Raw genomic sequence first — 72,089 nt, forward strand, 5'->3', positions numbered from 1 at the left:
GTGACGGATGAAAATAATTTCAGAGGAAAATTTTTGAATGTCTTTTGTGTTGTTTCTTTTCTTTTTTTCTCTCCATGCTTTATTATTCCCTCCAAAGATTCTTCTCAATTAAATGAAATGATAGACATAATAATAACACCTCAAATTATCTGTCCCCTAATCCCCAGAAACTGAATAGGTTTTGTTGCATGGCAAAAACAACTTTTTAGATGTCACTGAGAAATTATGGATTTCCAGGTAGCCAGTATCCTGAAATGTCTCCATGGATTCAATCTAATCACATGAACTTTTAGGAGCAGAGAAGATTTTTCTGGCTGAAATCAGGGAGAAAATAGTAGAAGAAAGGAGAAGAGTAATGATAGAATGGAAAATCAGACACACTCCAAGCCTGAGAGGGACTTGGTACGCTGTTGCTGTTTCTGAGATGTAAGTTACATATGAGGACATGAGAGAGCCCCCCAAGAGCCCAGGGTGGTCCTTAGCTGTGAGCAAGCAAAGAGTACTAGTTCTATGACCATGATTCAAACTCTCCAAGCTGCCAGAGTGAGGTTAGAATAGATTCTTCCCCACAGCCTCCATGAGGAGCTCAGTCTTTTGTTTTAATCCAGAGACCTATCTTAGGTTTCTGAACTACAGAAACTGTGGACTCATAAAATGAATTGCCTGAAACCACATACTCAGTGATAGTTTACTCTAGCAGTAATACCAAACAAACACTGATAATGTGTAATCATGTATGAAATATGTAGGAGGAAAAGAGGTCAAATCATAATAAAATTTCTATTGGTATTTCTTACTCCTCCCTTCAAAGTCTGATAAAAATGGACACATACTACAAAAACCTTTTTTCTCATGTTACCCAAGAATCTGCCACTAAACATAATACATTTCTATTTTTATGTCTCTAAATTTTTAAGTAAAAGTGTTGTTATTCCTTCTATTGTTTTAAAAATGGCAAATTCAATAGATACTCTAGTGGTTTTCCCTCTCAATAGCAGGGATTTTCATTTAACTGGAATTTTTTTTTGTCAATACAGAAGAGAAATGAAACAAAGATTTTAGTTACCTAGGAGTTCTTTGAGATTAGATCCTTTGTGCATTTATATATATGGGGCAAAGATGGACAACAGCTTTTATCTGTTAGTATGTTAGAATATAAAGAAAAAGCACTTGGGGCAGCTCTCCTCTCATTAGTCCTGAGAAAGATACTCGTATTTAAAATTGTCTGTGGTTTCTAAAATAAGAGGTTTAGGCTGTTTCTTCAAAAGGATTCCAAGCAAGGCATGGTGGTACATGCCTGTGATACCAGCACTCGGGAGGCTGAGTCAGGATCACTATGAGTTCAATGCTAGCTTGGGAGTTCAAGGTTAGTGAGTTCAAGATTAACTTTGACTTACACAGCAAAACATTGTCTCAAAAAATCAAAACCTAAACCAAACCAAACCAAAACAACAACAAAAGAAAAATAAAGGAAAGGATTCCAGAACTTAGTACTTTTCCTCTTGGTTTATCCCTGTATTACTTTTTATATTGCAAACTTTACCATGGTCAACTGCGCTCAAGTGGATCTGTTGATGAGGACTAGAAACAACTGTCTAATTAAAAACTTGATACTAACTGCACCTTTTTTCTTATTACTGTAGAGTGTTTACTATTTACTGTTTTATTTCACATTTATAAATTTATAACGTTACTTTTAGAATAATTACTTTTAACATTAAAAATAAAAAGTATATCTGAAGGGAATATTCTATCCTAGGCCAGTATGCTTCAGGAATTTAGGAAAATAATAGGAAAAGCTGAGCTTAGAACAGAGGTTGTATTTTCTTTCACTGACTGAATGTAAATTAGATGTTTTTGTTTAGCCATTTTTTTTGCATTTAAATAACTAAAGTTATAGAGAATAGAAATGTCTCTTTTTTGTATTTGAACTTCCGAAATAGCAATGAGGAATTTAGAAGCTACAATGCTACATGCTTACTGTTAAGTGAACATGAATTATAGGAATCGCCACATTGACTTGATTTCCAATGATTTAGGTTTTATTATCTAATTTCTTTGGATGATAATTCCCATATTTTAATAATTAGTTTTCCTTCCCTTTGGATTTCAGAACTTAGGCCATTGATTGTGTCAATATTTAAGGGAAAAAAATGTTTAAAGGAATAATTTATTATTCTGTTCATTTCATTATTAGGATAAATTGTTTAGAATCTTTCCACTTTAACTGAAGCTTTTGCTTCTTTATTGTGACTATTTCAGACTAACAATATCAAGCAGTTTACTTCACACATATATACTATTTACAATCTATATTTGGAGGTTTTCTAAAATTTGTATTCATTTAAATCTGTTAATAAGTACAATATATTGCCATTCTAAAATGTTTGGGAAAATCTTACTAAAAAGGCAATAAAAATGCCTATAATGAAACCAGCAAAAGTGGTTCTTAATACTTTGAGGGTCATTTTTAGATTTTTATTATTCCTGTATAATGGGATAACATTATGAAATAAAATTAATATTTTTTATTTTCATCATAAGATCTTAATTGGATCAAGATCTTTATTTATCTGAGATAAATATATGGATTGTTGGGCCAGGGATTTAGCTGAGTGGTTTCGCAGCCTGCTGCGCAAGCGCAAGGACCCGAGTTCGATCCCCGGTACAAAAAAAAAAAAAAAAAATATATATATATGGATTGTTAGAGTTGATAACTAGAAAAAGAAAGAAGTAAATAATCTTTGGGTAATAAAAATGAAATTAACTAGGATGTTTTCAAAGCCAGTCTTCATTAGGGAGAAAGACTTAAAAAATAACTGAGAGAAAATATGATTATCCATTAAGGCTTAAGAATAAAATTAGAGTTTGGAAGAAGTTGAGAACACCGAGAAACTGTGGAAGAACCAGAAGGAAATGAGCAGAAAAGATGGACGAGGTCTAAGCCTTGTAGTTTCATTTTGCTTCCCTGTCTCCAACCAAAGTCAAAGGGCTAAACTTAAAATTGAGATGTGAGAAAGATTGATTTAAAAATACATCAAAAACTAGGAAAAAAAACCCTCCACTGTGGCAAAATAGAATAGAATTAAAATGAGGTGGACATTTCCAGGGACAGACCTATGTGCTTATGCAGAGCAAAAAAGAAGCCTCGTTTACAAGACTGTTGCTGTGGCCCAGGGATTTAGCTAGTGGTTCCAGCGCCCCGGTACCGGAAAACAAAAACAAACAAACAAACAAAAAAACAAGACTACTGCAGTTTCGATACAGTTAGGTAGTCTGTCTTGAGCACCAGGATGCCCACTGGGGCAGGGACGGTAACGAGGGACTGGACTCAGCTACTCAGAGCTGAGGCTACAGGTGGAACAGGAGGTAGGTTAGAAAATGCAGCAAACGTTCAAAAATGAATCGAGACAGAGTTATGTTAAGCCAATGCAGGCTTACTGAGCATAGACTGAAGGGGCGGTGGGCCAGGAGTCGCGTCCCCAGTTGATACTGAACCTGAATGCTAATGAGGGGAACCAGGCAGATGACAGCTGCTGTGCAGCACAGGGTAGGAGAGGAACTGTGATGATCTACTGGCTTACTTCTACTCAACAAAGTCTCAGTAGCTTTGGTGCCTTCATTACTCTGGACACCATCTTGGAGAGGAACAGAGTGGGTGAAGAATAGAAATAAGAGGAACTGACAAGTTATCTTCAAAGACTGATTCATTACATTTTTTCAAAAATTGCATTTTATTAAGGGTGAACTCAGATTTTAATAAATATAGATTATTTATCCCTAGAGAGTAGGGATTTGAGAAGATATATTAAATATTAAAGATATATATTATTTCTGACTATCCAAATTTTATAAGTAAATATTGTCTATTACTTAGACAATCTTAAAACATATACATATATATTTATAGAAATATAATTACATACGTGCATGTAAGTATATATACAAATATACTTACAGACACACACAAAGATAATCTTGCTCTTCTAATATATAGCACATTTATTTCTCCTTTTAAGAACTGTTTGAAATTATGCGTTTAAAATTCTATATAAAAAAATAAAAACATTTGTATTATGAAATACATATTTTATTTTATTTATTTTGAGACAGCATCTCACTATATAGTTCAAGCTGGCCTTGAACTTGTGGCAATAACCCTGCCTCAGCCTCCCAAGTGCTCAGATTATAGGCATGTGCCACTATGCCCAGCCAATAAGGTATTTTGGTCATATTCTTTTTTAAGGCATAACCTTCAACTCCAAGAAATATTCTCTAACATAAATATTCATTAATTTAACTGTATAAAAAGTATTCTTATTATGTGTACTTTATCAACTGTATTTTTCCCTAAATAATATGGTATAATTGGTTTTTTTTAAGTTTTTACGTACTGAAACTATACTTATGCATTATTTTGTGTCTTACTTTTTAAATCCAGTATTGTTTTGAATATTAAATCTATTATTTCACATAAAGCTACAGTTAACAGCTTTTATAAGGACAACTACAATATTATATGCTTATATCATAATTTTTTATTCATTCTATTAGTAATAGAATGTGGGTTTTCAGTGTACTGCTATTACAAATTATGCTGCAATAATTATTCTTGTACATACCTATCCTATGGTTTAGAGTATGAATTTTTTTAGCACATGTCATTTAGATGGGATTGTAGTACCCATACTTGTTTTTCATACCACAGGGTACCCGTACTTTTTTTTATTAGCATTGTCAAACTATTTTCCAGATAGAGTGGACTAACAAAGTTATGCTTCGGCATCCCTGAAAATATTTCTTATATAAACAACCTGTGGTTTGGTTATTCATTTCTTCAGCTTGGAATTTAAATTTTCTTTCCTTTGTGATTATATACAATGCTACAATTAATACCCTTTTTGTACTTTGTGGATTGTTTCAGCTTCTCTTTCTTTCCTTATAATCAGTGCTTAGATTTGAAATTGTTTTCATCAAGAGCTTGATAAGATTTTTGGTTCTTGATGTAATTTTTGTGCCTAAATTTTTTTTTCAGTGTGCATATATCTTTATCCTCTGGTACCTTGTGAAACATAGTGTTCTTATTGAAAGAATTGTATAACAACATCAAGGAAAACATAGGGTTGATAAAAATAAAATATACTATTTATATTTTCTTTTGTGCATATCAGTGATTTATTGAAAATGAGGATGTCTTATTTTTGGAGAATAATATAAATGCTTTTTGTCCTTAAATTCTCTTCAGTAGGATCCTGAGCCTGAAAACTCTTTTCTTTTTAAGTGTATGGTTTTCCTGGGAAATTTTTTTTCAATAAAAAAACACACAATAAAACTTCTAAAAGTCTTGTTCTGATGGACAGAATATTTAAACATTTCTGTTTTTATGACTACAAACTAAGCAAAGCAATAAGTGTTAGATTTGTTTGTCTAGATCACAAACGTATTTCTAGGGGGATTTTTAGGGCTAATAATATTAAAGTTCACCTGGAAAAAAATGCAAACTCAAACAATTCTAGAGTTTTTAAAATACGCAAGAAACCTGCCATTGTTTTTACATTGCTTTAAAATTGTACTGGGTATTCTTAAATATATTTAAAAACATTTTCATGGTTATATATTTTCTAGGAAATTTCTTGAGATTTTATTTCAGAATGTATTTCCTTTTGAATGCACTGTTATTTTTAAAGGGTTGATCATGCAGAAAAGTAAGCTGTGAATCAAGAATAACCAGGGTAGGTATTAACCTCCAAGGGAAAGGTAAATCTACTGGGACTGTCCAAGACAGAGCTGTACTAACCCCAGCGGACTTTATTTGCACGGACTCGCCTACAACTAGAGCTGAGTTCACCAGTCCCCTCAATTTCTGTCTCATCCTTCACCCTTTTAGTAGTGGCCTTAATGATTTGATTTCAAGTCGCCTGGGGTTTTAAGAAACAAATCCTGCCCCATTAAAACTGCATGGTGTTTGTGACCACCACAGGGATGGTTTAAAAAACAATGAAAAAAGTTCACTTATGAAAAATAAAGCTGGCTAATTACAGCAAATGGGCTTAATTTAAAAACCACAGGCACTCTTTTACAAGCTTTTGTTGAGCTCTTGCCCATAGCATGTTTATATGTCATGAGACATAGCTGAAGCCTTTCCTGTGGCCAGCTTTAAATGGGAAACATTTGGTTTGATCTTATTTGCAGTTCACATTGCATATGATGTCATAGAAATCATAAAACCTATAAAAACTTGTTTCTGCCTTGAGAAATATTGCATGAATTTAAATAAAATAATATCTATGAATGCCCTGCCAAAATCCCATTTACTATATATTTTAAATAGAAGCATAACTGGATTTATTATACAATTCATATTATTTTACAGTGAGAAATCTGCAACATAGAAAAATTAAAATATATTTAGTGAAAATAGTTTTTTTCTAAAATAACCAGTGAAAGTGAATTTTATTAAGTTTATAAATGTGTGATTTTACATTGTAGAGACAGAAATTCATATATAAAAATAGAGATATATATCCACACACATTTTTACACTGACATTAATCTGTTTGTTTTAGTGATGTTTACTCTAAAAAAGTTAACATTCTCTATATTGAGGCTCATGTAATCTCTAGGAACATGAACACCTCCTTTCCTCTTTGTCTAACCTTTCTTTGTCAAGCATATTCTCCTGATACATTCTTATGGATGTGGTAGGCTGTCAGATCTCCTTAATCTCAGTGGTGGCGAACGTTTTAAGAGCTTTCAGTGATAACAAAAAGCATGCTGTGGCACACAGGCCATAGGTTCACCACCTCAACTAGGTGCTGAGAATTCAAGATAGTTCCTTGGAGTTCTTGTGTTTCTAAATCAAGCAGGCATCTAATCTTCTTCTTGTCCTCAAATAATCAGAACTTCTGGGCTATAGTCAGAGATTTAGAACAGATTAATTTAGAGAGGTTCAGGGAGGGAACGGGCCCTGAAGAATATCATCTTGAAATCAATCTAAGGCAGTAAAGAGAACAGCAAAGCATACACATAGAATATTTCAAATTGCTTTTTAATAGAAACTTATAAATAAAACACCATTTTGGGTACTCTATTGAAATGCGTAGTTTGGAGTGGATTATAAAAGTCTATATATAGTTACAGGTATGTATTTCTTCACATTTTATATTTATTAGGGAACAATCTGTATAAACAATTTTGCTTTGATTAGCTTTTATTTTAATTTTATGGTTATGTTTGGAAAGCATACATCATGTCATGAAATAAGACCCTCTTGTTCTTCATCTATAAAGCCAAGAAGATAAATCCTCCCATATAGAGTGCTATAGTTTGAATAATAGTGCTTCCCCAAAATTAATGTTGAAACTTAATCCCCACTGTAGTGGTATTAAGAGGTGGAGTCTTTTGGAGAATTGTTAAGTGAGATTTTCTATGCTAAAACTGAATGGTGTATGGTTTATTCACATAGATAAAATATCAACTTTGTTTTTTCTTAAAAGGAATACCTTTATGTAGGTATTGTGAACAAAGGGACTGGAGAGAGGAAAAGAAAAACTGGTAGTGACAGCAGGAGAAGGGAGAAAAAGGTTATGCACAGAAGTTAAGGGGATCATATTATTCATGGAGATTAAGGATTATACAAAGTTCAAGAGAAGTGAAACAACAGAAGGCCTGTATACTTGGCCACTATTAAGTAGTTGATGGAAAAGAAATGCTAGGAAAATTTATTTCAGTAAATTTCTCAGGTTTGAAGTAGAAATAGGTGATGAAGAATTGCAGGTATTGAACTAGGGGACTGAACTTGATAGTGAAAAGAAAGGGCACTAGGACAACAGTTGGAAAGTCTAATTTCTTCATGTCTGAGGAAACTTTTGTTGTGAAAGCAAAGTGTTCGGGTTTCAAGGAGGAAGATAGTAAACAGAAATGATGCTTACTCAAACAAAGCTGCAAGAAAGTGGTGTGGCATGAGACTGAATATCAAAAATAGGAAATCAAGTTAGGAAATAAAAGATGGTTCGTCGCTTAAAAGTGAAGTCACCACACAGATATTTGTGAAAATATATTTAGCAATTATTTGAGTTTTAATTGGTAAAATTAGTGTTATAAACTAAAACTTATTGCACTGTTTTGCTTTTTATTTGATATGCAAAGATTTGTATTACTAAACAAACTAGTTATCTGAATTTTCTGGAAAAAATCCACAATAAATAATAGTAGAAACAAATAAGTGTTGACCAGATATATTAAATGAATTATTCTATCTCAGAGTATGACTAGAAAGTAATTAGTTTGGGAAATTACATTGAGACTTCCTATAGCACAATGTCACAGTGAGACTGTGGCCCTATATTTTAGGTATTGTCTTATGAATTTCCTTGAGAGTACAACTTTTTAATTACAATTGAGGAAGAATAGTAATTCCATCTCTTCTTAAGAACTCATCGTAAAGTATAAAGTGGAAAGGAATATTTCTGCATGAAATTGAAATTTTACTTTTGCTACATTAATATATAAATCTACCAAATTACTTGTAATTTGATTTTTGAAATGATTATCCTTGGAAACAAGTTTGTTTTACTAGATTAGAAAGCAAAAATGGCATGATTAGTAGAGATAGTGTACGCTAATGACATCATTTATTCACTATAATGATTACAACCAACTCTAAATAGGCAATTTATGGATTAATTATAAGACATTATAAAAGTGTCAAAGTGTTTTAAAATACATTTATATTGACCCAAAATATAATAGATAGGTCGATACTTTTTATACCAAATGATGAGTGGCTAGGTTAAGAGAAAGCGCCATGAGGAAGGCTAGAGGGAAGGAGTAGACTGTGGATCCATGAATGAAAGGATTCTACCATCCAATGTAACTGTTATGACTATGAACTCTAGGTAATGTATTTTGGATCAGTCTTCCTTTAAAATTCCCAGGAGACCAGCGGTAAATCCCTTTTTATGGCTATACTCGCAAGTCTTATTCTCAAGTAGTAAAATGGATTAATTTTGTGTTTTATTTCCTTGTAATGTTGCTATGGTTTGTATCTAGATGTCCCATTAAAGTTTTCTGGGCTCATAGGTGGGACTTTTGGGAGGTGATTGCATGCTAGCAGAGTGATAACTATAGGTGGATTAATCCACTGATGAGTTTATAGCTAAGTGTGATTTGGGAGGTGAAGCCTGGCTGGAGAAGGTGGGTCACTGGGGACATGACTCAGGTCTGTCTCCTTTCCTTTGCCTGGATCTCAGCATCTGGCTGCCATGCCATGAACTGTTTATCCACTGCCATGCCCCTCTTCATGGAACCAGCCGACTGTAAGATGAAACCTCTACACACTGTGAACCAAAATAAACCACTCCTCGTTAGATTTGTTGGTGTCTGGTATTGTATCTCAAGACAAGAAAGTAACTAAGAAAAATGTCAAAAATCCTTTAAAAATCCTGTGTTGTAAATGACATTTAACTGACTTAAAATGCAAACATGCTCAGGAAACATGACATTTTTATAAAAACATAGTTTCTCAGAGCAACAACAGTAAGCACTAGGTTGGTGTAAGATTTGCTTTTGTTATGAAGCTTTAGGTAAATGGAACTGGGGCAAGATACACACTGGATTCATGAAATCTGGGTGAGGGCGTAAAGCAGGAGGTTAGGATTCGCAAAAGAAAAGTCTCATATTCAATTTGCATCGAGTTCTTAATCAAATTCAATAAGTCAACAGAGAACCAAATTGGAAAGTGCTTTATGATTTATACAAGCAAAACCAGCTTGAAGACTAGATTTAACCTTAGATTTTTACTTGCTATTAACTGTTCCTATTTCACATTAAAGATCTTTTGATAACAGGGATTTGTCAATATTCAACAATTTGTTATAAGAACCTCATCCTAAAAACAAATTTTTGCATATTTAATAAAATAAGTGCAGCCATAATACCTTGGTATTTTGTCTCTCTCTCAATATAATAGACCTTTTCATATTCTGTAATCCCTCATGCATTGAATTTAATAATAGTTATTTGCAAGGGAAGAGTACATTGTCTCAGGTGACCACAATTAAAATGCAAATATCATTCCCTAATGTATAAAAGTAAACAATTTAGTGGTAGAAAGGGTTATTTCTACATCTTATTTCCTCTTTTTAATGCTTGTGAAACTTTGAGTAACTTATGCTTTCTAAACCTTAGTTTTATGTACATTAAATAGTGACTGCATGAATTTTAATGACTAGTAAATGAAATGATGCACTGTAATACATAGTAAATGCTTAGGAAATGTTATTCAAGAAAAATGATCCTGTCAATGATAAAGCAGTGAGTTTCTTGCCTTTCAATAATAGGACAAAATTGTTATGTTTAAGAGTCAAAGGGTAAATTTAGACAGGAAATTCTTACTATATATGTGCCTCGTATGTATATGAATGAATATAGACAGCACAGATTAGCAATGGAATATTCTATTTCTACTACATTTAATAACTTTTTTAACTAAGACAATGACTTTTCTTTTTAAAAAACCCTGTAAATTCTTCATGCTATTATATTTTTAAAAAGCAGTAGTAATTGGAAAGTGTCTAGGGAACTGGGCTTCTGGAAATAGAAAAATGGACACTATTTTGATCAGCAAACTGTCATGGTGGGAGCCAAGGTTAAACACACAGGACATATGTTATGTCAGAATTTACTTCTGCACCCTGATTTGTGTCAAGTATATTAATACTACTTCTTAGGGTTACCAAGTGATGAGACTTCAAGCAATTCTTGGTGCAAAATAGAAATTGTGTGTGTGGGGTTACAAATCTAATACTTGCATCAACCAAAATTAAATTGTTATTAACTCAAAATAGTGCATTAAACTTACAAGATTTTTAGTCTAAGTCCGATGGAAACCAGAATATATATATATATATATATATATATATATATATAATATGAAATGGATCAAAGTTTAGAACTATAGAAAAACCTCAAACTTTAAAGTCAGTACGAGAGTAAGAAAGGAGCAAAAATTTCTACCAAATCACCAGAAAACAATAACTACAACTGTAGAAGTGAGTCTTTTCTATCAATAATAATCTTGAGTCAAGTGGACTAAATTCTCTAATTAGAAGATACGGAATGGTTGTATGGAAGAAAAGATGTAGCTATATTTTCCCTACAGTGCATTCACTTCACTTTTAGAGACATAAACAGACTGACAAAGAAGAGATGGAAGAAAATATGCCATGGAAATGGGAAACAACAGGAGTAGCTAGCAAGACTTAGTTTAACAAAATAAATTTTAAGCCAACAATTATTATAAATTCATAACTCTTTGAGCAGTTGCTGACTCTGTGGCATAAAATCTCCCAGGCTCATTTTGTTATTTTGCCAATGTAGCTCTAGAGTCAGCTATTTGTCCAAGAATAATTTTTTCAATTTAGTGAGGTACAGCTCTTAGAAACCAAAATCTGGTGCTATGTTTGCTTATTGCTATTAGGGCATCACTGTTGGCTGTCTCAGTTGTCAAAACTAAAAAAAGGATTACTTAAACTATTTGAGCCCAAATCATGAAATCCTATGTAGATCCCACTTCATTTCCCCTTTGGAGATACCTCTAAGAATGTCCCATGTTACATACATTTAAGGGAACACAGTTTTAATTTATCAATAGATAGTCTACTGATGTTATGGGCTAACAGATTTTGTTGATACATTTATACAATTTCAAATACCAGTATCAAAAATAATTTATGATTATTCACAAAAATATATTTAAGTTAACTCACTACAATTCTACAAATATTGAGAAAAATGAGGAATGAAAATAAATTTCAAGGAAGACTTTTTGTTATTCTTTAAATTCTAGAGATTGAATCCAGAATTTTATGTAGTTGTAAAAGTTATACAATGATATTTAATTCTACATATATGTCCTTTTTTGATTTAGTAATGTAAGTATCATGTATAACTTTTTCTTTAAACTTATAGCAAGTAGATTTTGTACAGTAAATTGAATTTCTGAAGAAACATCCTGAAACACTTTCTTCTTGGGGGCAGAATATAGATTTCATATTCTAATAACCACATAGAAATAGTCCAGGCTTTAATTGCTCTCAATCTCTTCATAGAAAATCCATTACAACAACAGCAGTAGCAGCAGCAGCAGCAACAATTGTCTTTTGGACGAAGCTAAAGCAATCCTTTCATATGCCATGCTTAATTCAGGCTTTGAGAACAGTGTCATCAATAGTTTATAACTGTAACAAACATTTTTTCATGTTTTTATCATTTGTATGTTCTTTCTTTGAAGGTGACAGTTCAGATTTTCTGCCCATTTTTTCATTTCTTTGGTTTGTTATTGCAGAGTTTTAAGAATTCTTGCATATTTTGGATATAAATCTTTTATTCAATACACATTTTGCACATACTTTCTTCCAATCAATGATTTGTTCTTTCATCTTTCTTAACAGTGTTCTTCTCTGAGTAAAAGCTTTCCTTTTTTTGTGAAATAAAGCTTATCAATTTTTTTGGCCTGCATAGATCGCAATTTTGGTATTGTATCTAAAGATTCTGCCAAATCCCCAATTTTTTTTCCCTATGTTATTTTCCAGGGGTCTGTCATAGTTTCTAAAATAGACAATGATGTTGTCTGCCCATGGATATAGTTTTGTTTCTGCTCGTCCATGATGAATGTCTGCTATTTCCTTTTCTTATATTATTGCATAATCTAGGACTTCTGAGATGATACTCAACAAATGTGAGACGTGTATGCTTACTTTGTTCCTGATCCTAGGAGGAAAGGAGTTTTCTTTATTGTTATTTTAATATTCTTTAAGAAATTGAGAAAGTTCTCTATTTCTTTTGGAAGTGGCAGAGGAGAATGATTTTCCTTGTTTTTTTGCTCCTTTTAAAATCTTTTTGAATTTCTTTGCTTATGTCCTCATCATCAAGTTCATTTCCATAGCCTCCGCTTCCTCTAATATATCTCCTTATGACCCTGAGCTTGCCTCCTTCTTAATAAGATCCCTGTAATTATAGTATGCCCACACAGTTAAATCAGGGCAATCTCCCTATGTAGAGATCCATAATTTAATCACATCTGCAAAGCACATTTTTCTATGAAAGTTAATGTTTCCACATCTTCTAGAGATTAGGGCCTGTCCGTTGTTGAGAGAGCTTTATTCTGTCTACCATGTTAAAATTCCTTGCTTCCATCTTTGCTTTTTAAATCTTTCACATTATTCAGCTGCCACAGTCAATTTTTTTTCTTAAATTATGTTCAAGGATTTGTTTTTGCTTTCAAAGTGTGTACTTTTGTTTTGCTTTTTTATTTATATATGCTTGAACTCATATTTATATATGCTTGAATTCATATTTATATATGCTTGAATAATTCTCTATTATCTTCAGTGTTCTTCCAATTGTCTTTCCTCTGTCATAATAAGATCTTGCAAATGCTTATTCATTCAACAAATAGTCATTGTGCTCTTATTTTAAGTCTTGTGTTAAGTATTAGGTATAATATAAGCAGAAGATTTTCTTGTCTTAACAGAGCTCACAATAGTAGTTAGTTATAATTTGGGATAAGCTGAATGAACAAATGATTATACTAAATTATGTAGTAGTCATGAGCTGGGCTGATGGAGGTGGAAGTGGTGATATTAGTGGTGGTGGTAGAGGTGAAGGAGAGCTTAGACGTTCACAGGGATTTTCCAGTAACATCTGAAGCCTGGGAGATATTGCAAGCAGAGAGAACAGTCCATACAGAAGATTCAGGGCAGGAAACTATTTAAGGAATTGAAGTAAGGCCAGAGAGATTGAATATAGAGAAAGAAGGAGAATGCCATCAGTGTCGGGCTTCAGTGTTGGTCAGGGCTAGAGCTTAAAGGCTTTTGATCCACCTTACTAGTGGTTCATTAGCAACTGTGGATTTTATACAGTATATTGCCATAGTCATTTGGAAGGTTTAAAGGGATCATTATGATAATTATATTTTTCTTCTAAAAATATTTGATATTTCCTTATAGCCTGGATATATCCCACAATAAATGTGTATTACTTCTGTATGCTCCTACTGGCTAAAAATATTTTGTCAATCTTTCTTTCCAAAAACTTTACTTTTTTGGAAAATAAAACATATATATTACATTTACTTTTTCATACTTTGGAAAACTCCTACATCAGGAATATAACTATTACCACTCATCCATGTTTTTATCCATATGTTTCAATACACACTCCACATGTTTCTTTTCACACTCCATGATGCACAATCCCTTAGTCCCTCTCTGTCTCTAACACATACATGCACTTGAGAATCACCATTCTACATTATAATTTTAACTAGGATTTTTCTGGATGCTTCCTATCTAGAATCTATTGGCTTTTTTTAAAGTACAGAGCAAAATGCTTTCATATTTAAATTTTTTTCTCCATTGTTATTTTTATGAGTCCCTGTTTGCAGTACCTAATGATCACATTTTCTATGGTGAGATGGTACACGGACATGATACAACACAACTGTTTTTCCAATCCGTACCCCTCTCCACCTCTTTTATAGCATTAGACTTCTCTTTATTATTATGAAACCTCACTGAATTCTTTGGTATCTTCCTAATTTGTCATGAACTTCTGTGTTAGTGTTTGTGAGATTTCAACTGTGTTATATTTTCAGCTTCCACTGAAGGTAAACATGTAGTTTAAATTAATAGCTACATAAATATTTCATCTCATTGTTTACAGATTGACAATATATAGGAAGTTCACTAAATCTTATCTGTTTCCACTAAAGAACCAGTGTATTCTTATCTTACAGACAATGCATATATTGTCACAGATTGTATTTCCTTTTTTGGCTTCAGAATTATGAAGCTCACACTTGTATTTGAGATGCATTTCTAGCCATTTTATTGGTCTAATAGGGAACATATGTGAATTACTCTTACCAAAAGATTTTTTTTTCATTTGTTAAGGCTACATTACCTGTTACTTTAATCATATTATATCTGATGTGTTCTGCTAGTGATTTATTTTGAAGCACATAATGCACTTGCACATGGAATACTGTCTGATTAATAAATTGGAATTAACCTTATGACAAAAAGTTGCAGTATTGTCAGCCTACCAGCAATTCCATGCTCGGCTCTTCTTATTCATCACTACTCCTTTCCCTATAGAAGTAACCAATATTATTTACTAATATTCTGATTTTATGGTGTTCATTGCCTTTCTTTTAAATGTTCTTATTTAGATAATTTGAATCTCTCAATATGTATTCTTTTATGTCCCATCTGGGATTACTTTTCCTTGGTGCCAATCATAATCCTGAAAAACATAATGTGTAATGCTACACTATCAAATGCTGAAATGAAGGAAGATCAAAATCCCTAAAGTTAAAAAGCATAATCTTGATAGATTAAAATCCTGAATGTGGAAATTTTGAAAATCAAAATCTTGAGAATAATCTCATTGAGAGTGTGAAACTCTGTAAGAGGGGTACAAAACTGAATTCTGAGGTAGGTATTCATGTGTTTTGAGTTTTGACAAGCTAGTTGCATAATATTAGGTAGAGCAAATGCCTGGAAACCTGGTAAAGCATTATTTTCAATGTTTCTGTGAGGGTGTTTGCAGAGATCACCTACAAGCGAAGCCATGTTGCTTGCATTCAAGAGTCTCCAGTTTGCTAGTGGTCCTTCATGAAACTTCTCTGTCACTATTATTCCATGAACCAATTCTATTAATAAATTTTGTCTCCTCTAGCTATTTTAATATCCTATTGGTTCATTCTCTTATGCAGCACGTGACTGTACATGATTGCTTATTGTCTAAGGCCACCATGTTGTCTCTACTGGCCAAGATTAGAGTCCATCTTTTCTCCAATTTCACAGCCATCTCTTTTGGGTGGTTACATGTTCCTGAATAGAAGTGATCTCATTTGACACACCTTTTTGGAATTTCAACCTCTTTTTTGGATTTTAGACTCAGTTATTCTTTACTATCTTGTTCTTCAAATTCTTAGAGAAATGCATATCTTTATTTTTCAGTTTTTGAAAGTTGATGTCAGAGAGAATATTGAGCTAAATTACTTGATCTGCCAAATAAAGTCTATTTTCTTGCTATGTGTCTATTAAATCTCAAAAGTTTTGTTGAATGATTTAAGATATACGTTTGCTCCTCCATTTAACAAATATTTCTTATCACCAAGTGTGTATTAGCCACTCTGGTAAGCACTCTAAGGTGGACAGAAAATTTAGATGTAAAGACACTGGAGTTTGTAGTTTAATGACAGGACCTACTCTGTTTTACTTATTAGGATAAGGCCTGGTGAGCCACGAAGTGAAGCACACAGATTTCTGAAGGAAATGGAAATTTAACAAAGGTTATAGTCCAAAATTCTATTATGATCATTACATTAACATTTTTAAAGATCAAAAGGCTTCCTTTGCTAAAAACAAAATTGTAGCCTTTTGTGGAATTGTAGCATACTCCAGAAGCATGGCAAGAGGAAGGATGTCTTACTGGACTCTGGAAGTAAATAGATTGTGTTTAAATCTTGCCTTTATGATCCAAAGGTGGTATAACATTAGACAAATTGCTTAAATTCTGTGTAAGCTTTAATGTCCTTGTCAATGAAATAAAATTGATAATAAATCCATCTATTTCACTGAGTATTATGAATTAATATTTATAAAAATAGGACTTACTGTTATATAAATAAGTGTTATATAAAGTTATATATATATATATATATAATATAATATAATTTGAAATCAGTGTACTTTGGGTAAAGGAAATTGCCCCTCATAATGAGGACAGGCCGAATCCAGTCAATTGAAAGCCTAACTAGAACAAAAGGCAAACCTTACAGCAAGGAGGAGGGGAATTCCTGCTGACTCACCGCCTTTGGACTTCAACTGCAGCATTGGTTCTTTATGGGGCTCTAGTCTGTCTTCCCTTCCTTACCTCAGCTGGACTTCTTTCCTGACCAATTATTTGATGACTTTCCTTAAAAAGTCAGTCTCTCTCTATATAGTGCCTACGTGCATATCAGTAATATGTATGCATTACAAAACTAGTAGAATATGCATACGCTCTATTAGTTCCGTGTCTCTGGAGAAAACTGACCATTTTGTCCGAGCAAGTTTTTCATTACTTTCCTGATAAAGGTGATTTAGTAGATACGAGATTCAGCATTATGAAAGGCAGTACAACATCTTAATTTTCACAAGTTTGGACAGAGACCTACTAGTGTTACGGTGGAGCTGATCTCGTATTTTTTCTATTGATGAAAGCTGAAAAACTTTTAATGTGGTTCCATGATCCTCGACTCAAGCTGTTCATGTTGTGAAATGTGACTTACTTCTAATCAATTTACTGCAGAAAATAAAGTAGAATGTGTGTATTTATTTGACTGCTTTCCTTGGGTCGTGACATTTATTTTATTTAAAATAGTTCTAGAAATCTACATTTTTCTATGTTCTTATCTATGAAGGATTCAATCCTGAATTCCTTCCTTGGCCTCTTTCTCTTATGTACCCCTGCCCCAACTATCTCTCAAAAACAAAAGAAGGAGAAGATTTGGAGGAAAACGAGGACAGTGATGGCTAGATGCCTCACTTTTTGTGCAAAGCTCTATTATACCTCTTGTTCTTTTGTGTGGACTTTATCAGTTTACTGATTTCCTGAAGTAGCTTGCAATATTGTAGAGGTCAGAAAAGGTATTACCAGGAACACAAGAACTTGTTCAATACATGTAAATTTAAATGAAAATATTTAATCCATTTGAAAATGTCACATGAAGAATGTTTGCTTACCCCTAATGCAGGGAACTTACAAAAACTCACACTAAGGGCCAGGGATTTAGCTCAGTGATTCTGCTTCCTGCTTTGCAAGCACAAGGTCCTGAGTTTGATCCCAGTACCAAACAAACAAGCAAAAAACTCACACTGAGAAATTGAATCTTAACAAAAAGAGTTCAGACATTTGCTTTTCTTTTTATTGACATAGTTAACAATGGATTTTTCAGTGCATCCTTATAGTATTCACCAGTATTTTGCTTTGCTGTCTTTAAAAATAGGAAGAATGTGCACTGTTAATCTAGAGGAGAAAAGAAAATCTATCAGGACAGCACTGAATATGATACAAAATATAACTTGTAATTACACTGGATCTCACCATGTTCTTGAATAATAAAATATATGTAATACAGTATACTAGATTTAATATCAAAATACACAGGGAAATTCATGAAATTTCACAGGAATAATGATCACTCAACCAGATGATTTTGAGGATTTGTGACTATTTCAAGAAGAAACCATGGTAACTGCAGTACTGGACTTCTTTCCTGACAATGTCTCAACAATTCAGGTTATTGAGATCTTAAGTCTTGCTTTCTACTCTGCCAAACCACTCCATAAGCACACTCCAGAAAATTATGCTATTTAATGACAGTACATTTATCCAATCTGATTTGCATGTGTCTAATTTGAAAGACATGCAAATTAATAGTATGATACTAATGAAAATGAAAGAAATATGCAATATGCTTAAATGGGATACTTTGGAGTAGTGTCTGCAGTGTTGCCTGATGTGCGTGGAGAAATGCCACTGTGATCTGTGGTTGCTGTATTGTTTGAGGTTGCTCAATTCTTCTGTAAAGGTGAGAAAAATAGGAGGCTAGCATGGTGCACATGCTAGTAACCCTAACCCCAGCTAGGAGGGTGAGGGTGGGGAATCACAGATTCAAGGCCAACCTGGGCAGCTTAGAGAGATGCTGTTCCAAACAAATGAACAAAAAAGTAAAAGATTTGAACAGCACCTATTAAAGAAAGTATTCAAATTTTATATTTCCTCCAGAGTTAATTTCATTAATTTGTCTTCCAAGGTACTTCTTAGAAGTTGTCAAATTTATTTCAAAAAAGATTTTTGTAATATGCTTTCTATATCCTTTTAAATTCTGTAAAATCTGTAGTAATGTCTCCTAGATCTTGATATTGTAATTTTTAAAATGTATAATTGATATTGTGTAATAGGAAGAAAATGTCTAAAGGAGCAAGGGAAGTGGGAGGGGTAGGGGAAAGGAAAAAAGGGAAAAGAAAAAATATGAGAAAAGGAAAAAAATGGAAACAAAGTCTTTGCAAATAGGGAAGGGTGGAGGGGGTGAATGGAGGGCAAGGGAAGGGGGAAAAAATAAGAACCAAGATACTCGTGTAATGGTACAAGATCCCAGTGATGAAGGTAACTGTATTATACACATAAAATGTACCAATAAACTTAATGGGGAATAAAAAAGTAAAAGAATAGCAAAAAATGAAAAAAAAATAAGGTATGAGAGACAAATAGTGTGAAACATACAAATTAATAGTATGATATAATGAATTAAGCATAACCTGCATACAAATTATCCTCTTTCCCATAGAGGAAATATTGTTCTATTTTAGTGAAGATGAAAAGAAAAAAGAGAGCAGTTATTATGTAGTTATTAGTATTACAATGAAGACAATATTTTAATAATTTTTTCTCAGATTTATTAACTAAGCAAAGTCAGGGAGAAAAGTATCAGTATATGCTACAAAGCCCAAAGATTATGGAGCCAGAGATAGAATGTATTTGAAATCTTCAAGTTTCATATATCAAGTATGGATGATGACAATTAGTTACTGTAAGGATTAGGGGGAAAATATTTATACAGTAGTTAAAGGTCATTGTCTCTTCTGGGTCTGAGATTAAGGATAAAAGATATTGAGTTGTTTGAAAGTAAATCATAACCATCGACATTCTTGTGGTTTCAGTTTTATGTCAGCTTTAATCTAGGTGAGGTGATCTAAAAATGCTTGTCCATCCCTGAAATATTTTTCTATAGCAGCAGCAATGATAACATGAACTTTTCATATTACCTAATGTCTTGGTTTCAAGAACTTGTAGGGCTTAATAAATGAATAATTCCTTAGCTTTGTGCCATGTCTTGAAATTTACACAGCTTCCTTTTCTTTTATTACTTTAATTAATTTTTACTCACAACTGTGATTTACTCATTTTAAAGAGAATTATTTCAAGGTTGTAAGACTGGTCTATGTCAGACCTGACATGTGAAATTAAAGCTTCTAATTCCCATTACCATAAGCGGTGGTCTTCCCAAGGCGTCATGGCCAATGGAGAGACCACACCTGGAAAGGTTTTCTCCCATAAAAAAGCTAAATTGCTATCATCACAGATACATCCCAATACAAAGGGCTACAGGAGAGGTTATGTTGGCAAACTGCATCAAAAATCCCACACTGCAAAGACAAATCTAGGGGGAAGTATGAACAGAAGGGGTACGGAGGGGCACTGTGCTATCACCAAGTCTCCCACAGCTGGGAAAGGACTCATGGAGAAAAAGCAGCACTGGTGTAACTAAGGGACACTTAAAGACTCTTGGGATCTGGCCGTATTACAATCTCATCATTTTCTAATTTGAACTTTATCTAATCATAAAGCCATTCATTCAATCGCCAGTTTGTATGTATCAGGCAGTACTCTAGGCACTAGAAATGATCAGTAAACAAAAAACAATGGAAATTCCTGTCTTCCATGAAAATAAATCGTAGTGGGAAATATTAATTGCTTATGGACCTCTCCAAATATGTGTTCTTTTTCATCAATGACAGCTCTGTCTACAGTGCTCTACTCTCTCACTTTATGTATTAATTCTTACTATGATATTTAATTCCTTTTTTTCAGAAAGTCATTCTAAAACTTGTAGTCTGGAATTTCCATATTTTATGTGGCTATGCATGCCCTTCACCATTACACTTCTTCACTTCGTCCTTCTAAAATTTATTTTTATTTATTTTTTGCCTAAAAGCAGGGAATGAGTCTTTTTATGTGTATCCATGATAAATATACTATCTTACATATCTGCATAATAGTTTTGTTGAATAAAATATTAAACTTCCTTTGTAAATACACAGAAAAGCCAGCCTTGCATTATTCAATATACTGTATATACCTGTTTTTGTTGGTTGCCTTTTGGAAATTGTTTCAAGTTTTCAGTTTGTTGGTCTTCATTGATCAAATGCTCAGATAGCTGTCAAACTTCTACATCAACTTAGAGCCATGTAGACATATTTTTCTGTGCCCCAAAAGATCTTAGATCAGTGGCACCATGGCTGCCTCACAAGTGCAAGGTCCTGAGTAACAAAAAAAAAAAAAAATTTTTTTCTTTGAAATAGATGAACATATAACTATATAAATAGAAATACAAGAGAGTATTACATTTGCAATTAACTAGCTCTAACTGTATAAAACTTTAAATTCCTTGCATAATAAAAGGAAGAAAGTTGTCAATGAAATATATATATATATATATATTCAAATGTGTGCATACACAAACACACAAGTAGTGCGATTGACATTCTTACTGTAGTTCTCAGAAGTTCTAAGCAGCACATTTTTCCAAAAATAATTTTAAAAATGAGCAAATTCCAAACCCATCAGGGAGAAAAATTACCTAGGGAGCAGGAGTAAATCTGATGTATCTAGCAAAATTGGGGATAGCAACTTGAATAATGATCTGAAAGACTGACAGCATGATGGACAGACTTCTGTGAACCCTGGGGGACCATGGATTTCTTTGCTCTCTGTCTGGAGTCAGAGCAACTGGCGTGGTTCTTTTAATCTGTGGCTGAAGTGTGTTAGGATTTATGATGAATTATCATGAATTTTTCTTCCTTTTCTTCCTGTTGTTTCATAAAAATAGAAAAAAATATGCTGTTAGACATGAATATAAACAACCACATTGATTTCAAAATTATCCCTTTGTGATTTGTTTACTTATTATCTATTCTCACCAGGATAGTGAGCTTTATTTTATTATGCTAATAAGGCACTTAAATAGTTGCTTACAGCATCTCTTAGCGTATCTCCACTCTTCTCTTCATGATTCTTGCTTCACCATCAAATAGTTCTTTCCTCTCACAAATCCCTTCAGTTCCTCACAATCACTTGTGTGATGGTAGGTGACATACTTGGACTGACCTCATTTCTCTGTGACTTAACAGTTAGGTGACCTTTGCTGAATTACTAAGTTGTCTGTCTGCTCTCTCACTTTTGAAATAAAGCCCTCTTGGTATTGTTCTGAAGAATGAGCAAAGCTGTGTGCAGATCAGCTGGGATTCCGTGAGCCTCCTAAACAGCTATAGTGCATCCTTCCAGTGCACACTACAGCTCTTGGTGTGACTCTGCTCTTACCATTATTTATTTATTTTTATTGTAACAAAAAGCAGAATGAAAAACAAAGCACACCTTTGAACCTTAATGTTACACATTAAGAAACACATTTACTAGCCCAATTCACTTAGCTAAAAAGCCTAAAGATAATCTTAAGTAATGTAGCTCCAAAAATTTTGAGGAGACTAGATAGAGAGGAAATAATATTTTCATCGCATGTGGGGTTCTCAGCCAAGCACTTAATTTCCATTATTTTATACTATTTCTAGCATAATCCTGAAGATAGATGCTTATTTTTTAAAGATTTGATTTAGGCTTGAAGGTTAAGCAATTTGCTATTGTTTACCTGGCCAGTAAGTGGTGAAATACAGATTAAAATCCAGACAATAGTGACCTTAAAAATCCATGATCTTTTTCCTTACCATACTGCTTGCGATGTGTGGAGGAATCTTTTTTTGGAAGAATTCATGCAGTTCTCTCCTTTTAGATTACATTTGGTTTGAGGAAATCAAGTAATTTATTCAAGGCAAAGCCATAGCTTGTCTTCTCAAACTTTTAGTCTCCCATGTGTTCATAAGTCTTTTTCTTTAACCTTTGACCTTTTTCTTTCTTGTAATTATATTTACATATTTGAACAGTTTTTCTCAGTTTTAAATCCTCCACCATTTCTGGATCTACAACATGTCCATAGGAGCGACTGCCCAGTCTACCCTCAGCTGACCTCCAGTGTGACTTTGCCCACATGCAGCTCAATGTCATCATCTCCTTATATCCTTCTTGTATATTGTAAAGAATGCTGATGAAGGACTTTGACGTTTTCAGCTAAGTATTGAATGTCAAAAGCAATTGTAGCTGCGGACACATCTAATAGTGGTCTTAATAGAACCGTTTAAAGCTGCTCCAAGTAAATCATTCAAAGAAATTTTATATATTTTATATATTAAAATTATATATATATATACATATATAGGAGAGTATTCATCAGAAATTCTAAACTTTTTACTTGTCCCTCCCTTTTTTCTTTGATACTATTTTTTAATTAAGTAATTCTACCTTTTCAGATCATCTATTCTTCAGACCGATTGCCTTAGAAATTCTCTAGGCTTTCAAAATAATGGCCAGGGAGGTTTTAAATGTGGTTCTCGGATATGGGAAATATAGTTGTTATAATAGCTGAATTCTAAAACAGATTACATCATTTTAACATCATAGTAGACATGAAAATTCTTAATTCTGTTCATCTAAAAGAGGTGCTAGCAAGTTCATGTTCCCCTGCAGGTTCAAATGGATGAAACCAAACTTATCCATGGCCTTTCATCTTAGGATATGCTGAAACAGTCACGGGGAGGCCCTCTCCTTCTTGCGATCACATCTTCAGGAAATATTCTTGGTTAAGAGTGGAAAGTGAGCTTCCATGAGGGACTGTGCACTGTTGGGTCGAAGAGCTCAAGAACACTGCTCACTTTTCAGATGCAGAAAGGCTCCCTTCACCACGCCTGCTGGAAAGGCAACTCTTATGACACCTTGACTGCTTTCTACTATTCAGTTTCAAGATTAGTAATGGATTCTCACATAAATTCCAGTAGATAAAGTAAGGGATCTTACTCAATATCAAATTCAGGATTAATGATGAAATAGAAAACAAAATGCTCAGGGTTCAGTAAATACTGCCCTTCCTTCTGCCTTCTATAAATTTTAGTGCAGTGAACATTTAAATAGCATGTACATTAATGCTCTTTCTCACAGTTAGGACAGAGAACCAGAACTAAGCATTGCTCTGCAGAATGGAGTCTTTGTTACTGTTTCCAATATATACTGATTCAATCTGTGTGTAGCTATACCACTGTAGTCATACACAGTTACGTAAAAATCTATATATAGTTATATGGCAGTGTTATTTTAAAAACTTGTCAGTAGTTAAGCTTATTCTAAGAAATAATAAATTATGGAATTATTTGGGTAATCATTTTTATTTTCAGCTATTACCTACTATTTATTTATTTGAACATGTATTGTATCAAAGTTTTTATTTATGCAACTACTTTCAAGTTTCAAATTAATTTCACAAACATTTTTCTATTTAATCTATAATCCATTTTTAAGCCAGAAAAGTATCAGCATTTATATTTTATAAGAAAGAAGTATCTAAAGTTAATATATACTTTTAGAAAATCCATCAAAATTTTTATTCACAATTACATATGGCTGTTCATTATAAGGTTGAGTATGTGTCAGAGAGTTGAATTTGGGATTTTTCCAGAATGTTGTACCCTAAATTGATATGCAGTATCATTACTGTTGAAATGAGCAGTACTTTATTTATTTATTTTTTAATTTTAATTTTTTTCTGTATCATGGTACTTTCAGTTTCTTTGTGCTCTTAAGATAACACAGGATCCCTCCTGACTCAGGATTCGGTTGCTGCATGCTCTGTAGAGTCCATGTGAGCATTGGCCAGGTGAAAGTCCCTGATGGGATTTATCTCCTTTCTTAGAGGTAAGTGCTCTAAGGTCTAGATAAGTTTCTTATGCTCCTGTGCTCTTTATTAATTGGTTTAGATTTGATAATAGGCCAAGGCACAGGGTTCCTTCTAATTTATTTCTTTGTGTGTGTGTGTGTGTGTGTGTGTGTGTGTGTGTATACAAATGTACTATCTTGGAGGAATGACACAAAAAAAGAGAAATGACTAATGAATCTAGGGACATAAATATGGGAGAAGAAACATAATACTTTGACAGCCAGAGCAATATTAAAGTATGCTTTTTGACCATGTTGGAAGCTGTCTATTCGAATTAAAAAAAAAAACACCAAAAAAACATGAAACCATTTTGTTTACAGGCTTAAACAAATCAGAAATGTAAGATTAATTTTATTTGCATAGAAATCCCATTATTAGTACAATTAATGATTATTATGTCCTCTCAAGTTCCACATGTCCTTTTAAGGAGCCCCTTGGTTTGTTTGTTGCAAATATTTAGCTAATAGGATACAGTTTGTCTCACCTAATATATTTTCATCCCGTTTTCATGCTATGGCTAACAATATTAAATTTATAATTTTGTTTTTACGCTTGTGCTACATCATTCTCCAATTCTGCAAAATAGACCCCTGATTAAAATGTGGTTCACTGAACCATAAAAAAGTGGTGAAAAAAGTAGCATAAACAGTACAACCCTAAATAACATCATAAACAAAGCGTGAACTCATCTCTGCTGGTGAATATGGAATGCAAATCTGTATATGCCGGGACACATAAATCTACAAGTGTCACGATTTCACATATGCAGCAGGAAAAAAATTGCAAGTAAGAAGTACACTTATGAATATCTAAAAAATGGAATTATATTTGACTGAAGATTCATTTACCAATAATCCCCAGTTCATTTTGAGTTATAAAGCCTTGCCAAACAGGGGCGTACATGTCTGGCAGGACTATTTCTTGAAGGATTAATCAATATGCTCACTCTGCTTCCTTATGAAGTCTCTGGCTTGTACGATGTGAATTATCCCCTTCCTTGAACTACATGAGTAAGGGAGAAACACCCATTTCAAAATTATGTAGAAAGAGTCCAAAATCAATCAAAAAGGGAAAAGATGGAAGGGAAGAAACGTTAAGAGACATGAAAGAAAGGAAAGAGATGACAGAGGAGGGAGAGCAGAGGCCAGGAAAGGGAGGTCTCAAAAGTCCCCAATATTTAGGAATTAGAAGAAAGTACTGTCACTTTTTGAACCAGAGAATGCAAATCCTGGCTAGAGACTGAGCATTTTGGAGTTACTCCTCCCTGTAAGGTCTACAAACAGGTTGACTTTCAGCCTTTTGATTTGAATACCCAGTTGCAGTAGAAATGTTCCATAACCTAGAGAATTCTGCTTTACCTTTCTCCTCTCCCAGATGGCTTATTCTCCATGACTGACTCATCATCTTTTGGTGTGGGATACAGAGCTCATGTATTTGGACCGAGGGGAACATAGGTAATGTGAAGTTCTGATGGTCTGGTGGTTTTAGTGCTGGTCATAAATTTTTATGCTAAAGTTATAGAAAAGACCAAAAGTAAGAGAAGCATTTATAGCTCCATTCTATGTGTCAAAACAGCTGTAAAAATATAAATGCAATTGGAATATTAATAATAAATATATTCAAAGAGAAAGCAGAAGCTGTTGTCAAAAATTTTTTATCTAACAATATTTTAGGATGATGTACAATGTTAATAATGTATTAAAGAAGGAAGAGTTAGTATGTTGGAGGTGCCTGTGTATGTTTTGCTTAACAGTTGAATGAAATCAGTGATGTGCAAACTATGAAGAGACTCTTGGCTTATGTATAGTCCAGATATGAGGGAATAATAAGGGATGACTTATTCTTCTTGTAAATAAAGAGCTCATGATCCAGATAAGAGATTTTTTCATGTGGCTGCCATTTGTTCTGTGCTGTGGCTTTGAATGGAGGTTCTGAGGAAGGAAAAGTTTGGTGGTGTGAGGCTGTGTAAGTGAACTTTAACACTAATTTTTATCCTACTTCATTCACAGTGACTATTTTGTGGGCATTAATCTGCTTGCTGACTTCAAAGTATCAAGAAGTAGTAAAAAAGTTAACTAAGGCCCATTATGGCCACTAAATCTGTCATTTAAATGAAAAAGGGGACAGTGAGTCAAGAATTGGCTTTGTCAAGTTCATGTCTGTTCTCTCTATCCTGGGATAAGGCGTCTGCATGATATTTAGAAATTCCTGTTAATACACTCCATCTACACACTGATGTTGTCCCAAAAGAATATTTACATATTTTAGGTAATTTTCTGTAGGATATATTAGCCATATGTATTCTAAAGAAAATTACCTAATTACATATATATATATACACATACATATATATACACACATATATGTCCCATATATGTATCTTCAAAATATTAAACTTCTTGAACCCATCTTTCAGGAATTAAATAACCAAATGTTTAATGCTGATCACTATATATCAGAATTTCTTCAACTGTGTAGCAAATTCTTAATCTTTGATATTTAAAAAAATTTTTTCACAGTTTATATTTACAAAAGAAACAATATCAAGCAAAAGCTCCACTAAACACCATAAGAAAACATGCAAAAAAGTTACTGAAATGAATCTGACACAGAGTGGCTTAGGACTCAGTTCAGTATTGCTCTTTAGAGATACAGGGTTCATATTCATTTTACTCTTACCTTCACAATTAATTTAGAAAATGAAATTTAGAAAATTATTTTAAAAGTGGATAAAGCCCTTGGCTAATTTCATTTAGCAATTATTGAGGCTGGGAATACTTTTAATGTCCATCTTGAACACTGCCATCCTAGCTACTCACTTCCTGTCTTATTAAAGACTCCACCCACACACATGGAAAGGAGCAGGGTGGGAGAGCAACTGAACAACAGGAAACACTTTGTCCCCGTTCAGCCCTTGTTGCAGTAGGTATCAAAATTACCTCTAGTGCCAAAAGCTGCCTTACAACCAAACCCCAGGGCCTTTGAACTCATAGGGAATGCTGTACACCCAGAGCCTGCAGGGCTGCCCTGCATTAGTTCTGGTAAGAAAGAAACATAGTAATTGAGAAGAGTAAATTGGCAAGCTCCTTCATTTAGACACATGATCAGTGGACTCATTAAATGACTTAGCACAGTTTTTGTGCTCATCTTATGGAATGACACTTACGTACAATAAGATCACACTGTAACATGTAATATATTAAAGACAGACTATGAAGTATAACTCAAAAAGATATGTCAGAGAAAATTTTCATCTTTAATACTTGTTATTTCTACATTACATTTTACTTAAACCTGGTTTTAAATTTATAATTTAATAGTATTAAATAAAAATAAAGAAGTAATATTTGAATTATTTATTTTCAGTCTTAGTTTATGGATGATGAAAGATTCTTCCCTGAACTACTTTTTCAAGAAAAAATAATTTTTTCTAAAATTTGCAGAGTGGTAGAGAAAATACCAATAAGAATTTAAATAAACAGAAGCTTTATTTAAAGAATAATAGTAATAGGAGAACAGGGACAAAAGGATACCATTTATTAATCACAAAAGGATGAAGGATTTTACTACAGTGGTGGACTTCTGACCACAAAATCTGCAAGAGTCTCAGAGGTCAGGCAGAAAAGAACCTATTATTCTTTTTCTTTCTTTCTTTCTTTCTTTCTTTCTTTCTTTCTTTCTTTCTTTCTTTCTTTCTTTCTTTCTTTTCTTTCTTTCTTTTTTTCTTTCATTTTTCTTTCTTTTTTCTTTCCTTCTTTGTTTTAATCATCTATCATCTATTAATCACTTATATACTTATCTATTATCTATCTATCATCTATTACTGTTGTTGTTATTCTTATCTATGTATCTATTTTAGGAGGAGAGAACAGGCTGGAAAGAATCACGTATGACAGGTGGGATGAGCAGATGGTGTAACTGCAGTTGATCAGGATAATTGCTTGGCTCTTGGTCAGCAGATATTTGGAAGGTTGCTCCGCATTTTGACGATGGCTCAGATTAAAGTAGGTAGAAGCTCAGGGTCCTGAGGAGAGGGGAAAAGTTTACCTAGAGTTTGATCCAGTCACATTAGCAGGAGTATAGACAAGCATGAGATAAAGAATAAGAATATGAGATGCTGGTCTGTTAGGTTAAAAAGGGGGTGGGGGGAGGTGTCCATGATTCTTGTGTAAGTCAGAGAAGAGATGTTCTTTTCAGCAAGCCACTTTTCCAGAACACCAAAGAATTAAGGAATTCCTTTTGCCTTCGGTGTATTCCAGACATATTCCAGAACAGACTAATGATAGGAAGAACCATCTCAGAGGACAGAGCTCTAAAATTACCTTGCAAATGCTCATATGTGACTAACATGACGGTTCCTTAAATATATGCATGATTTTATCATAGCAGTGGAGAGGAGGAAGAAATTTTCTTTTGGTTTCAATGCTGAAAACACAACTCAAACTTAAAAATATTAAAGATTATGTACTTTTAAAATGTGGGATAGAACTTCAGGTTTTCTAAGAGTATATTTTGAGCCTGCAGCAGTGTATCAGAAAGCTCTTTTGTTTTGGTACTGGGGATCGAACTTGGGACCTTGCATTTGAGAGGCAGGAGGCGGAACCACTAAGCTAAATCCCTGCCCTCAGAAAGCTTTTGAAGTTATTGTGCACATTGAAAGTGAGCTCATGCCAGAATATATCAATATACTACTTCCTTCAGGGAGGATTTGCTGTGGAAAAAAATACATTTATTTACAGCAGCATTTATTAGTCACAGAAGGGCTAAAACATTTAAGTTGAAATAATTATTGTATGATAATATGGAAGCTTATCATAACAATTATTAGGGTATGTTAAGAATCAAAAGTTCTGCGGTGGAGGAGATAGGGGAAGGAAATATTACATATTTGGCAACCTAAGAATTTTATAGAAACTTCTGTGTTTTCCAAAAGAATAGAAGCCTCATATCTTTGAATCTAATATTCTTTTCTTTAATCATAAAATAATTTAAATATAGTGACAACTTTATAAGATAAATTGTTGGAATTGCTTCTCATAAGGGATCAAAGATGAAATTTGCAAATCGATATAACTTATGTTATTCCATAAAAGTTAAAAATAAGCCTTGTAACATTGTTTAAAAACACTGTAACTTTTGTCTTTCACTCTGTTCACAAACTGAGACTGGCCTCTCCACCCATGTTGTTAAAGGAAAAACGTAAACATCATTTAAACACATTGGCCCATAAAAGTACTGCTTTTGTCCATTTCACCTAGGTTTGACAAATTAATAAAGCAAGAAGCAATCACATTAAATTCTTTAAATATTAATAGAAAGAAAGAGTGATCAATATATACAATGAATGTTTCAATTTAAGAAATAAACTAGTGCAATAAAAGGCACATTGCCATCGATCTCCTTTGGTTTGAGCACACTGATCTCATTATTCTGACCACTTTTTGAAGGAGTCAGGGAAGTCCTCTTTCTTTTTAGGAGTTATGATAAAAAAAAAAATACAGTGAATGCTGCTGCTGAATGCCATCCAATGGAAAGGCAGACTTGTAAACATTAGAGTGTAACTTCATCCACCTTATTTACTGGCATTGTGCAACCTCCAGCTCTTCCCTAAAGTCAAAATGACTATAAAATGTAAGCATTTTGAATTGATTCAGGACATTGATGCAGCTGCAACAGTGCAACAAAACACAATCATGAAAGAAGGCTTCCAGGATTGCTTCAGAAAATGGCCAAACTATGGGATAAGTGTGTTTGAAGAGAAGGGGAATATTTTGAGACATTAATCACAATGTGTATTTTACTGTAATTTTTTAAAAATTTAAGCTTTCACTGTACTTTCCAATCACACCTTCATCAAAGTATTTAAGAAGGGATTCAACATGGAAAATCATCACTCATAATTTTATTGATGTATTGTTTGAAATAACAAAGTGGAAGAGAGATTCTCTCCCTCTTTTGAACGGTAAATTTTAAATTGGTATTTGCAACTTTTCTTTCTTATGGCCATGGATTTTGGTCTTTAATACACATATTTTAATTTTATATTGTCTATTAACTTATTATATTTTGCAAATTCTCTAAGATACATTATAAACATAAAATATTAAATGTGGTCCTTCATTAAATATATTTGAAAAACATTGTTCTAGACTGTTCTCTGACATTCTGTCCTAATTCTGGACTCTTTCTTTTTACCCACAATGGCCCCCGCCTTCTATGAATTCAAAACCTGTATCTAATACTGAAGCCTAGGCCAATTAGTCTTCCCCTGACAACTAAAAGCCTCTCCAGTTTAAATTTTCTTCTGAAAATTTGCAGATAGGACATAAAATACCCATTTCTTTTCTCTCAGAGACCAGCATCAAATGGTAGGCACATGACTGCATGTCTGAAAATGATAGGGCTTTCTTAGAACATAGTTTTCATTAAATGCATCCAAAATGTGTAATTTTGTGTTTTGAAAATATTTTAAGCCTTCAAAATGTGGTATAGTTGTCAAAAGATATCAATCCTCTGTTAAGTGCCAGACACATCTTTTTCAATGCAGTGGTAAAGAATATAAGGTGAAGTAAACGTTAAATATATTACAGATAGATAATTTTGATTATGTAAGATATTTAATTATAAGATATAATTATAAAATATGTTGATTATGAAACTACTTATGAGTTATGCATTTAAATATGTAATAGGCAACCATGATATGCTGAAGAAGTCCCCTCAAAGACGTGTATGTTCTAATCCCCCAAACCTATGAATGTTGCCTTATTTGGCAAAGTGGATTTTCCAGATGTGATTACGAATCTTGACATGTTGTGATTATCCTGAGTTATCCCAGTGGGTGTGATGTAATCAAAGGATCTTCAAAAAAGGGAAAGACAGTGATTAGCTTTGATGCAATGAGGGAAGCCAAACTGCACACAGGCACAGAGGATGTCTAGCACATGTGGACACAAACATAGCCACACATGTCCAGAACATGCAAAGTGACCCATCGCACACCCCCCAACTCACACACATGCACAATTGGGTGATGGGGCAGGCACCTGAGCTGCAGTTGTGCCCCTCCTTACCCACTCTGGTGCATTTGATTGGGTTTTAATCTTTTTATTGAGATAGTTTATGTGAGCAGGGGCCATGAGCCAGGGAATGTTGGTGGAATCTAGAAACTGGAAAAGGCTAATAAATAAATCCTTTAAAAGAAAACAGCTTTAGTGACACTGTGATTCTAGACAATTGAAGCTGATTTTGAACTTCTGACCTCTAGATCTTTGAAGAAATCAATTTGTGCTGTTTTAAGCTATTGTGTGATGAATAGGAAACTAACCCAGGGATTTCATGTTTGTAAGTGAGATGTCTTCCATTTGGAAATAAATTTAAACCAAGGTATTAGAAAAAAGAAAGAGCCAGCCAGGGAGAGAGGATCAGAAATCTCCAGTTAGAAGGAATACACCAAGACCAAGCATGGTGAGTTGGTTTACTATTACTTTTGTAACAAATTTCCACACTTAGTGAATTAAAATTTAATTTTAATTTTAAGTTTTAATTTTAAAATTAAAACTCAAAATTACTATGATACTGTTCTAGAGGGCAAAAGCCGAAAATTGGTCTCACTAGACTAAAATCAAAGTGTGATTACAGAGCTGTTTTTCTACTGGAGATTCAAGAAAAGAATCCTGTTTTTAATTTTTTGTTTTTTGCCTTTTGCAACATCTAGAGGTTGCCCACCTTTCTCTTTGCCTTGTGGTATTTTTTTTACAACCACCAATCAAATCACCCCAATCTTTGCATCCTTGACTTTCCTGCCTTCCTGTTTTACGCATAAAGCCCTCATGTGATTATATTAAGCCTCTCAGAATAATCCAGGATTACCTTCCAGTCTGAAGACCTTAATTTAATCACACCTCTGAAGTCCCTTTGGCCATAACACATAGCTTCAGGGATTAGCATGTAGACATCTGGATGAGGATGGTATTTCTATCATACCCAGTTTAAGACATGGAAATGGCTGCAATATCTAGAGAACAGAGTATAAAGAAAATAGCAGCAAGAGATTTTTTTTTTTAAAAGCACTTCAAAGAGCATCAAAAGCCACATGAAAGATTTGAAATTTTATTCTACCCAAGAAATTTTATCCTACTCAAGAATGCTAGGAAGTCATCCTAGTAGTTCAATGATTTTTTAAGCAGAAAATTAGGTTTTACTTCCATGTGAATAACTGACTAGATATAACTGGATAAAAGTTTAGAATAAAATTTAAGGGGGAAGGTGGAACTAAGATAATAGGATAGAAATGGAAAGGAGTGAACATGGAAAGTTTTCAGAGGAAAATTGAGAAGAATTTGACTGACAGGTGTTCAAGCACCATGATTTCTATAAGGATGAAATCCTCAGAGTGTATACAGTGGGAATAAAAAGAGAGAGAAGAAATTGGGTAAGGAGTACAGAAATCTTGGGTTTAATTAAAGAAATATTGTGAGTTGGTACCACAGATGCACACAACTCAAGATAATTGCTTTCACAGTTTAGAAGCACACGTAGGACTGAAGATGATATATTTGTGATTCATAGGCATAAACACATCATGATAATTCTAACCAATGGAGCAGTGATTACTCAGGGAAAAGTAGATATTGAAGGATAACAATTCCACTACTTAATAGATTAAGTGAAGTTAGAATAAAGGTGAAAAAGAATTTTCTTAGTGAGATCCAGAAGCTTGGAGGCTAAAGTGTTGCACGACCAAGATGAAAGTATTTTAGACTTTCAACAGTGATGAGATTTGTTAAAACTCTTAAAATGAGTGAAAGTTTTTAAAAGCTCCTATATTCTTTTCATCTTAATTTCCCCTTGTTTTTTATTGTCTGTCTTATGATTACTCCTGTTAGAATTTTAACTTTTTTCATTTCTTTCTATTAATTTTTAAAAATATATCACCATTTCTTTTTGTTGTTATCTTTTTCTTAAATTCTTTTTGTTCATTTGGTCTAAAACAAAATTAGACTTGCTTTTAATTATTAACTAGTAGCTACTCTATTTCAATTTTACTTTTAAGATAAAATTATAATTTTAATGAATTTAAGAAATATGATTACAAAAAGGTTAAATAGAGCTCCTTTCTCATACACAGAGACTTTATTGGTTTTCTTCCGATTACCTAAAACTGAAACAAACCAGAACTCTTTTTACTTCAGTAGGTCTTTCCACCCTTTTAATGATGATCCCCCAAAAGGACAACCAGAAAATTAAGAGCAATGAGCTAGGTCTTAGCTAAGCTAAATTCATTCATGACAGGTTAAATATTTGATATACTGAAATTACTTTTTCAAGTAAGATGACTTTGCATGTCTCAAGTTGGTAGGGATAGCAAACAGGAGTAGGGACCACTGTGATGCATACAAATATTAATGGTAAAGATAACTACTCAATGCTCCTACATAAATAATATCGCCTTCTCACTTCAAAATTGTATATTATGATAGTCTTAAAAACTAATAGATTCATACTATATGGATGATTTTTTCTTCTTGCTTTATCATTTAAAATTGTTGTATTTTTAGTATTTAAAACTTTTCAGTAAATAATAGTTCATCAGGTAGTTGATCTGCAAACATTTTCACATTGTAAGACTTAATATTGCTTCAAAATGCCACACATAATTCACTTTTTCTGATTATTAAGATACCAAGAAAGTAATATTTCATTCCGATTAAAATTTAAACCATTTTGAAGGCTCTTGTTAGGGCCAAAAGGCATTTCCACACTGTGGGATGCATGCATGTGTCCCTGTGCCTAGTCTTTGGCTCTGCTCCTTCAGACTGGCTTCCCTATCTACTGTGTCCATCACTCTTGGCTATACCTTCTGACTTACCCCCATCCTCCTTGTTCACTTTTGTTTCTCTTTAAATGTGCTTTTAGTATTTTTACCACTTTAGTTTATTAGTACATGTGTGTAGTGCACAACACTTCCATTACTTGTGGGGAGTAGGTAATGTACATAGCACATCTTCACTCCTTTTTTCAGTCCCTTTCCCTTCACTGCCTTCCCCTCCACCCACGATCCCCTTCCTTTTTTGTGTGCATGTTTTCAGTACCTAATATTTACATTCCTCGTGTGGAGTTGGCACGTGCACATAACACATCCCAATCCCTTTTGGTCATCCCTTACCCTTTTCCTCTTTTGTTTAAATCCATTCCATGAGCCAAAAGCCTTGTTAACAATTACTTTGGACATGATTCTATTTAGTCAGAGTTCCTGTTATTTAGACAATGCCCTAATATCTCAGGTCACATGATTGACCCAAGAGTAAGAGAGAGAACGCTAGAAAGTTATACAATAAAGAGCAAGGCTCTAGGGAGCAGTAAATATTTGAGCTGTTTTTGCTATCAACTATACTAATGAAGAATAGAATGGAATTGGAGTGCAGTTAGCACAGTTTGTACCACAGTGGAATATCCAATTTTAAGGGACACGATAATCTTTATAATACTCTTGCATACATTGTTTCATACACTCGTAAAATTGAGTACTGCACATGACAAGCCTTGGACTTATCTAAAGTTTGCTTGTCTTGGAGATTCATTTTTATGTACCTGCTTTCCTTTTTACCTTGAAATACAATTTTCTATCATGTGGATGTCCATCTTTTTTTTTGGTACTGGGGATCAAACTCGGGACCTTGCGCTTGCAAGGCAGGCAGAGAAACCACTGAGCTAAATCCCAGGCCCGGATATCCATCTTTTAATGATGTCATTTTTAATCTGTGTACTGGGAATGTTTGGGGACATTTTAGAATGTTTTACAAATTTTATCATTATGAGAAGTTTAATTTGAAATTAAAAATGCCATTTTTTAATGCAGTTATATTCATATTTTCTAGTGTTTACTTAGTGTACTGTTTTTGATTGTAATAATCAAAGAATTAGATCAGCTGTTGAATATATTGGCATATACTGGCATATTTTCTCTTTAATATCTGTGACATCTACTCTTTTATTCTCAATCTTGGTAATTTTTCTGATCAATTTGGGTAGAGATTTATCAATCGTATTGTTCTCTTGCAGAACTACATATGAAATATTTTTCTATTTTATTATTTTCATCTTTAAATTCTTCTATATTTTGCTCTTCCTTTCTTTTCTATCTTTGTTTCTTTCAGTGGAAGTTTAGATCATTGATTTGAGCTATCATTTTCTAATATAGACATAAAGTGGATACATTTCTTTCAAGGCAAAGATTTTACTATATCTCATGTATTATTGGTACATTGTATTTTCACAGAGTGAAGTGTAGTTCAAAATATTTTTAAAATCCTCTTGAAAGTTTTTCTTTGCCTTATGCATTATTTGGAAATATATTAATTAATTTCCAACTATTTAGGGATATTTTTGATATTTTATGATACTGAACACAGAATTTATTGCTTTTACTCCAGTATTGACCATTTTTTGCTTTGCATTTTTGTTAGCATTAGGTCTTGGGTTTGAACAAATTTTCTTGCTTTGTTATTCTGAGAGATAATCTGACCTCTGATGAATTCAGAGTAGAACTGGGGAGAAGTCATGCTTTCTCTTTTTCTCTCAGAGGCCATCCCTTTTGCCAAACCCCCAGGAGACAGCTTCAGCTTCTACCCCTCTTAGCAGTGGTCACCAATGTAAATGCTGAATGTTTGGAAGGGAGGATTTCCTTCACCTCCCCCCACAACAGCCAATGCTTTCTGGCAAAGCAGGATAAGATACTAAGGAAAAGTAGATTATTGTCGCCTCTCATCTAGAAGCAGCTTCCTTCTGCTTTGTTTCAGAAAGAGATCTGGCAGGTTTCTCTCTTGCTGTTGACAGCAGCAGCTGATTACAGCTGGCATTTCTGGGTCCCTCTGAGCTACTAATGTGATTCCTTAGGTATGACAGCTCCACTTGCTAGCTCGGCAGACCCTGCAAGCCTGGGCCAGGAAGAGAACTCATGCATTTTACTTAGCTTGCTCCCAATCCTTCCAACCAAATATTAGCTGAAGTTCCTAGAAAAGTGCTGCAGAATAGGAGTAAACACTTTGTATATGAAGTTTTCCTATAATCTATGCAGTCACTCTAGCCCATGGAAGGGCTTGTTGCTCTTTAGAATTCAGTTTACTTTATTGCCTCATAAGAGCTCCAGGATGAGCTCACATATATATGATATAGATATCCAGATTCTTCTATTAGGTTTGAAATAACATTTGGTTTCCCATTTATACATTGTAAGGGTTGGTAAAACTCTTTCCAATTATATCTTGAACTATTCTTCTCTGTAATACTATTACTTCATAAATACCTACACATTTTAAAATCAGAATTTTAGTCTCTGTCTTTCATAGTTCTCATGTTTTCTTTTCTGAGCTTTTCTCCTTGTCTGTTTCTTTTGTGCTTTCGACTTTAGATCTTTGGTGACTGTTTCCTGTGAATATTTTTTTATTGCCTCGGTGGGAATTTTAAAGTTCAGTGTTCATTGTTTCTCAAGACAGCTGTCCTCTCACTCCAGAGAACTGTCATTGAGTCTCTCTGTTAACTTTCCCTGGAATATTATTCTTCCTGCTTCCTGTCCTATTTCATAGCTGTCAGATCAACTTACAGCCTGGTGAAAACAATGAAGAAACTCTGGTAACATTTCTTAAGGTTATATGTCTTCATAAGATAAATATTTCTCTTCTGAGTTTCAGGATGATTCATTCCATGTCTCAGCACTTTTTCCTTCTATGTCCCCACATTTGTTTATTTTTGAATTCTTCCTTGTTTAGAACTTATATTTGCCCATGTTTACATTTGTGTGATCTATAGTATTGCTTTGCATTCTTTGTAGTTTGGATAGATTTGCCATCTTATTGTGCTACATAAATTCTAGGACAATTTCTAGTATGTGTGAGAAGTATAAATTACATTTTATAAGCTTTTTCTTTATTTCAGGTTAATTGATTTAAATCAACTGAATACATCCAAAAGAAAAATGCCCAACATAAAAGCCCTTCTTTTTCCTATCCTTCTTTTCCCTTTTCTTCTTTCAGCTATATTGTGCTTTACTTTTATGAGGCAATGGTGCTTAAGAGGCATTGCATTCTATAATTTCCTGTATGACGTTGCCCAAGAAAATAAGATTCTAATAACAGGAATCAGTCATAAAATATTCTGACCAACACCAAAAAGCATATACACTATTAAATATGGGTCTGCTGCCTTTTGGTCAAATAATTGATTGTGGGATGACACCCAAGTCTTCCCTAAGCAGTAGGTTTATTTTGTTTCACAGAGACAGGAATCTCTTTTAATTAATTGAATTTGCCAATGAAACTACATGGCTTTGCTTACTTTAAGTTTCTCTTTAATTTTGGCAGTAAGTTCAGTGATTCGGTTTTAATATTATTATGTAATACTTTTTCCTCTCCTTTTATAGATATCTAGGTAGAATTTGAAAATTTGGATCAGAGACTATTAGTGTAATTCCTTATTGATATTAAAAACCTAAAACTGAGTTTTCTGACAATGACAAATATTCTGTGTTCATTATATTGATGCTAAAATTGTTAATTTTTGATAAGAAACTAAAGTTGTTTGTTACAGATATGACATAAGAGGTGTGTGATACTTAATCATTAAGCTGCATCTGTGGTTTAATCAATTGTTGTCATACATTTATTGAGTATCTAGCAGGCAGTATGAGCTCTCATACCTCCACTGTGGCATTCCACTATGAATTTCACAGTTATCAAATGTGACAGAGAATTCTTAAGCCAGCAGTACTTAAATTTGGCTTTCAGACTGTTACCTACTTAGATAAAATATAACTTTTGTCAATTTTTAATCTGTGCTTGGTGAGAACATCTAAATTAAAATCAAAGAAAAAATGATATACTCATTTCCCTTAATTTTTTTCTTCTCATTTATCGTATATTTCAACCCTCTAAGTCTGAAGGATGTATAGCACAGGTCTGTGCTGTGGTGATAGGATATTGATTTTGCATTTCTAGGTTTGATCTGAGTTCTTTAATTTTTGATTGGGGTTGCTTGTTGGAGATAGCAATTGGTGAACTGATCCTGGTGAAAAGCAGAACTAGAAGCTTATAAATATAATGGATCTGAATCATAAATTGGGGTAATTTGGTAGATATGAGGGCTCTCAGAATGAACCCACTTCTAATGTGAAAATTACTCTTAGACATTTAGGTAAAGTGACAAACACTGTTAAGGCAATGGTCTACCTGAACAACCTCCACATGCAATACATGTGGAATCTTTTTAAATTGTATTAACAGACCATTCATCATTTGTAGTTTACAGTATTTCATGATTAAAGGGTAAAGGGTAATGTCTTGTTCTTTCTGAAGACATTCACAGTTTAATCTTAACAGTTACATACAACTGCTTTGATATTCTGCAAAGATGCAAATTTTAAAACTCTTTTTAAAACTTTAAAAGATTTTTTGCTCAAGAATAAATGAGAAAGGCATTTTATAAAGATGAGTAATAGGCTACAATGTAGATCAGGAAATAGATGCTAAACACTTTTGGAACAATTATTGCATCCTTGTGCTGGAAAGAATGAGATCTTTTTCAGGTGTATTTGAACATCTGTCAGGAAAGGTAAATTGTAGCTTTGTTGTGAATGATCTGGTTAAAAGGTTTGGATTTTCGTTAGGTGTTTGGGAACAATAAAGCATTTGAACAGTAAAAGTGAGCCTCTAGTGGTATTATAGTAGGTTAAAACAGACAGGCGTGCATTTTATCAGAAGAAAGAAAGCCTAAAGGCAGAATATTAGTTTTTGTTTTGTAACAAAGAGCCATGCAATAGCAGCGGCTCACCACAGTAAACGTTCCCTTTAGTAGTTTAATTGGTCAGCTGGGGCAGCATGTCTTCAGATTGAAAATCTGGCCTGCTGTTGACTGCAGGTTGGGCTCTGGTCTGCTCTCATCCTGGAATGAGGACCATTTTCCTTGTGGAAGTAACATAATGGCAAAATTACACCTGCTAACTCTTAAAGTCTTGGCTCAGAAGTCCTTATTTTCACTTCCTCCCACATTTCATCAGTGAATCTTAGTATCAGTGGGGTGGGGAAATATTCTTTACCATTATAGTGATACTTAATATCATGTGCCAAAGGTCATGGTAGTATAATTGACTTGGGAACAAGGATCAAACCTACCACATGGACAGAGAGTGTCTTGAGACTAGTCTAGACTTTTGGTGAAATGAGCCTTGAATAGTGTAGTGGCCAAATAAATGTACATTCACATTTATAAAGAGGGAAGAATTTAGGAGGTTTTCCTAATGAAGAGGGGAGAAAATTTGCTGACTGCCCTCACATTAGGAATCCAAGGAATGACTCAAAATCAATAAAAAGTCCCAAGAGAGGGTAATTGATTGGATGGCTGAGCTTAAATTATTTGGTTTAAAGTCACGAAACTAAAGAGTTGAGGAAATGACCCTGAAAACCAATTCTGACCAACTCCAAAATTTGTAACTCCGACAATCACATTATGTTGCTATGAGCTATTATTGGCAGAAATTGAGAACAACGAGGATCACAGATGTAGAGAAGTAGCCAAGTCATCGTGTTCATTGTTGGATGTGTTGATTCAGCTCTTTGCCATACCTACTGAGAGTTGAACATACTAAAAACTCTAAGTTCATAATTCAGACTTTTTTTTCAAACTTGAATGAATGATATTGCAAGACAGATAATTATATAAAAATCATTTAGAATTAGAAAACTCATTTTTGGGCCGGGGATGTAGCTCAGTGGTGCTGCCGCCTGCCTCGAAAGCACAAGGTCCCAAGTTCAATCCCTGGTACCAAAAGATAAATAAATAAATAAATAAATAAACAACCCCCCCCCCAAAAAAAACCTCATTTATTGGTTTGATGATGTTTGGGTGGATCAGGTTTCATATAATGCAAACTATTTTTTCTCTTGTGAAGAGAATGTTATGGTTTAGATCTAAAATGCTGTCCCCCCCACCAATTTTCATACATTCATAGGTGGGTCTTTGGCAAGGTGATTTGGACTATGAATGTTCTAACTCCATCAGTGGATTAATCAATGGATGAGATAATGACTCAATAGCATATTGGGAGGTAATGGAACATTAGGAGGTGGGACCTTATTGAATGGAGTGGATCAGGGGGCCTGACCTGGGAGACTCTATTTTTGTCCCTGGATCTTTTATCTCCAACTCTTTCCCTCTGACTCTGATTCTCGGTTGCCTTGAGTTGAGCAACTTTCTCTGCCATGATGTTTCTTCCTAGCTCAGGTCTAGGAGCCTAGTTACCATGGACTGAAACCTCTGAAACTCTGAGCCCAAATCAACTTTTCCTCCTTTAAGTTGTTTACCTCATATATTCTGTCACAGTGACAAAAAGTGAATTAAAACAAGGAAAGTGGTGAATATGTAGTACAAAACTTACGGAACATATTAATGTAAACCTAAGAATATTACTTTTATTTAGATGAACCTTAGAATGTATTGTGCTGTATATATAAAATAAGCCATGAAAATCTTTCAAAACTGTTAAATAGATCTTTCAGCCTCCCAAAATATTTGACATATTTTTCAAGAAAGCTCAAGTTTGTTGGATTGATTGAATTTTGGTTATCTTTACACATAATAATAAAGCTAATTTCTACCATTTCTTTAGACCATGAGAGCTATTATGCCTATGAAACAGAAATTATATTATTTAGTAAAATCTATTGATGTTATTTGACATCATATGGAGAAATCAATACATTTATTAGATGTATTTGTTGATACTTTTTGTTATTGTATCACCACAGTTTAGCTGGGTGACAAAAGCTACTCTGTGTATTTTGTCCTCTCTTTTAGGTTGTCAAACATCTATTGCTATATAACCCAATGATTAAAATATAATAAAACAGAAGAGAAAGAACATCATGGCATTTTTTCCAGAATATTACATTTATGATACTTCTTATTTATCTTTTCTTTCTCACATAAGGGAAGACATATGTGATAAATATGAGTAAGGTATCATATTTAACTGTAGGAATGAAAGAAGAGTTACAGAAAGCACTTTCCTTAAAAATAAAATTATGTAATTTGCCCCAACTTGCATTATTTTCATCAAGTCAAAATTTGAAAGAATGAAATGGAAATTCAATAAAAGTATAATTTTAAAAATCTAAACACAGACATTAACTTACATAAAAGTAAAATTTGTAATTTTTTAGAGCTATTGATGAGCAGTATAAATTGTTTTCAAACTCAAAAAGCTTGAATCGTTTTCTCCTGAAGCTGATGTTATATGTGAATACTTGCTATTTCCTTAGAAGGGCAAAACATTTAAAATACTTGAAGTAGGAGAGAAGAATTTGTCAACAAAATGTCAATAAGCGTTATTTTTATACATGATAGAACAAAAGAAATTCTTATAGCTCACCACTGATTAGAATATGAAGTAGCAGTTTAGTAAGAAAAAGTAAAAAAGAACACTGCAAATTAAAATCAATTATATTTTTTCTTGATTTCTTGGCAACTCCAGTGGATCAGTAGTGGAAAGAGAAATACACTCCAGAATTTCTAAAGTTTTCATACTTATGGTTGGAAAATGAATTTTTAAAAAGTTATAAAAATATGCATTTTCTTGTGGTTTTCTGTTTAAACTACAGCTGATATAATTGAGCATCAGTTTTGTCACTTTTGTGTCACACCGTGAATTAAAATTTATCATATCTCAGAGTATTAAATTGATCTCTATTTTGAAATAAATAATTTATGTCACTGGTAAACTTTTAGTTTATAAGATATAACATTATATTTTGTCCCTCAAGTAATTAAGAAAATATGCTATGTGACAATGTAGAAATATTTCATAATTAAAGAAAATAACCAGTCATTAGGAGGATTCAAGTTCCAAGATGATGAACCAATGGAAAGAAAATGAAAATTCATCATTTCCTAGGAAATTGAAGACTATTAAATATTCTAAAAATACTTTTCATTCTTAACATTTTATATTAGTTTTGGGTATATGAAAATTATGGAGTGAAATATATAATAGGTCACAGGGAATTCTTTTAGATCTAAACATGTGAAAACTTCTATAAGAAAAATTAGTTTAGCTGGAGTCATACAGAATTAAGCCAGAATTGAGGTTTTTAACGGTTACTAGTCATGTGGCTAGGAGTTGGTTACGACCCCTCTTGCTGTGATTTGAATGTACCCCCAGAGGGTTTAAGCAGTTCTTGATTTGACAGTGGGCCAGGTAAGGCCGGTGGGTGGTAGTGAACCTCCCAGGGTGGAGGGCATGGCTAAGTTCATATCCAAGAGTGAGCCGCCCAGCTTGGGGGAGCTCAGCACCCATCACAAGCACTCTGTCTTCCTCCCTCTCTTTCCTCTCCCTAGATGCTTTCATTTTCATCTTAGACTTCCCAGATTCCAGAACTGTGACCCAATAAAGTTCTGTTGATTATTACCTCTCTGATATTCTGTTCTATCAGCACAAAACAGACTAAGACATTTTCATGGTTTAATTTCCATATATCTTAAATAAGGGAAATTTAAACACAGCAACAACAAAAACACCTCATAGGATTGACTGGATGGAGAAATTAAATCATACTGTATCGCTCAGCTCTAGAGCACTGTGGTTGGAATGTACTGTACAAAGAAAATGTTCTCTATTGTTGTTAAATTATTCTTATTGCAGAAATTTATTAAGTACTTATACCTATTATCCCAGGAATGATCATTTGAGGATCATAATACTGACTTTGATACTTTACCATATTTATTCTATATATAAATTTTTAAGCTCCTTTAAGAAGTTGTGTATACTATATGTTTAAGTGATTTCATTTGTAATCTGTTCTAATGTCTTTTAGTTTTCTATTTCTTGACTAAAATTCTCCTTTAAACTCCAAATAGGTATGTTTTACTGCACATTTGAAATTATCAACTTGTAGGTCTCTCATGCACCTTCTCAAATCTAAATTTCTGATCAGATGTCTAAAATACCTTCCCCTAAAAGCATACACAAATGTATGCATGTACACACACACACACACACACACAAATAGCACAACCACTAACCAAACAATTGTTCCAGTTATTGTGGCTGAATGACAAGTAACCTTAAAACCTTAAAACATACAGCACGATGACGTTTATTAGTTTTTCTCATGAGTCTGTGCTGTGGCAGGATTTGGTAGTGATGGTTTTTCTCTGTTACACTTGTTCTCTGTAAGAATCCCCACAGAGCCTGGCATCCGGAGGCATCAGAAAGCCTGTTCATTCTCAGGTAGGGCGGTTGATGCTGGCTTTCAGCTCAGAACTTAGCTGATGTTATTGGTGTGGGCATTGACACAGCCCTGCCCATGGAGCCATAATTTCTTACAGCCTAACCTGATGGCTGGCTTCCAAGGGTGAGCGTCCTGTGAGACAGAACCCTTTTGTACCTGAGCCTCAGATGCCAGGGAGCACCCTTCCCATTGCATTGTTTGTTAATACAGTCACAATCACCCAATAGGATTCAAAGGCAGGGGAAAAGACTAAATCTGGATGAGTAATTGCAAGAGTTTGAATGTGCATAAGGGATCAGAAAAGTTACTACAGTTCCTGTTTTGGAAATAAAATGTCACAACCACCAAGAGACAAAATCCAGTTATTCATGATTCCTAACTCAGCAAATGCCAATCTTCTGCTTATTTGCTCAAAGCAAAGACAAAGGAGTCAGTCTTAAAGTTTCCTTTTCTTTTAGCATATTAGAAGTCTTGCTGACTTTATCATGTATTTATGTATCTTTAATACTTTTCCTTTCTATTTTCTTTGCCTGTAATAAACTCAATATATTCTTTCTTTCTCCTAAAACTTCACCAGTATTTCTAAAGATATGAACCTGCTTTCTTGTACAATTCATTATCCAAATATTCATTCTCCAAATACCTTTAATGACAAGAACTAGCTAATACTACTTTATTGTTGAAAATGGTTACCTATGTCAGGGAGCATTTTTTAAACTTTCTTATGTGGAAGTGTGTTTTCAGTATGTGCATTATATCAATTGTGTGCAATAGAGAAAAAGCACCTGACATAAATATAACAAAAACAACTCAAACACCTTTGATTGTTGAAGATTAAGAGAGTTTACATTCAGTTTTTTCCTGCCTTGAAATGATGTGAATAAAGGCAAGATTTATTTTCTCTAACCACCATTGTGGTTTGGATCCTATAGCTCTTAAGTTTTCTTTCCAGCATATAATTACATAAGGCAAACAGCCATCTTGAAAAGACACTAGTGAATATTTTGTATTTTTACTGTTCTACTTCATGCTGATATAAAACACATTTTTATGTCAAAAGAGTAAAAAGTAATATGATTTTAGTTAAAAACATATTTCTCAATTTCTTGTATATTTTATCTGCTTTCCATGCTTGATTTTTCTAATGCCCAATAGAATGTGGAGGCAATGAAAATCTCTTCAAATATAATCTATAACACAAACTGCATAATATAGTCATAAGTTTATATTTATTTGTTCATATAGTTCTTAGGCCAGAAATTTAATTTGTTACATTTTCTTTACTTTTCTTTAGTCTTTTCATATCTTATGCACTCAAGGAGCTTGAAAATACTGTAATTTATATTTTATAAAGGCTTATTTTTCTTTTATTTTTCTTTTGCTAGTAGCAGTCTTTCTAGTGACAGTTTTTATTTTTCTTCCACACTCTGAAATAGTTATCTATTGTGTATGCCTGGGGTGTACACATATGTCTTCAAGCAATATGTGTACTTTTTGTTTGATCAAATATTGGACAAAAACCAATACATTTACCAGTAAGATGTTATGTCTTTTTAATTTATGCCCTATTATTATTTAGCTACTTCATTGATTTATGTATTATTTTAGCTTAATTTTATATTTTATTTCTTATTGATAAACAACCTTGGAAGAGATTTTCTGACAGTAATAAATTTGAAATATTATTATTTGAAAAACAGTAATATTTAAAAAGCAATGTGTATGTTATGGCTTGTATCTAGATGTCCCACCAAAGCCTTATGCCCTTATCGATGTGTTTTTTTGGAAGTGGCTGGATCTAGGGTTTTTCAGTGTGATGCTGGGACTAAGAGTGTGTGGTAATGGATTAGTTTACTAATTGGTTCTGGGTGTGGATAATGGGAAGGCCCATCCTAGGTGTGGGTGTCACCACCCAAAATGTTTATAGCCTGAGTAAGATAAAAGGGAAATGGAGGTTTGCTTCTTGCTGCCTTCTGCCTGTCATGAACTGTTTCTCCTCTGTGATGCCCCTCTGCCATGCTACTCTGCCTTGGAGCCAGCCAACTATGGACTAAAACCTCTACAAACTGTGAACTAAATAAACCTTTCCGCCTTTAACTTGTGAGTGTCATGTATTTTGTCTTAGTAATGAGAAAATCAATCAAGACAGTGTGTTTCTGTCATTATCTTTCCAATTTTTTTCTAAAATGTTATTTTTCAAATTGGCTTGTATTTACAAATGAACTTAGCAGAACTTTACATTTCAATGAAATTTTTTGAAAAGTGAGAAATTAAATATTATTCCAAGATCATTTCCTTACTTTATTAAAAGTAATTTACAGTACATAATTAATATTTTATAATAATATATGTGAGAATACGTCAATGAAATTATTTGTATCTATACTTTAGATTTAGAGGTCATTTTACTAGTTCTCTACTTCTTAGTTACAAATTGTCACAGACTTAATTGTTTAAAACAGCACATGTTTATTAGCCCACTATGTCTGTAGGCCATCAATCTATATAATATTGGCTTGGCCGAGTCCTCTGCTAAATGTGTTTTATGAGGTTGCAAACAGGATGTTGGCCCAGGGGTGGGGTCTCATCTAAAGGTCTGAGTCCAACATCTCCTTCTATACTCTCTAGTTTCAAAAAACAGCTCTATTTCTTGAATACTACTGGACTGCAGACTTCAGTTTCCAATTGACTTTGGTCTGGAGATTTTCTCTGTTGCTTGGTACATAGGCCTGGCCAGCACAACCATTTGTTTCATCAAAGTGTGTGAACTTAGAAAATAATAGAGAAAGCAAGCTAGATGAAAGTTATAATCTTATGTAACTGTTGAGCTTTTAATATTCATCTTTCTTGGCTTTATTCTAAGTACGCACCACATGAGGAGCTCTGAATTAGAGACAGATTTCTTATTCAGTGTATCACACTAAACAGCAGTGTTGGAAAATGTGTGTCTTAATCCTCATCCTAGGGATTATAGGATGAGAGCAATGTCCATTATTCTACTCAAAGAAGAATTTGATCTTTAATGATGAAGAATAAAGAAAAATGATTTTTCTATGGTGACAAAGGGCACATAGCCCTTCTTTTTTCCTTTCCAGGTGTTCTTCACTCTTGCCCTTTGTTATATAAATAAAATCTCTCTAGGAGACGGGTAACCCTTACGTATTATCTGCAACCTGGAGAAATCCCCAAGATGCTGGGTGTCATTCCTAAATCCTTAGAAAGATAGGCATTATAGTCAGTCTTCTTGGTACCTTGAAGGTTTAAGCAAGTGACTGCTCTTGACTCTGACCATTTAGTCCTCTAAAGATATAGTTTTCTGATTTATTTGAATTAGAACAATTAACTAGACAAATAGATATGGGTCTATTTCTCACAGCATGTAACCATATTAATAGGAAGATGGAATTTATTACCTAAACATTAAGGTATCCAAAAAAGTATATTTCTCCATGGTAATCTAATTATAGAATACTATCATATCACTTTTAGTACATTTTGTAGAAATAAGTCTTACTAAGGGAAAGAGAATGAATAATAGCCTGCTAGGAAGCAGAGATTACTGTAAGCCATCTTAGAATCTATTTACTATTGCCACCATTTTAGGTACAAAAATTTGAAAATAAAGATAGATAAAATAGTTATATCAATTTATATTTCTATCTGTAATTTTTAAAATGTAATTTCACTTCAACATTATCTAAAATAAATAAGAGAAATATAGGGATTTTTAACTACACCTTGTCTGGAAGTAAACTGAATTTAAGCAAGGATTTGTCTTAGTCTTTATGCTACTATAACAGAATAACTGAGCCTAGGTAATTTGTGTGAAGGAAATAAGTTTATTTCTGCTGAAACTTCTGGAAGTCCAAGAGCATGGTGCTGGCATTTTGGCTTTTGCTGAGGGCCTTATGCTGCTCTAACTCATGGGAGAAAGTTAAAGGGCAGTTGAACATGTGAATAGAGGGGAGACGACACAGTGATGGTGGTGGGTTGATGGTGGATGCTTTAAAACAAGCTGTTCTCAAGATAACTCCCCCAGGCTCACAGGACTTTAATTCCTTTATGAAGGTGAAGACACCATGACCAGATGCTGTTCACTAGACCCCAATTACCAACACTGCACACTGAGGAATTAAACTTCAAAATTAGTTGTAGTGGGAACAAGCCATGTGCAAACCATAGTGTGTTTTCCACCCACTCCAGTAACCCAGATTCCAAAGCAGAATGAGCAATTTTAGCCCAGGTTTTCTAATCACAGGATCAGGGTATCTCTTCATGGGTCTCAGGATTTTATGTTTTTTTATTTTGGGGTTTGGTTTTACATGAAAAAAATCAACCAGAAAAGAATATTGAAAATAAATCCTTTCTTTCTTCTTTCCCTCCTATCCTTCTCCCTCCCTCCCTCCCCTCCCTCCCTCCCTTCCTTCCTTCCTAGATCAGGAAGAGAATTTTCCTAAGTATATGAGAACTTCACTTCTTATGAAAACAATGTTACTTCTATTGTTAATAATTGTAGATTGATCTGTTAGCTTTCTTTCTTTGTAAAACCTAAGTGAATGCTTGAAAATAAGAATTTCATTGAGTACCATCTTTACATTCAGTTATTAAAATGAGAAGCTATGCAAAGCACTGATAACCATGTTTCAGCAGAGCAGATGTGTACTTTTCCATACATTATCTCACTTCATTGTGAGAGTCCACCTAAGACGTTTTCAGAAATGCAAAAATAAATGTGGTTGTCAATAATAAGATCAAATAAATGAAACCCAAAGCCAGATCTTATTTAAACTGAAGCAAAACTTATCAATCATCTTCAGCACATAGGACGTCATCTGGTTTCACTGCCCACATACTTGTGGACAATGATTGAAACCTAGACAATAATCCTTTGTGATAAGCTCATATATTCCAGGTCACCAGAGCTCACTGTTAAATTTCTCTGAAAAAAGTATACATTTATCTATTTATAGTCTAATAGGCAACGAAATAATTTCTTCCTTTTAGACCAATTTTGAAGCGAGCATTTAAGAATGCTTTATTATGAATAGTCTTTGGTCTTAATACTCATATCCACCCAAAATTCCTATGTTGAAATCTAACTCCCAAGGTGTTAGTGTGAGAAGCGGAGCCATTGGCAAGAGACTGAGATGTCCTTCACTGTGTAGGCACAGTCTTTGGAGCAGAAAGCCAGCCTTCAGCAGACACAAATATGCTGGTGACTTCATCTGAGATTATTCAGTCTTGAGAACTCTGAACAACGTAATTCTATTGTTTATAAATAAGTCTACCTATAAAATACTGTTACAGCAACTCAAACGCATGGAGACAGAATATTACTTTTTATGTTCTTATGGAAGTGTAGATAGCTAATTCGCAGATAAAATTCTTAATATTTACAATTCAAAGGATTTTTTCTACTAGAATACCAAAAAGAACTTTATTTTATTACATATTTTATTTAGTATACACCTGTAATACATAATAATGTATTCATCTTGTAAAGTGGTACATATTGAATCTTAATCACTTTTACCTCTCCTTCCCCTCTACAATCTCCTTTTCTCCTTTCTTCAAATCTCCTTCCTTTCCCCACAGTCTACCTCCCTGTCTCCTATCATGTCTCTCTTATTTTGCTTTTTAAATCATTTATATTTTGAATTTCTCATGTAAGAGAAGCCATGCAATATTTAGCCTCCTGTATCTGATTTATTTCACTTACCATTATTGTCTTAAGAGCCATTTATTTAACTAGGAATGACTCAGCATAATCCTTCTTTATAGGTGAGTAATACTCTTTCTCCCTCTCTGTATAAAGACATATAAATAGATAGATACAGATAGATAGGTAGATGGATAGACAGACAGATGAATGATTGATAGTCATTTTCTTTTATTCACTCATCTTTTGATGGGTACATAAGTGGCTTCCTTAATTTAGCTATTATGAATTGCTGATGAGAAAACTAGCTATCCACATTCAAAAGAATGAATCTCGATCTACATCTTTCACCCTGTACTAAAATCAAATGAAAATGAATCAAAGACCTAAATATAAAAGCAGAAACAATCTGCTGGAAGAGAGAATGAAGATATTGGCATGGGAACAATTTTCTGAGCAGAACCTCAATTGCAGGAGGAATAATATCAAGTATAAAAAATGAGATCATATCAAATTTTAAAAAGACAGCCAATGGAGTGAAGAGATAACCTACAGAATGGAAAAAAAGTTTTACCATGTACTGCTTGGACAAAGGACTAATATCTAGAATATATAAAGAAGTTAAAAAACATTAGACCCCCAAAATAATAGACCCAATTTAAAAAATGAGCCATTGAAATTAATAGGCAGCTCTCAAAGGAAGAAATACAAATGGCCATTATTTTAATTTATTACAATAGAAATGCAGCTATTCCAATACATTATTTTACTCTTTTGCAATAGCTTGGGCAGAAGGGAGGTTATTTTTGTGGTTTAATTTTCTTATCTGCAAAATGAGGAATACACTTCAAAATTACTCAGATACTTTTAGTTTAAATATTAATTGACATTCATTTTATCTTGTAAAATCAATACTAGCAGGTTCATATTATCCTCTTTTTCTACTATACACTACATGTGGATTCATCCTATCTCCTTTCTAACATGATCAAAATTCTGTCTTTACCTTGCAAACAAACCTGTTCCCCTTTTAGCCCTCGTTATTTAAATGTAGGATACCACCAATCACTAAGTGCTGAAGGAAGTGAGCACAACCCTCAGTATGATTAAACTCCAAATCCTGCCAATATTGCCACAAAAAGTAGATGTCAAATTGGATAAGTTATCTACATTTCCAACTCATTCCTCTTTCTTAGTCATCATGATTTTTGTGTTATTTTCTGTAATGCTCTTGCATGCTCAGACCTAACCAATCCAATCTGCTCAATAACAACTAACATAATCTTGAAATATAAAACAGGCAGTTTTAGCTCTTATTTTTTCAATGGCTTTGCCTTGCATTCAGGAGGAAATTTAAAAATGTGACCTTGCCTACATGATATCCTTCTAGCTTTATCTGCTGCCACTTCTACTCACTTTTTACTTTCCATTCACCTTGGCTTTCAGTCAGGGCTTGAAAAATTCCTTTCAGCTTCTATATTTTCCTGTCTCTTGCTTGAAATATTGCCTCCCCATAATTCAGTTTTCTTTGCCTGGCTAATTCCTATTCACTAATGAGGTTTGGCTTAAAAGTTAAAGTCTCAAGAAATTTCCCATGATCTTTTTATTGAAATATGTCCTTGTGTCCCAGAGTGACATTATGTTTAGACCGTATTGGTTTCTGAGCTTATTTATTTCTGTAATTGCTTTCTCCTCTCACTGTACAATAAGTGGTGAGTGTTATTTCTCTTTTACCTATGTTTTGTAGATAAGGCCTAATACCATAAATAGTATAAAATGAGTGGTGACTATATTGTCATGTCCCCTCAAGTTTTTTCTCTAAAAACCCAACATAATTTTCCAATTAATTTGCATATTCACAGCTCTCTTCTGATTTCCCTTTTGCCTCTTTTTTTTTTTTGAGACAGGGTCTTGATCTGTCATTCAGGCTGGCCTTGAATTTATTATGTAGCCCAGGCTGGTCTCGAACCCATGGCAATTCTCCTGCCTCAGCCTCCTGAGTTCTAGGATTGCAGGTGTGCACCACCACACCTGGCAGTGCCTCCTATCTTTCGAAAGCCTATTTTATCTCACCAGGATATGCTTATCATACTTCTTCAAAATATTTGAAATCAGTTTTGTGATCCCTTGTTGCTGAGCCCTACAAGCCCTGTAAAATCTCATTGTCAGTTTTCATTACTTTGTGAGTAATAGTTTTACTTTAATTTTCCATGCCCTTATCTACAAAAAATTCAAACATATGAGATCTTTTCTATCATTTCATCTTACACTACTTTCAAACTTGCATTACTAGGGTTCTAAAATTTATCTACTAATTATACTTTATTTCTAAATAATTCCCATTTAGTAAATTTTATAATGACCCCAATAGCATAATGTAAATACTGAAGCTCCTTTGATACTTTGCTATTTCAGAAATCCCTTCAATTGCACATAAAATGTTTCTCTTTCCTCAAAGTGAGAAAGATCTCACTTGAGGTTTATGTATTTTCTTTTTCAGGAAAGGAGAACAAGAGAGGTAACTAGGTCTTCACCTAACTTCACCTGAGTGTAAATTTAACTACAATGATAATGTATACAGGAAGGTGATTACCAGACCTGAATACTAAACTTGATTTTCTTCCTTATAACCAGAAAAAAAACCCTGCTATTTTTTTATAAATAGAAATGTAGTTTAGCCCATTAAATTCTAGGTGTGCATCATATCTTTTCTTTCACATAATATTGTTTCTTCTCAGGAAATGTCAGAAATATTGGGGACTACCAAGCTATCAAGTTTTATGAGTAAGAATAAAATGATAGCCAGGTAAGGCTGTAGTGAATTACTTGTTTCATATCATATAACACAATTTTTAAATCCAGTTTGTTTTTGGTGGCTTTGTCAATAGTTATTTGAAAAGAAATTAATTTACAATTGATGTATGCAGATGAATTAAACTCTTTCCTTTCACAGACATTTTGTGTAGTGTGCCGACACTGGCAAGATCAATTTCCAGAGACTCTGTAGCTAGGAGGAAAACAATAGCACAATGGCAGCTTTGCAGAGCAGACAAGAAAATAATCACACTCAAGTCTAATTATATGTTTTTATCAGTGTCTATGCACATTTCTTTTATTTACCAAAATCAATAACATTCTTTAAACATGTGCTTAAACAATTCAAACAGTTCTACTTTTAGATTTGTCTATATTTTTAATAAAATGACAACTATTTATAAGAAACTTATATAATACATACATGATATATAGTTGATTAAACTTTATAAAGCATTCAAAATTTTGAGATCATTGAATAATAAAATATAAATCTATATGAAAGTGAGTTGGGATGGTTGTAAAGTTATTCACATTAAATATTTCTAAATAAGGAATGGTTATTGGAAGTTAATTCTATTAGGTCACTATGGTTTTATCAGTGTAAGTTTTTTTCTACTCCATATTAAAAAAATAAATAAACATGGTGTTAAGGTTTATACTTTAACAGCAAAACTTCTGAAAATGGAGAAACAAAGCTAAGTCTAATTTTACGTAACTATATGTTTTTTTTTTCTTAGTAAGTTGGGGAGAAAATCAATTGTGATGAAAGTTCAATGAATAATTAATATAAAGCTCACTTTTGAAGAGGAAAATTATTTTAGGAGGAGGTAGAATTTCAGTGTTAATTGGTATGAGGATGTTATGATTTTTAATGTATAATCTTTACAATCCCAATTTTATTAGAAAATGCATGCTAAATATTAGAATTACAAATGTCATCATGTAAGACTTAGAACATTTGGAAATATGTGCAATTAAAAAATAAGTGCATATAATTCATTCACTTAAGAATATATTGACACTTATAATATAAAATAAATCCACTTGATGTTCCAATTATATAATGTACTATTTTCTAAATGTGCTTCGATAATTTTTGAGTTTTTCTGATATATGTTGTTAAGTTCTAATATGAAATAATTAAAAGTATAATGGAAAGACATGTATGTTATAGTTTAGGAAGAAAATAAATATTTTCATTTGCCAAATGCATTTTCATATAATTTTATATTGTCATATATTTGCCAATACTGGAAAAGCAAGAGAGGATCAAATATAGTAAAAGTACATAACATTAACATATGACTATTTTGTTTTTATGATTCATGCACATTATACTTACACTTGAAGTCCTGTTTACTGGAAGAAAAATAACAGTATTTATTGAAAATATGTGACTATGGGAAAGTGTTTTTCAGAGTTCACAGTGTCATTTTGGGGGAAGGGGACTGGAAATTGAACCCAGGCTTTTCCACTGAGTTGCAATCTCAGCCATTTTTATTTTTATTTATTTATTTACTTTTTTGTGACAGGTCTCACTAAGTTGCTAAGTTGCTGAGGCTGGGCTCAAACTTGAGATCCTCCTGCCTCAGCCTTCTGGAGTGCTGAGGTTGCAGGCATGCCACATACCTGAATTTTCAGAGTCATTTGGTAAACTAGTAGATGATGCTATGGTGGAAGGATTCACTGTTTCTTTGAGAATTTTGCCCAAGGAAGCAAACAACAAAGAAACAAAAGAAAAAAAAAGAAGGAAGGAAAGGAAATATGATGGAAATAAACAAAGAAAGGGGAGAAATAAGGGACAGAAACTACCATCTCTAAATCTATTTGGAGACATAGCATTCTTGTGTTACACTGAGGGAAATTGTTTTTTTCAGTGTTCAAATGTTTAGAACAGCTCAATCAAGAACTCACAGTAAAATGAATTACAAAAGTGAAAAACATTACAATGCAATGGTAGTAATAAAGATATTGCTCCAAGTGCTTCAGAACGTGCCATGGCGGTGTGGTCGAAGACACTGCCGGAGAAGGCTCTGGTGTCCCAGTAGCCGTGCTCAGACACGAGAGGTGTAGGGCATAATGATTCATGATGTTGCAGGGATCCTGTGCTTTCTTCACCTCATGATGTTGTCAGCTTTAGGAAATAATGGTTTTAGAAAACTGAATTGGAAAATACAAATATATACCACAAACCTCAATCTTTTACCCATGAAATAGAGGGGCAAGGAAGAGTGAATTCAAAACATAATCAAGGCTAATCAACAGACAAAAAGAAAAAAGCCTGTGTTCTGGATATGTCATTAATCTAGGAAAAATTATTGGGTTTTTTTCCTTTATCTTTTTTTTTGAGACAGAGTCTCATTATATCATCATGTAACTCAGGCTTTCCTTGAACTCACTATGTACATAGCCTAGAACTCACAGTAATCCTCCTGGCTCAGCCTCCCAAATGCAGGGATTACAGAGGTCCCCCTACGCCTGGCTCCAGGGGAAAAATTTCCGCATAGAGGTTTAAAAAGTAGACTTGGAACTATTAGAAAATTTTGTATAATGGAAATATTTGTTTAAGAAAATATTTTTTCAAAATCAAAATATAATCTCAACACCAAAACAAAACAAAATGAACCTAGAGTTACATCATCATATAAACATTTTCTAACAATGTCATTTTCCTTTCAGTATGAAAGAAGCACAAAATATCAATATTATTTTGGGTTCATTCACCCATAAAATGATTCAAAATTGATTTTAGATAATATTTTTTAAAAAGTGTTATATTTATAGCACCAATTAAGGCCATTTATTTCGAATCATAATTTCATATGTCCTCATTTATCCCTGACACATTTAAAAACAATATACAATTAATTAGGATACACATTTAACAAACACTTTGGTAATACTATTGTAGGATTTGATGATAATTATTTTAGCCAATTCTGAAGATCAGGGAAACTTGAAAAACAATTAATTCTGTAAAATGTGAGCTTGCTAATGTTTGATCTTCTCAGTGATTCAAATATTTAACATCCTGAAAGAATAGTGAAATTCTGCTTTACAACTCCTGTTAGTGCAGAATCCAGAAAAGAGAGCTGACATGACTGTAAGGAATAAAAGATTATTACTTTCATATTTAAAATGACTTTTCTGATCACTTATTGGATGACAAATATTCTCTGTGTCATCATTAGTGATGGATCCGATAACACAGCCACTGCACAGAAATCAGTTAATAAATCAACGAGACAGAAATCTGTAGGAAACCCTGAACCATCCTCTTTCATGAGCAGACTTCAAGCAAATGCTGTGGGCATGAATGCAAAGCAGTCGGAAATACCTCACCCTGCCATGGCACTGTAAGTTGCTGACTACTGCTACACTAATAGGACCTTGCTTTTTCCTCATGTAAATATAGAATTTTAGTTTTATATTTAACACCAGGTGGCCTAATGATCAGAATACGGCACATTCCACAATGTATCTGCATCCAAGTTTCTTGGAGGAGAAGTAATATCCCTGTGTCTTCTTTGGAAACTTAAAAGCCATCCTCAGAGAGTGGATAACCTTTGTAATTACTATATTTGTTTTTCTACCTCATCATGCTCTATTTTTACAGCTATAACAGATGATCTGACATTGCATGATTTATAAATAATAGAGATTATCTTTTACAGTATTGGAAACTGGGCAGGTCAAGATTTCGGGGCCACATCTGATGAGACCTTTGTGCTCTGTAACCCCATGCGGGAGGGGAAGGGTACAAGGCAAGAGACAGCCAGACTTGCTTTTATAACCAGCCTGCTCCTGGTACCTAACTAGCCCCTGCCCTCAGGACATTAGTTCTCTCAAGAAGGCAGGACCCTCATGCTAATCACATCTCCAGGTTCCATTTTTTAGCCTGCTGCATCAGGGGTTAAGTTTCCAGATCATAAACACTGGGGTGTTCTTTCAAAGCACAGCAACCCCTTTAGATGACACGTATCATCACTGACCCTATCAGTGTTAAACACAGGAAGCCTGTATTCTCAGGTTACTCAAAAAGATTAAAGAAAACCAAACAAAACCCAAACAAAACACAGGCATTCTCTAGTGTTTTTGGCAAAGGGCCTACTGAGACTTTTATGAACCAGCAGTTGATGCAGTTGCCACAATGTGTGGCCCCTTTCTTCTGGATCAGGGCTTCTCACACAGGTCCCTCTTTTTAAGGGAAGAGAGAATTCACGGAAAGTTAGGATTGATGGCTCCTTGGAAAGCTACTGGGCAAAATGTAATTAAATTGAATACTAAGGTGTTAGTTTAGAAAAATCTACTCACACATTAACATCTTTTATCTTCAAAGAAAAACACAATAACGGAGCTTTCAATGATACAATTTTTTTTTTTTGGAACCGGCCATCGAACTTAGGACCTTGTGCTTGGGAGGCAGGCAGCGGCACCACTGAGCTAAATCACTGGCCCAGTGATACAGCTTTTCAATGAAATGTCAAAGTTTGCATTTGGCATGCTTTTGCATAGTTAATGTGATCTTTGCTGTTGTGTTCATGCAAATAATTTGCCAAACCCGGCTCATACTTTGTTAGTTTGTGAGCAACACATACAGCATACAAGTCATCTGTTAGGCTGTTTCCTGTATCACATTTGATATAATTCAAAGCTGAAAACAGCTGCTGACAAGCATAAGATGATTCAAACAAAGTAACAAAAGCAATCCCAAGTGCTTGCATTGACTTAAAAGTATTTGGCAAAGAATTCTACACTATAAAGATTGCATTTTCAGAACTGCCGACTGTATTGTCCTTTGCCACCCCTTCACACTCTATCTTCTCAATTGTTGCACACAGGTCATAGAATTTATTTTTCCAGATAGAGCTTTCTTGAAATTCCAATAACTCCATTTCCAGATTTCCAAAATCTAACCAATGTAAGCAGGAAAGATCAAGTTTTTCAAGTTTGGCTGTATCTGGAAAAGGGAGAAAACACGGGGTTGTCTCCACTATACAGAACTGTAAAAATCTATTACTGAAATTCTCCTTTGCAGCTGCTGCAATGCTGGAAAATTCCTTGTGGATTTCCTGATGGCTTGCAGGATTATCTGCTTGCAGGATTATTCTGCTGTAGAATTTTCTAAATGCATTTTTAGATTTGGAAAATATTTCAGCTGCCCACTTTCAAGATCTGGGGTAACTTGGCTCTTATGCTGACAGAGAGGGTTCTGTGTGTCCACGGTGGCATGCATGCCATGGGTTCATTGCCACTGACCTTGAAGAAACTCTGTAGACAAGTACTGCAATGATGTGTCCAAAGAGATGACATCATCTGAAGTGGAAATTTTCAGTAAATGAATCTTATTATTAGGAAATGTTAATTATGTCCTATACCTGAAAAAGTCACTGACTTAGTCCTCATTCTTTTTTTTTTTAAAGAGCTGACAATTTTATTTTTATATTTCACAATACGAATGAAACTGTAATTCCTGCATTTTTGTTTATCTCACTTCTCCCTTCAAAACTAGTCTGACAGGAAGAAGGAGCAAGTCTTCCTTATGCTGTTAGAAAACACCCACAGTCACAGTATCATGATCTCCTGGTGATGTAGAACAAATAATACAAAACTGACATAAAGAGGCCACCCCTCTGGCTTTATCTGTCTGGCCGAGTCATTCCTGGGCGAGTGGGCACCATCATGGGGCGAGCAGGTGGGTGCATCATTGGAGGCCCAGGCATCATTGGCATGTGGCCTCCCATGGTTGGCCTCATTCCAGGAGCAGGTCCCACTGGCATCGTCCCGGGCGGAGGGGGGCCCATCATTGGCTTCATGGGAGGGCCTCCCATGTGGGGCGCTGGCATCATGCCAGGGCGAGGAGGACCCCGGAGACTGGGTGGAGGTGGGATCATCGCCCCTGCTGGAGGAGGAGCCGAGAACGGAGGAGGAGGGATCTTTCCTTGTTGAAATGCGGCCGTTGTTTTGTCAATCAGGCTCTGAGCCTGCTCTTCCATCCATTTCTGATAGTAGTCTTTCACATTCTCTTTATGTTTCCTACCACTGCAGTGTGTCTTTCTCACAGACGGGGAATCATGGGTGAGGTATGTATCGCAGTAGTCACAATAAAACTTGGGCATGTTGTTCTGCAGCCGGTTGGTCGCTCCGTCCTAGTCCTCATTCTTTTAAAAAATCTTATGCCCAAACTATGCTCAGTCAGGACAGAGAATTTATACTTTTTATACAGTAACACTATAATTTGGCCACATTGGGTGAAAGATGAAAAACTACTTAATAATGTTGGCAATTCTTTTCTTCCAATTCTTTAACTTAATTTCTATTACAAGGATATTGTCAAGTACAGTGTAACAATTCACAGTTTGGTTTACGGTTGTTAAATGTGAATGCTCAGCGTTGAAAGATAACTGTTAATAATTCGAATTTGTGAGCAACCTGTTAAGTAAACAATGAATTCTTTCACGTTATTTTCAAGTTTATCTTTGCCAGGCATCATTAATTTTTTGAAGAAAATCAGAAAATAAACTTTGATCAATACAATGTACATGTCAAGTGAAGATTGATCTCTATATATGATAAAATATTCAAATCATCTCAAATTCCATTATCAATATAATTCAACATGTTTAAATTTTGTTTTTAGTGTACCACTTCACTTAATTGAAAATTCTGACAAAACTAGAATGCAAATAATTTTAAGTGAGAAATTTCAGTGGAAGATATCTCATTCTTGCTAGATTCAATATACAAAATCAGCAGAACATGAAGCCCCCAATCCTGCATTGTAATGATTCTAGTTTTACTTCAATATAAGGATATATCTATTTTTCCAGTTAAAAATAAAGTGATATAAATATTTGAAAATTTCTTTTAAAGATTTTACACATTTAATTCTTCTTAATACTCTTCATAGATACATATTCATAGATAATACTGTTTTTATGAGTGGAGAGATAAAATAAAAATAAAACAACAAAATGACCAAAATAGTAACTAGTTCATAAAATTTCAAGGTTACACGCTAGGTGATATCAGTGTCTCAACCCCTTATTAAAAATATTCTTTGAGTACGTGAAATAAAGGACATTTTTTCTACTTTGACTTCCTCTTTTTGACTGAAATATATATTTGTTCTCATCTTTAATGCAGTATTTTATATTTTTCTACAATTGCACCTACTTTTCTACTATGAACCTTAACCTGTAAGACAGTCAACATTGTAAACTCAGTCATTTTATAGTCTTCTTTCTTCTTCCAGAGAGTCTATTAAGGCTCCATAAGTCAGATGTAATCCTAAAACATCAGTGAATGGGGCTGGGCCTACAGTCCCAAGTGTAGTCCACATTGATTTCTATTCAGTCATTCATTGTCTTGCTTACTTCTCAGAGATCAATCTGTATAGACTGCACTAAATTATTCCTGGTTCTCATTTTATGCATTAAGTTCAGCTGATCTCTTTCTTTTGTAGTACCACACTTAGCAGAGGGAAATCCTTGTATTACTCCCATACATGGTGCTTGGGAAACTTATGGCTTGGGTCTAGATGTCCCCCCAAAACCTCATGGTCCCATAAGAAGGCTTTTCAGAGCTGGCTGGATCTAGGATGTGTGATACTGCGATTAAGGGTGTGTGGTACTAAATTAATTTAATGATTAGAATTAGCATAATTCCGGATGAGGCTAAGTAGATTGAATGAAGACAGAGGCCCCAGCCTAGGTGTGGATGGCATTACCCAAAAGCTTGTAGCTGGGATGGGATAAAAGGGACAGATAGGCTACCTGCTTGCTTCTTCCTGCCTACCACACTATGGACTCTTTCTCCTCTGCCATCCCCTTCTGTCATGCCACCTTGCCTTGGAGCTAGCTGACTATGAAGTTAAACTTCTACAAACTATAATCTGAAATAAACCTTTCCTCCTTTAACTTATGGGTGTTTGTTATTTTGTTCCGACAATGAGAAAGCAGCCAAGAAAGAAATCTTTTGAGTCCTACCAGTCCCCTGTCTGCCTAGAAATTCTATGCAATTGTTGTGATTTTTTTCTTCATTGTGTGCTGCAGAATGTCATTCTACATCTGTTGTGTACTCTAAGACCTAAAGATTTCTGTGGCACCCTTTAACTTTCTATTTGCAAAAAACCCCAAAAACAATGCAGTAGTATTTCTCTGTAGACTCAATACCTTGCTGTGATGTTACTCTAGAACAGTAATGGTGAACCTTTTAAAGCTTTCAAGGATAACAAACAGTTGGCTGTGGCATGTGTGCCATAGGTGCACCACCATTGCTCTCGGAGAAAGAGTACAATTACACAGTGGTCTCAGTTGCCTGAAATGTCCAGGATGAATGGATTGCATAAAAATAGCAAAATGTAAAATGTAAAATAAACTGTACTAACCATCTACATGCTTCCACATGTGAATTTCTTCCTTTTCCTCTTGACATATGAAGTGATTCCCACATTCCAACTATCTTTTTCTCTTATCTGGGCTTTGTACTCTTATCTCTTACATTGTAAGGCATTTGTTTCTACATTTAGCCATTTCTTCCTATTGATTTATTCTAATGGTGATGATGATCATGATGATGATGATAATGATGATAGGAAAAATTCAGGAAGAGACTTGTCAGGTATTTCATTTGAAGAACACATAGGAAACTAGTAAAAGTGCTAAAAGAGATAAAAATTAATGGGTGAGAGTAAGGCTTCACCTTAGCAGTAGTTGAAAGCTTGTGTCAGCCCCATAGCTGGAGATAAAAATGGATTAAGGTGGTGCTGTCAGAGTCCAGGGATGGAAGATCTCCAGAAGGATTAAAACATGCATAGGCAGATGCTGTTGAGATTGGGCCTGGAGCCAAGAAAAAGAGGCATATTCTGATTTCTCTTGTTGTCTGACACCTGTGTTCTTCTAGCACATTAAAGATCTTGAGCCTAATCAGAAGTCAATGGAGGAGGGAGCCCAGGGTACAGAGAAGTCAGACAGATGTGGTGTGCAACAGATCCAGGGCACCAAAGAGTAGACCTGAGAGGAAACCACAAATTCCAGGATCAAGAGCCAGGGGATACTAAGACGTAATCTGTGCCAACTGATATGGGCATTGATATTATCCTCACTACACAGGAGAAACTGAAACAGTATTACATTAGAAAGTGGCAATAAAAATAGATTGCTTAGGGGCTGTGAGGCAAAGAAGAATAGAGAGAATATCAATGCTTTCTTAAACCATATTATATTAATAAACTTGTTAAAATCAAAAAAGTCATACTGGTAAATTAAAAATAAAGAAAAAATTAATAAAGAACCTTAAAAACTTCTTAGCTTTCAATTCTACCTTGATTTACCTACACATCTCTTTGATTCTCTTCATAATCTAACTACTTTAAGATTTTTATAAGTGAAACATGTTAAATTTTGCTTTTTCTCACATTCTACAAACTGCAATGATTTCTAATTTTCTCACTACACAGAATCAGTCCATGACAAGGGCTCTAAATTATTGTTTGTCGTGACATGCAATGAGTGTATCAGCCATTCTTACCTGACTCTCTCCTGCCTTCCTTTTTCTCTTTTTCCTCTCTTTGGCAAAGTTTCCCCTAGCACTGTAAAAAGCACCATAATCTCTGTTACATTTTCAGGTGATGAGTTGGAAAGAAAAGACTTTATCTTCTAATGAGTCTTCTAATGATGAAAATGTCATAAAATGCTTCTAAGTCTCTCTGGGCAGTACTAAGTCATATGGACATCGCTAGCTTTGGAAAAGGCTGTGAAATAATCTTTTAGGAAAGTGGCTGAAGAACTTGCTTTCTTAAGAATGAAATTCTCTTATTAAACATGAGGATAAAATGATTCTGTGTATTTCTAGCAGTCTCTCCCTTACGAGGCTATGTTTGATGTCTTTAGTTGTCTTCATAACATATGAAGTAGAGCATTAATACTTAGCATAATTAGGTTGAGAATGTGGAGAGAGGGCACACAGTATCATCTAGAAAACAAATGCAGCAGCGAGCTACCACTGGAGTTCCAGGATATTTTTATTTTCATTTGAAGACTTTGTTTATGATTTTTATGTGAAATGTGCCCAGTTTTATGTTTTTTCTTTCCCATAAAGATATCCAGATGGTCAGCTGCAGGAAGCATACTGGTATAGGTTTGAGTTCAATAAGACTTTTCATAGCACATATAGTGTAGAGCAAAAGTGCCAAAAGATTTAAGAATGTTCACAAATGAATGATTATAATATCATATTATATAATCAAACTGGACAAAAATACAATAAAATGAGGAGAGGGCTACTAAAAAAGATATATGTAGCGAGAAGGCTGGAAAAGTATTGGGAATTGTAACGTTTGAAGTTCACACTTCAGGTCTGCCTCAGTGACTCAAAAAGTCAACTTTAAAAGTGGGAATAGGTATCTAATGCAGAGATGACAGTGAAAGACCAAATAGCTAAGTATGTGGCCAATTCTTCTATGCCAATGTCAAAATAGATGATTCGGGAAGCATCATTTTCCCTGAAAAATGTCTTCAATGAAAAAAATAACATTTTAATCGCATCTAGACATGAGATAAATTTTGCATCAATTCCCTCAGAATAAGGAGGCAGAGGTTAATGAACTAGATGTGGCATTAAGAAGGAGGACAGAACACATTAGAAGGTCCTCGGTTTATAGACAAAGAAGAAAAATGACTTTCTATAAAGAGCAATTTGGAGCAATTCAGTGGGACAATATCAACAAAAGCAAGCCAGGCTCTCTTGAAGTTCAACCAGTGATGAGAACATTCAGAGACAGCTACAGGAATTTCCTGGTCACAAATGAGGAGGTAGAGATGGATCAAGGAGCGTGAGAGATGGTTGGGTGTAGAGAACAGTATGTGGGTGGCAGGATGGGCAGTGGTGATTATCAGCACTCATGGATACGTCAGGGCTCATGGCCTCAGACCTCACGACAGGAAATGAGGACGAGCCAAAACATCTGGGTCTCGGTGCTTCTCCAATCACTTACTAAAGAGCAGCTTTTTCACATTTCCATTTTTCTGATGGAGGGAGCTTTGTTGTGAATGCTTGTTTAATTTCATTAGAATTCCCCTCTATGAAAAGGAGGACTTGGTGTTAACATATAATGTGTTACCAATAACAGTCCCAAGAAGTAAAAAGGTGCCTGGCAAAACACAACCAGGGCAGCTATAGCAAAAGCCTGAGGAGGCCAGAATACTAACTGTAAGTAATAGGAGTGGGCTAGTTTGGTCTTTGTTGTTGTTGTTACAGATAGTCTTTGTTTATGTGATTATTTTCAATTAAAAAGACAAAATTTAAATTTAAGGAATAAGTTATATTCTTTCTTTTTTTCTTAAAATCTCTATAGGTCTAGTTTTTGCTTTTTAATTATTTATAGAGACACAAGTATAAAGAAATATTTCTCTGAGGATAAAAGCACTAACATTTTCTTATATCCTCTTCGAACTCCTTCAGAGTGCTATAGTTTTCAGTGAAGTGGTCTTTGGCTTCCTTTGGATTCCTAGATATTTCATTTTTTTGGATGATATTGTAAAAGGAATTGTTTCCCAAATTTCTCTCTCAATGGGTCTGCTATTTGCATATAAGAAGGCTATTGTCTTTTGAGTGTTGACCTTATATCCAGCTACTCTACTGAATCTGTCAATTAGGTCTAGAAGGCTTTTGACTGAGTTTATTGGGTCTTCTATGTAAAGTATCATATCATCAGCAAATAATGACGGTTTCACTTCTTCCTTTCCTATCTTTATTCCTTTTATTTCTTTCTCTTGTCTAATTGCTATGGCTGATGTTTCCAGAACAATATTGAACAGGAGTGGTGATAGTGGGCATCCTTGTCTTGTTCCTGATTTTAGCATGAAAGTTTTCAGTTTTTGACCATTTAGTATGATGTTGGCTGTTGGTTTTTCATAGATAGCCTTAATCAGGTTGAGATAAAGACCTTCTATTCCAATTTTCTGTAGCATTTTTATCATGAATGGGTGCTGGATCCCTTGTTCCTGGCTAGGAAGAATCAATATAGTGAAAATGGCCATACTTCCAAAACTACTGTATAGATTTAATGCAATACTGATTGAAATTCCAACAATATACTTCACAGAACTAGAGAAAACAAACTAAAGATTCATTTGGAAGCAGAAGAAACCTAGAATAGCAAAAGCAATTCTGGACAACAGAGACATGGGTGGGGGTATCACAATCCTCAACTTGAAACTATACTACAAAACTACTGTGTTAAAATCAGCATGGTACTGGCAAAGAAACAGACCCGAGGATCAGTGGAATAGATTTAAAGATACACAAACAACTCCAGACATACTCAGCCACCTCATCTTTGACAAAGGAGCCAATCACCCTTATTGGAGATAAGATAGCCTGTTCAATAAATGGTGTTGGAAAACCTGTATTTCAACCTGCCAAAAATTAAAACTAGACCCATCCCCATCACCATGCACTAAACTAAGATCGAAGTGGATTAAAGAGCTAAATATCCAGACAGAAACAGTAAACTTACTGGAAGATAAGTTAGGTAGAACTCTCAATGACATTGGCATAGGAAAAGACTTTATGAACAAAATTTCAGTATCATGGGAACTAGCACAAAGAATCAACAACTGGGACTTCATATTATTAAAAAGTTTCTGCACTGCAAGAGAAACTACCAACAGAGCTAAGAGACAACCTACAATATAGGAAGAAATTTTTAGCAGCTGTACCTCAGACAAAGGTCTACTATCTAGAGTATATAAAGAATTGAAAAAAATCAGACCCCCCAAATTCAAAGACCCAATTCAAAAATGGGCATCTGAAATGAACAGACATTTCTCAGACTAAGAAGTAAAAACAGCAAATAAATACATGAAAAAAATGTTCAACATCACTGGTCATTGGAGAAATGCAGATGAAAACAACGCTGAGAGTCCACCTCACCCCAGAAAGAATGGCTGCTATCAAGAAATCAACCAATAACAAATGCTGGTGGGGGTGTGTGGAGAAAGGAACCCTTCTCCATTGTTGGCGGCAGTGCAGACTGGTGCAATGACTGTACAAATCAGTATGGAGGTACCTCAAAGAACTAGGGCTAGAGGTCCCATTTGACCCAGCTATTCTCCTGCTGGGTATCTTCCCCAAAGAATTAAAAGAATCATACCACAGCGATATATGTGCACCTATGTTTATAGCGGCACAATTTGTAATAGCTAAGGTTTGGAAACAGCCCAAGTGCCCATCAACTGAAAACTGGATAAAGAAGATCTGGGTTTTTTTTTAATAAAATGGAGCACTACTCAGCCATAAAGAACGAAAAACTAGAGTCATTTATAGCTAAATGGATGCATTTTGAGGCCATACTCTTAAGTGAAATAAATAGGACACACATGTGTAAATACCTAATAGTATCTCTAGTGTGAGAAACTGAAAGTGTAAATAAGGATGAAAATGATTAAAATGAATAATTGATAATTTGAAATAGGAAAAGGTCCAAAGGTGGAGGGGTGGCGGGAGGGGAAGGGGAAAGGGAAGAAAGGAAAGGAAAAATTATGAGAAAGAAAAAAAAATGGAAACAAAGTCTATGTCAATAGGGAAGGGTGGTGGGGGTGAAGGGCACATAGGTAATGGGGAAAAAATAAGAACTAAGATACATCATGTTCAGGTACAAACACCTAATGATAAATGTAAATGTATTATATACCTAAAATGTACCAATTAATATTTAAATTAAAAAACCAAAGCAAAACAAAACAAACAAACAAACAAAAAGCACTAACAGTGCCCTGAGATAGGACAAGTGAGTGGCAGCATCTCCTGGGCCTGGGTGAGAACTGTGGTGAGGATCACATCATTTTTGTGCCTCTTCCCTGTTCCAGATGATTGACCTGTACAAATGCAGGCACTGGATGCTCAAGGGAAGACTGAAATCAGGACTTGTATATGAAATGTCCTGATTTTGAAATGTTGCTTTAATGTTTTAAAACACAGCACATGCAAAACCTTTCACATCCAGCGGCTATATTTGTGTTCTCATCTTCAGTCCGGACTTCTGTTGTGTTTTCAATAAATATTTGTCAAATAACTGAATAAGTAAATGACTTAAAAATAATTTATCTAACTTTCACTAAGCACTTATTTGTGTTTAAAGCAGAATCCTCCTTAAATAAAAGAATCAATACTACAAACTTTTATAATTTCTTTTTCAGAAGTTGATTTTTGTTTCCTTAAAGGAAACACGCTGCTAGGTTCAAAAGCTTTGTTTTATTCAGAGTAAATAACAATCATTTCTTTATTGTGAAATTATATTATGCATACTTTATGATTTTTTGTGCTCCCTTCATAAAAATAACAATAATTTATTCCTCTAACAAAATTGCTTTTAAAGTCTTTACACAGTTAATAAATTATTTCATGTCAGATTTAATTTTTCTAGTATAAAAGCAATGTCACAGCTAGAGTGCACTTCTATTGAGATTGTAGTCAATGAAGGAAGAACACTGATAATGATCTGCCATAATTCTGATGGCTATGGCAGCCTAACAGGAGTTTTAAAATTGTTAAAAGTTTCCAATTGAATGTAGTAGAATTGAGACACCTCTCACAACAATCTAATAAATAATTAATTCAATAAAAATATACCTATTTTACATGGAAGTCTGTATGCAAATATTTGCAAAAGCATGTCTTCTTTCCAATGATGGTGATGATAACCTTAAAAACAATTTTAAAACAGCATTTTTTGCTGAGAGTCTACCATTTATAAGCTTCCTTTTAATTAATCTTATTTAAGTTTCACAAAAGTTCCATGAAATAGATTTTACTTTTTCTTTAAAGATGATGAGATAAGCTTTTAATGTACAATGACTTCGAAAATTATCATGATCATTGTCATAACTGAAATTCAAACCCACTTTGTGATGGCTTAAAAATTGTATGCTTTCATTATTATTTCTAAGATTTTTCACATCATTTTTAGAAAACTATAGTAATTTAAAATTATCAAAATTTAAAATAATCCACAAATAATTTAAAAATGTCAAGTTAGAAACAAGTCCTTGCTATAGATTGTATCTAGATGTTCCCCCAAAGCCTCATGCACTCATAGGTGGGGAATTTTGAAGGTGGCTGGATTAGGGTGTGTGAATGTGGATTAAGGGTATGATACTGGAATTGAGGATGTGGATAGTGGAAGCGGCGCTCTCAGTGTGGGTGGCACGAATCAATGTTATTGTAGCCGGGATGAAATATAAAGGGGCAGAAAGATGGCAGGCTTGGTGCTGTTGCTTGCCATTGCTGCCTTCTGCCTGCTACACCTTGAACTATTTCTCTTCTGTGATGCCCCTCTGCCATGATACCTTGCCTTGAAGCCAACTGATTATGAACTTAAACTTCTCCAAGCTGTAAGCTAAAATACACCTTTCCTCCCTTAACTTTGGGTGTTGGATATTTGGTCTCAGCAATGGGAGAAGTAACTCAAACTATTCTCTAAGCAGTCTTTCTTTTTTGATATTACTATTTATTAATTTTGTATGCTTGTAGTTTTGCTTTAAGGTGCTAACAGTAGGGAATTTAATTTTTTGTTACTTTGTTTAATATATATTGAACATTTATTCTGAATGAAGCATGAGAAATGCAAGGTGAAAAATCCCTTGCATGCCAATTGCTCAAAATCTTGTGGAAAGTATGTTCTCAAACAAAGAGTGCAATAGTACTCTGCATGCATGGCAAAGGGTTGGGTAGAAGTAAAGAAAAGGTTTCAGAGAAAGGTGAGAATCCTTTTTAAATTTGCTTTTAAAAGGTGTTAATCACTGACTATTTTTGCGAGTTTTTCCAAATGTTAGAGAGATAAAGGTGAATAATGCATATTTTCTCAATTTAAATTTCTTACACTCTATAGAAGACCAATGTGCATGCATAAATAATGTCAGAGCTAAAGTTCATAATACAAGTGTTTAAAATTGCCAGAGCAGCAACTTTAGAATTTTCTTAGACTTACAGAGAAAAATGAGACGTAAAAAATAAACAGTTCATTAAGTGATTAAAGGAGAGAAGAAAAGTTATGTTTATGGGATCAACACTTTCTGGATATTTTTGAATGTCTATTGTATTTGTTTATTTATTGTAAGAATTGGGGAGATAATTATTAAGAGATGCCCTATTAGCTGAGTTGGATGCTCAACATATTTTTACCAGCTCTGTTCTTTAGCTTTGGTGGTCAAAATCAATAACCCCTGACAGGTTGGTAACTCTTTTCTTTGGCATTAGGAAACCAAAGTCATTAAATAACATCTGTAGCTTACATTTCATTGAGATTATTGATAGATAGGCTACATCTTGGAAGAATTCCTACTCTGGGAACCAAAATCTCTAGAAACCAAGGTTATAGAATGGAAAGTATGAGTATTCGAGTGGGTTAATGAAATACATGATGAAAAAGGTCACTCAGACCCCCTATCTAAAACATTTATTATAGACATAGCACCATTTAATGCTTCCTCATTTAGAGTGTCACCATGGTTTGTGTCTAAATGTCCCCCCAAAGCCCCATACAGTCATAGGTGAGGCTTTTTGCAGAGGTGGCTGTATCCAGAGTATATGATACTGGGATTAAGGATGTGTGATTAATAAAACAGTTCACTGAATGGTTTGGCACTGCCCTAAACCCAGTAGCCTAGGTAGTATATAAAAGGGGCAATAAGAAGCTGCTAAGTTCTCTTTCTTGCTTTGCTACCTTTTGTCCACCATGAACTGTTTCTCATCTGCAATGCCTATCTGCCTTGCCACCCTGCCTTGCAACCAGCAGTCTATGGACTGAAACCTCTACAAACTGTGAACTAAATAAACCTTTCCCATTTAAATTTGAAAGAAAAATAGGGCTGGGGATTTAGCTCAGTGGTTTCGGCACCTGCCTCACAAGTGCAAGGTTCCAAGTTCAATTCCCAATACCAAAAGAAAAAAAAAGAAAATAGAAAAGTAACTAAGACAGGTGGAAAGCACATCATGGAATTTGGTGTCACATATTTGCTAAGTCATATCTCTGTATTAGCATTTCCCCTGTACATTCAACTTCTATGTTTTTTTTTTCAATTAACTTTTGGTACATTTCAGGTATACAATACAGTTACATTCATCATTTGGATCTTGTACCTTTACATGATGTATCTTGGTTCTTATTTTTTCCCATTCCCTTCACCGCCTCCACCCTTTCCTATTTACAAAGGCTTTGTTTCAATTTTTTCCTTTTCTCATATTTTTTCTTTTCCCTTCCTTTTTCTCTCTAGCCCTCCAACTACCCCTACACCTTTAGACCTTTTCTTCCTATTTCATAATATCAATTATACATTTTGATCCTTCTTTACACTTTTAGTTTTTCACACCAGAGAAACTATTTGGTATTTACACATAAGTGTCCTATTTATTTCACTTAAGAGTATGGCCTCAATGTGCATCCACTTAGCTATAAATGTCTCTAGTTTCTCATTCTTTATGGCTGAGTAGAACTTCATTTTATAGAAAAACTACATCTTCTTTATCTAGTTGATGGGCAATTGGGCTGTTTCCAAGTTTTAGCTATTACAAACTACCGCTATAAATATGGCTGAGCATGTATCACTATGGTATGATTCATACAATTCTTTCAGAAAGATACCCAGTAGAGGAATAGCTGGGTCAAATGGGACTTCCAATTCTAGTTTGAGGTATCTCCATATAGATTTCCACAGTGGTTGTACCAGTCTGCACTGCCACCAACAATGAAGAATGGTTCCTTTCTTCCCACAACCCTGCCAGCATTTGTTATTGGTTGATTTCTTGATAGCAGACATTGTTTTCATCTGTATCTCTCAAATGACCAGTGATGTTGAACATTTTTTTCATATGTTTATTTGCTGCTTTTACTTCTTTGTCTGAGAAATGTCTGTTCATTTCAGATGCCCATTTTTGAATTGGGTCTTTATATTTGAGGGTTCTGATATTTTTTGAGTTCTTTATATATTCTAGATAGTAGACCTTTGTCTGAGGAACAGCTGGTAAAATTTTTTTCCCACATTGTAGGTTTTATTTTACTCTGTTGATGGTTTCTCTTACAGTCCGTAAGCTTTTTAACAGGATGAGATCCAGTTGTTGACTCTTTGTGCTAGTTCCCGTGCTACTGAGGATTTGTTCATAAAGTTTTTTCCTATGTCAATGTTTTTAAGAGTTCTACCTAACTTATCTTACAGCAAGTTTAGTGTTTCTGTTTTAATATTTAGATTTTAAATCCACTTTGATTTTAGTTTAATGGATTGTGAAAGATAGAAATCTAGTTTTAATCTTTGGCAAGCTGAAATCCAGTTTTATCCAACACCATTTTTAAAAGAGGCTATCTTTCCTCCAATGAGGATGGTTGGCTCCCTTGTCAAAGATGAAGTAGCTGAGTATGTCCATTGTTGTTTCTGTATCTTCTAGTCTATTCTACTGATCATCAGGTCCGTTCCTTTGCCAGGACCATGCTGTTTTTATCACAGTGGATTTGTAGTATAGTTTCAAGTTGGGGATTATAATAGCCCCTGCCATGTCTCTGATGCCTAGAATTGCTTTTGCTATTCTAGGTCTCTTCTGGTTACAAATGAATTTTTGGATTGTTTTCTCTAGCTCTGTGAAATATACTGTTGGGATTTCAATCGGGATTACATTGAATCTGTATAGGAGTTTTGGAAGTATGGCCATTTTCACTATATTGGTTCTTCCTACTCAGGAACAGGGGATGTCTTTCCGTTTTCATATAATCTTATTCAATCTCTTTTTTCAGAGTTTTGTAATACTCATTGTAGAGGTCTTTTGCTTCCTTTGTTAGATTGATTCCTAGATATTTCATTTTGGGGGATACTATTGTGAAAGGGATTGTTTCCCTAATTTCTCTCTCAGTGAGTCTGTTATTTGTGTGCAAGAAGGCTATTGATTTCTGAGTGTTTACCTTTTATCTAGCTACTCTACTGTATCTGTCAATTAAGTCTAGAAGTCTTTTGGTGGAAGTTTTTGGGTCTTCAGTGTAGAGTAACTTATCATCAGCAAATAATGACAGTTTAACTTCTTCCTTTCCTATCTTTATTTCTTTTATTTCTTTCTCTTGTCTAATTGCTGTGGGTAATGTTTTCAGAACTATATTGAACAGAAGTGGTGATAGTGGACACCCTTGTCTTATTCCTGATTTTAGCATGAATGTTTTCAGTTTTTGGCCATTTAGTATGATGTTGGCTGTTGATTTTTCATAGCTAGTCTTTATCAAGTTGAGATAAAGACCGTCTATTCCAATTTTCTGCAGGGTTTTTATCATACATGGGTGTTGAATTTTATGGAATGCTTTTTCTGCGTCTATTGAGATGATCATATCATTTTTTTCCTTGACTCTGTTAATGCAGTGTATTACATTTATTGATTTACATATGTTGAACCATCCTTGGATCCCTGGGAAAAATCTGACATGGTCAGAGTGTATGATCTTCTTAATGACCCTCTGTGTTCTGTTTGCCAGGATCTTACTGAGGATTATTGGATCTATGTTCATTAGGGTGATTGGACTGTAGTTCTCTTTTTTGGTTGGGTCCTTCCCTGGTTTTGGAATCAAAATAGCACTTGCTTCCAG

General features: G+C 34.2%; 1 long non-coding RNA gene and 1 pseudogene across 3 annotated transcripts; both read right to left on the bottom strand.

Annotated features, from left to right (window-relative positions):
* Positions 1 to 17,957: 17,957 nt before the first annotated feature.
* LOC101712495 (uncharacterized) lies at positions 17,958 to 23,364 on the bottom strand. 3 transcript variants are annotated; one of them, XR_002396656.2, is made up of 4 exons: positions 23,248 to 23,364; positions 21,476 to 21,704; positions 20,975 to 21,155; positions 17,958 to 18,078 (listed from the first exon to the last, which is right to left on the bottom strand). It is a non-coding gene; the product is annotated as an uncharacterized LOC101712495 (long non-coding RNA). The 3 variants fall into 3 exon arrangements; XR_002396658.2 differs by lacking the exon at positions 23,248 to 23,364 and adding an exon at positions 22,617 to 22,920; XR_205458.3 differs by lacking the exon at positions 23,248 to 23,364 and adding an exon at positions 21,871 to 21,992.
* A 34,532-nt stretch (positions 23,365 to 57,896) lies between these two features.
* On the bottom strand, positions 57,897 to 58,614 carry LOC101712157 (U1 small nuclear ribonucleoprotein C pseudogene; annotated as a pseudogene).
* Between the last annotated feature and the right edge of the window lie 13,475 nt (positions 58,615 to 72,089).

The sequence above is a fragment of the Heterocephalus glaber genome, unplaced genomic scaffold (genome assembly GCF_053883595.1).
Source record: "Heterocephalus glaber isolate CG9 unplaced genomic scaffold, H.glaber_assembly_v1.0 deba00001509, whole genome shotgun sequence".
NCBI lineage: Eukaryota > Metazoa > Chordata > Mammalia > Rodentia > Bathyergidae > Heterocephalus > Heterocephalus glaber.